The 71,933-nt window shown below is 41.8% G+C and overlaps 5 protein-coding genes across 5 annotated transcripts; 4 read left to right on the forward strand and 1 right to left on the reverse strand.

Moving 5' to 3' along the window:
* The first annotated feature begins 10,233 nt into the window (after positions 1 to 10,233).
* LOC125171293 (olfactory receptor 8S1-like) lies at positions 10,234 to 11,187 on the forward strand. The gene has a single exon (XM_047868609.1). The coding sequence runs from the start codon at positions 10,234 to 10,236 to the stop codon at positions 11,185 to 11,187; it is 954 nt and encodes a 317-aa protein (XP_047724565.1).
* Positions 11,188 to 18,839: 7,652 nt separating this feature from the next.
* On the forward strand, positions 18,840 to 19,763 carry LOC125171296 (olfactory receptor 8S1-like). Its single transcript, XM_047868613.1, has one exon. The coding sequence runs from the start codon at positions 18,840 to 18,842 to the stop codon at positions 19,761 to 19,763; it is 924 nt and encodes a 307-aa protein (XP_047724569.1).
* Positions 19,764 to 34,050: 14,287 nt separating this feature from the next.
* On the forward strand, positions 34,051 to 34,986 carry LOC125171295 (olfactory receptor 8S1-like). Its single transcript, XM_047868612.1, has one exon. It carries the CDS (start codon positions 34,051 to 34,053, stop codon positions 34,984 to 34,986), a length of 936 nt encoding a protein of 311 aa, XP_047724568.1.
* Positions 34,987 to 50,548: 15,562 nt separating this feature from the next.
* Positions 50,549 to 53,680, forward strand: LOC125170605 (olfactory receptor 8S1). Its single transcript, XM_047867291.1, has 2 exons — positions 50,549 to 51,324; positions 53,518 to 53,680. Exons 1-2 carry the CDS (start codon positions 50,549 to 50,551, stop codon positions 53,678 to 53,680), a joined length of 939 nt encoding a protein of 312 aa, XP_047723247.1.
* A 9,604-nt stretch (positions 53,681 to 63,284) lies between these two features.
* LALBA (lactalbumin alpha) lies at positions 63,285 to 66,681 on the reverse strand. Its single transcript, XM_047864861.1, has 4 exons — positions 65,397 to 66,681; positions 64,667 to 64,825; positions 64,121 to 64,196; positions 63,285 to 63,600 (listed from the first exon to the last, which is right to left on the reverse strand). Exons 1-4 carry the CDS (start codon positions 65,527 to 65,529, stop codon positions 63,540 to 63,542), a joined length of 429 nt encoding a protein of 142 aa, XP_047720817.1. The 5' UTR covers positions 65,530 to 66,681; the 3' UTR covers positions 63,285 to 63,539.
* Positions 66,682 to 71,933: the final 5,252 nt, after the last annotated feature.

The following is a 71,933-nucleotide window of genomic DNA, read 5'->3' on the forward strand; positions in this document are numbered from 1 at the left end:
GTCCCAGAATATGTATGGATATAGGGAATTCACTGCGTCGATGCCTGGGACTGATAATGAAGAAAGGCTTTGGCCCAGGACTTTAAAATGAAACTAGGGGCGCCTGGGTGGCTCTGTTGGTTAAGCATCCAATTCTTGGTTTCGGCTCAGGTCATGATCTCACAGTACCTGGGATCAAGCCCCAGGTCAGGCTCCACATTGTCAGCCTGGGATTCTCTCTCCCTCTCTCTCTCTGCCACTACCCCACTCGCTCATGCACTCTCCCTCTCTCTGAATGAATGAATGAATGAATGAATGAAACAAACTAAAATACAGACATAAGTTCCTACCCAAGGCTTATGATGACCTCTTTCCATTTGGGAGGACCAAAAGCCCTGTCTGTGGTCCCTCTCTCTCTGCACATCTCCCACTTCTTTATGTCCTGGTGCCCTCAGACTGCCCTTGCAGAACTCCGCAGGCTTTCTACCTAAAGGATATTTGTCTAAGCCATTTTAGCCAATTATCAATTCTTTATGTAAAACGTTTTATCCCAATCTATAATTATCAAACGTTAGGTTTTCATATAAGGCAAACATGTTTCAGCCCATTTCAACATTTTGTTTCATTTTCAGTCTGTTCTGTTTTGCTTCTTGCTTGAGTACTAGAAATAGTCTTAACTGCATTAGTGTCCAAAATAACAATATTTTATAACAACCTCGGCAGAGAGGTAACATAGAACCACTAAGGAACTGTAGGTATTCATGACTACCTCTTGGCTTGCAGCGCACAAAAGCATAGTAAGAGTTAATATGTTAACAAAATTTTGAAAAGAGTACACACTTGCATGGAAGAGCTCACTACCTGGTGCAAACAGTGCAAAGAAAATGGGTTTTATTTTAATGTTTATTTATTTTTTTTTAATTTTTTTTTAACGTTTTTATTTATTTTTGGGACAAAGAGAGACAGAGCATGAACGGGGGAGGGTCAGAGAGAGAGGGAGACACAGAATCGGAAACAGGCTCCAGGCTCCGAGCCATCAGCCCAGAGCCTGACGTGGGGCTCGAACTCACGGACCGTGAGATCGTGACCTGGCTGAAGTCGGACGCTTAACCGACTGCGCCACCCAGGCGCCCCGATAATGTTTATTTATTTTTGAGAGACAGAGCATGAGCAGGGGAGGGGCAGAGAGAGAGGAAGACACAGAATCCAAAGCAGGTTCCAGGCTCTAAGCTGTCAGCAAAGAGCCCAAGGCGGGGCTCAAACCCACATACCGTGAGATCATGACCTGAGCCAAAGTCAGACGCTTAACCTAACGGACTGAGCTACCCAGGCACCCCATGAAAGCGTTTTATAACCTCCTTCTGAAAACAATCTGCATATGCAAAAGCATTTTTTCTAACTTACCATGCCACACTCCCCAAGGACATCAGATTTGGTTTTATTCAGTACTTTAATGTGCTTTGATATGTATATGTGTAATGTATATTTGATGTCTGCAAAAACCAAGTAAATTTTAAAGATCTAATTGGCTTTTGGGGCACCTGGGTGGCTCAGTTGGTTAAGCGTCCGACTTCGGCTGGGGTCATAATCTCACAGTTTTGAGTTTGAGCCCCGCATCAGGCTCTGTGCTGACAGCTTGGAGCCTGGAGCCTGCTTTGGATTCTGTGTCTCCCTTTCTCTCTGCCCCTCCCCTGCTCATGCTCTGTCTCTATCTCTCAAAAATAAATAAATGTTTTTTAAAAAAAATTTTTTTTAAAGATCTAATTGGCTTTATTAATTGATTTATGAATCAGGCAGCATCCTATCAGCCAAGTAGAGGGGAGCTCCAAAGGGAAGGTTTTTAAAAGTAGAGAGGGAGTGGAAAAAAGGAAATTATTAGCAAAGAATCCATTGTTTTAGGCAAGGTTGCCCTCCTAAGGGGAAAGCTAGGATGTCTTTCAGTAAATTTCCTAGTGCTGACCAGGAAATTCCCACATTGACTGGTTAAAGGTTACATTTCTGAGGGGTTGAAACTGCAGGAAGATTATTAAGTCTTGGTTTACTGACTTGGGGCCTTAAGCTAAGTGATGCCATTTGGGGCCTGTGATTTTCTTTGTAACACACACACACACACACACACACACATTTAATGAGCACTAAATATACATTTAATATTATAACTGTACCAAATAGTAATTGTGTGACCGAAACCCATGTTTGGCTGCCCGTCCCTTGAAAGGCCAATTAATACTCAAGAGACAAGTTTTGACTGAAAGGGAATACGAGCTTTATTCGGGAGGCTGGCCACCTTTGGGGAAGGCGAACTCTTGTCCGAAGGCCAGGGTTTCTGCCTGGCCCAGAGATCTTTAAAGGGGTTTACTCAGTTCAGGGAGTGCTCTGGTCTGTGACATTTCTTTATTACCTGCAGACTGGATGATGCCAGCTACAGAGCTATCTCGGTGCTTGGAGGTTGTGCAAGAAGTTCTATCTAGTTCCTTGTGCCCGGGGGAGGATTGTGCAAAAAGGTCTGGTTCCTTGGTACCCAGGGGTGGTTGTGCAAGAGTACTCTGTTCTTTCTGCAAAGGAGGGCAAGGTCTACAGATGCGCAAAGGGAGGTTGGTAAAGTCATTTGTGTGACCTTAAAAAAAAAAAAACATTTTGCTAAAAGATTGCTACTGGGCTAATCAGAAAGCCTGTGAGATTTCAAACAGACTTTCTGGCCTCTGTGACCTGGGAAAATTCTGGTCTTTCATTCCCCAAGGCCAGTGGTCTGCAAATCTCAAAGAAAGTAAATTAGTTTTGTCACTGATCAAGTGAGCAAGCGAGGGGTGTGTTAATTTGCTAACCCTTAAATTAACTCTTATTTTTATTTTATTTATTTATTTATTTATTTTTTTTTTTTTGAGAGAGAGAGAGAGAGAGCAGCCTCCATGCTCCTCACAGAACCCGACACAGGGCTCAATCCCACAACCCTGAGGTCATAACCTGAACTGAAGTTAACAGTCAGACGTTCAACCAATTGAGCCACCCCGGTGCCCTGACCCTTAAACTAACCCTTAACATTAGCTGGAGTGCTGTTACAATTGTAACGAATGATAGATTTAAATGACAACATTGTTTGTTCTAAAAACGCTAGCCTTTTAAAAGAATCTTATCTAGCATGCTAAAAAAACAAGACAATATTAATAATATACTGCTTCATTTTATATCTTAATTTGGCTGTTTGAAAATTTTTCTTATAAGTAGGGGAGAATGTAGTGATTAAAACAAAGGGATCGTATCGTAACTGTGTTCATTATTTTCTGTTTCCCTCTTCCCGAATTCTCAAGATTAGCATTTCTTAAGATTAAAAGAAAAAAACCTTATTAATTCCTTAAACACTGTATGAATCCAAGGTTTCTAAAGTCAGTTGAAATATTTATACCTGTAGGGAGGAAAAAAATCTTTTTCTTCCACCCTTTTAAGTTCATGACTGGGACTCCTGGAACGAAAGACAAACAAAAGGGAAGCATACACATTGTCTCTTCTTTTTCAAGTTTTTATTTAAACTCCAGTGAGTTAACATACAGTGTAATATTAGTTTCAGTGTACAATTTAGTGATTCAGCACTTACAACGCCTGGTGCTCATCACAACCCATACAAATTTAAGTTTTGCGTGACATGGGAATCTTCATAAGAAAATGAAGACCAGAAGAAACAGTTAAACTCAAGTGGGATATTTTCCCAGGTTTACTGAGATATAATTGAAATATAACATTGTATAAGTTTAAAGTATATAACATATTGATATAATAATATACTTATATACTGCAATTTGTTTGTTTTTAAATGTCTCTTTATTTTGAGCGAGAGAGTGACCATGGGAGGGGCAGAGAGAAGGAGAGAGAGCAGGCTCCACACTCAGCGCTGAGCCCAACACGGGGCTTGATCTCACAACCACAAGATCACAACCTAGTGAACTAATATCGAGAATCGGACACTCACTTAACCAACTGAGCCACCCAGGCACCCCTGTTTGTTTTAGATATATACTGCAATTTGATTACCCCCATAGATTAGCTAACACCTCACAATGGGAACATGATCAAAACGTACAAACCTGTTTTTATGCAAAAGACTGGAAAGTCATGGAAAGATGTGATAAGACAAAGGTGAGCTAAGTATGGTAAGTGCAAGTGAGGAGAATGGGGATGGGTAGTTAGCAAGGCCTGTTCAGATTCCTCTCTGTGTCCCTTCACTTTAGAAATAAGGACGCGCCTTTCCTCCAGGTATAGGGAGGGCACCTCTTACGTGAGAGTTTTATGATCTGTGTCAGGGGAAGATCAGAAAGTCCTTCCTGCACCTGCCATTTCTCAAATTCTTTCAGCATGAAAGATTCAATAATCCAAGGTGCTACATTTGGGGACAATGATTTCATTCTAGACCATAACTTCAACACAGAAGTTCCAAAAGACCTCGGGGCGCCTGGGTGGCGCAGTCGGTTAAGCGTCCGACTTCAGCCAGGTCACGATCTTGCGGTCCGTGAGTTCGAGCCCCGCGTCAGGCTCTGGGCTGATGGCTCAGAGCCTGGAGCCTACTTCCGATTCTGTGTCTCCCTCTCTCTCTGACCCTCCCCCGTTCATGCTCTGTCTCTCTCTGTCCCAAAAATAAATAAACGTTGAAAAAAAAATTTAAAATAAGAAGTTCCAAAAGACCATACCAAATCGAATCATCTGAAGTTTTTACAAATTTCAACTTGTCTAGTTAATGAGTTTCAAATTGGGCTTCAAGCTATGACTTCGGGGAATAAAGGACATTGGCTCCTTCATCTCCTAGGCTGCCAGGCTCAGTTCACCAATTACTGACTGCCTCATCTATATATACCCTTCTCAAGGGTTTTATGTGAGAATCACTCACCTCCCGGATTCTCCTATGACAGTATTTAAAATCAGAGAGGAAATTAAATAAAAAGATGCCCGTGTGGTGTGGCCTATGACCACTGGAGGGAAGCTCTTCAGTTTTTGTTGAGGATTTGATAGTCTTACCACCTATCGAGTAGGAGAGAAAAGCAGGAGCAAGACAGAACTCAGAAAATGCTGGTCTTGAAGGTTCTACCTTTAAGAGTAGCTCTGGTATAATCAGTTTTCTGCTCTCGCTGTGACTTCCAAACAGGAAAAAAAAAAAAAAGGACTGATCGCCTTTCCTGTAACTAGGCTACAGAAACATTTGTTCCCATAGGCATAGAGATCGTCCCAGTCCAGATGAGATCTCATCATGAAAAGACCAAAGCGACAGGAAGTCTGAATCACAAAAAGCCTGGAACTCGGTAATGTCCGCTCTGATTGCCCTTCTCTCCTTCCTGGTCCCTATCTTCCCTCTCCTAATCCAGCCTTCTTCTCTTCTCATTAGCTTTCTATTTGCTGAAGACTGAGCTTCCTGACCCAGAAATCACTTTTTCCATACACTGGGGCCTTTGTCCCATCCAGCTACCTGAGAAGAACTCTCTACCCTCAGTGAGTTATGCTGAACATGGGGGTCTGGCATGTCTCGCAACCTGGCTTCAGAGTCTGCCCTGGCCTGGGCTCTAGCAGTTCAGTGAAACCTGGGACCAGCAGGTGGAAGCATCAAGGTCAAGGTGGATGGGGCTAGTAGCGAGTACACACCAGAGTAGATCAGAGTAGACAACAGATAATGGTCACCCTGAGAAAACCCTCTTCTTCTAGGATGCCAAACCACATCTACTATAAAAAGTTCATTTTTTTTTTTTCGTTTACTAACTCCCCTTGACCCCAGTAAATATTTATGATGTGAAGCACACAGAGAATGGGTCAGGAGTCTGACCAGGTTTGAGGGAAAATATCTGGATTCAAAAAGTTCCTTTTCAGTTCTCTCCTACATTCATCCCTCCTCCGCAGCCCTGGTGTGAGTCTAGACATCCAAAGATCTTTATACCATTTGCCACTCAGTAACCAAATTCCTACCCCATCCCATCTGCATTTGGCCATGGAGAACATCCCCACATTCGGTGAATAAAAGAAACACTGGACCTCTCTCTCTTCTCATTCTCAATAATCCACCAATCCCAGCATTTGTTCAACCAACTAACATTTTAAAAATTAAATATATGTGAGTCTAACAAGACTTTAGGTACTTTGTATTATGCTATGTGGCTCCTTCGCCAAGGAGTGACCCAAGATACCCATCCCCTTAGACAGGATATGACAATGTCATATGCAAAGTTCCTGAGCCCAAATTCCAACTGACTCTTACTATCTCTATGATCTTGAGAAAGTTACTCAACTTTTTCTGTGTCTTAGCTCCTCATCTATAAGAAAGGTATGTGTCAGGGCTGTTTCATAAACAAATAGAATCACCATACACAGAGGTGCCTGGGTGGCTCAGTCAGTTAAGCATCTGACTCTTGGTTTCAGCTCAGGTCATGATCTCACAGTTCGAGAGTTGGAGCCCTGTGTCAGGCTCTGTGCTGACAGGGTGGAGCCTTCTTGGGATTCTCTCTCTCCCTCTCTCTCTCTCTGCCCTTCCCTGTTCATTCTCTCTCTCTCTCTCTCTCTCTCTCTCTCTCTCTTCTCTCTCCCTCTCTCAAAATAAATAAATACACTTAAAAAAATGAAGATAGAGAAAATATTCATTGGAAAGAACTCGACAAACTCAGAGATGAGAGAGGCTCTTTAAAATGGACTCTTTGTCCTGAAAGTTGCTCTCATTGTTTGCTGAATCAGAGTTAAATTGGGCCATCCTAAAACTACAGATTCACCTACGGGACAGACTGAGCTGTCATCTAGATCTAGCTTCTAAGTGAGACTCAGAGTCTTGGGATCTTTATGAATGTTTAATATTAATAGTGGAGAAAAGACATCTCTACTTTTTTGTCCAAGTAAAGAAAATGACAAAGACTGAAAACTCGGCTAGTTTTTCAGGATTTAACTTTTTGTTATGAGTCCTCTAGGCAATACCAACATCAGACTCTGGTGTCAGAACAAAGCTAGAGAATAAAAGGCAGACTAAGAGGTCAAGGGACTGGTCAGAAGAACGCGTGAAGATACCAACCAAGGGGTGTTTAATATAGCACCAAGGAGTGCTATATCAAGTTTCAAATGAAGCATAAGGAACTAGTCTAGAAAGATAAGTCATCCCTGGATACTTGATAAGACTGACTTAAAATCTAGCAGAGAAATGTGCATGTATATAGCAGTTCAACATAAGTATCTGCAATGTGGCTTTCTCTAAGTCCAGCATTACCTGACATACAGCAGGAAATTCATGAGTGAATGAATGGAGCTTTGGATGGACAGATGGAAGAAAGATCAATGAATAAATGTATAGAACTTAGAAGGCTAAGTTAATGGAAAAGATGTATTAAAGAATGAATGGATAAACTAAATAAATTAATGCTCAGGAAAATGAATGAATGAGCAGGTAATGTCATGTTAGCCTTTCTTATAGAGTCTGAAATGGGATAGCAGGCATGGAATATGTTAGGTACACCAATAGTTGCTCAAAACTGAGACAATCTATACACCCACTGCAAACACACATATACACACGTACCATTTCTTTGCTTCCCCCTCTGTTGTCTTCTTATTGCTGGATCCTTATCAAGCTTACGGGTCTGAAAATTTTTCTAAAGAAGATTAGCTAATGAGTCTGTCCAATTCACTTCATGGCTTTCTTTTTTCATCCAACAACAACTGCTAAAAGATCCACCGTATGTGCTTCTCATTGGGCCAAGTACTATGATAGAGAGATACCAAGTAATGTAGAGCATAATTACCCTCATCAAAGAACTATATAGTGTCATTGTTTGGTGGCGGGAGGAGAAAAAGAAATAAAATGACATAAATATTCGAACCACTAACTGCCAAAATAAGATGGTGATTCAGCAATGTCATAAAATGAATAGAGTTGTTTATGGTGAGTTAATGACTTAGCACAGAGTGGAAGCGTATCAGGTGAGATCCTGCTCACCTGAAGCAGATGGTGAGGATTACACGAAGTTTTATGGGGCAGGGCCTGGGAAAGATAAAGAGGAGGAATCAGGATTGGGTCAGAAAAGCCTTCAGACTGTGATTCAGATGTGACACCGGCGACGGGAAAGAGGGAAGACCAACAGAATTGTCTAGGAGAGCTTCAGACTGCAGTACGGATCTGACAAATATTCATCCAAGCCAGTGGGAGGTCAGAGCAACGACCTCCTCGTAGAGAAGGCATGCTCATTCACTGCCTCCCTGCAAACAGTTTGGCCTCTGCTAAAGCTGTGGTTAATCTCAAAGGTCCTGCAACTGGGTGCTGTCAGTTAACTGTATCCTTCACAGCTGAATGTTAGGTTCTTTAAGGTAGACCTTTCTTTAAGAAGTGCTTTAAGGAGCACTTCCAAGGCTGCCACCAGATGAGAGCTAGCGTCCTTAAGAAATTGGCAAGAAACAGGGAGGCAGAGGTGCCAGATGAGAAGAATGAAGACCCGGGTGAAGTCGTGATGTAGCCACTCATTCACTCGGGGAAGGCAAAACACTCACATACTCCTGATTCTAGATTTGAAAAATTAGTATAGAATGACCTATCCAGAATTGTGAAATGAATTCTCATTTAATTGTGAAATTAAATGAGAAAATGTCACAATTTTAAGAGTGCCAAGGACATATTAGGCCCTCGATTAAAATATATATATATAAATATATATATAAATAAATAATAAATATATATATAAATAGATATATATAAATAGATATCTACTTATAGCTATTTTTTATTATCATTATGTACTGTGGGAGTTCAAAGAAGCAAATGATCACAAAGGATCTCAATAACAGGTCAAAATTAAGATGGGAGTAAAACAATAAATAAGATTTCAATTAATTACCTTTTCAATTCAATTAATTGAATTGAATTCAATTCAATTCAATTCAATTAATAAGATTCAATTAATTACCTAAAAGGCATTTCCAGTAGAGCAGATGTTCGAGTAAAAGTTGAGAGAAAGTTATTCCTGTGGGTGCTCAGGAACAAGTACACCTGTCTGTCCACAGCATTGAGACCAAAACAGTTAAGACCAATTTTAATGTCTAAATGCCGTGTATGATGGAGAATTTGAAGGCAGGCTTTAAAGGAAAGTCACTGTAGGACAGAAAGGCTAGGTATACAAGTCATGGCCTTGGACAAGTTACATAATTTATGATACTCATTTTTCAGTTTGCAAAAAAGGAGTCAGCAATAACTTCCCTTATTCTTTTGTCCCACATCCAAAATTCACACACACACACAATCATTTTTTAATCTTGTTCCAGAGGGTCAAATTAACAATATATGTTAATGTGTATCATCAACAGTAAAAAGCTGAAGAAAAACAAAATGATGCTACTAAGCAATTATGAATCCTAGGAGGGTTTTTGAAATGAGGCAAGAACAGATTGGAGAATAGAGGAGAGGAGGCAAATGTTGAAATATCCCCCTAGCAACTCTGCTACAATGCATGAAACACACACAGAATACTGCTGACAAAGCAGTGCTCAGTTGAAGGAGGCGGAATGAATTAGTCATCAACTAGGTCTGAACAAATTTGCAAATTCCCCCAGCCATCTTTTTAAATTTTTTTAATGTTTATTTATTTTTGAGGGAGAGATAAACAAAGTGTGAGCAGGGGAGGGGCAGAAAGAGAGGAAGACACAGAATTTGAAACAGGCTCCAGGCTCTGAGCTGTCAGCACAGAGCCCAACGTGGGGTTCAACTCACAAACCGTGAGATCGTGACCTGAGCCGAAGTCAGACGCTCAACCCGCTGAGCCACCCAGGTGCCCTATCCTCACCTGTCTTTAGAGTAGAATAACAGTGGGGCACCTGGACGCCTGGGTGGCTCAGTCGGTTGAGCATCCAACTTCGGCTCAGGTCATGATCTCACGGTTCATGAGTTGGAACCCCGACTAGGGCTCTGTGCTGACAGCTCAGAGCCTGCTTCGAGCCTGCTTCGGATTCTGTGTCTCCCTCTCTCTCTGCCCCTCCCCCCACTCATTCTCTGTCTCTCAAAATAAATAAACATTAAGGAAACATTTAAATAAACAAATAAAGCAGAATAACAGCTATGTGGAAATATCACAGTGAGTTTGAACCGAACCCTAGAAGGGAAAGGAGGGATTCCAGATAGTCAATAAGGGCATACGTGGAATCTAAATAATTAGGAAGGAGTATACACATAAAAGTGGGTCCCTACCTCTGTAATTGGGTGTCATCAAGAGAAGTTTCAAGTCCATGCCTGTATTTACTTCTAGGAAACACGCTCTTTAGATGGCCTTGAGAAACCACAGCGCCATCACGGAGTTCATCCTCCTTGGGCTGTCGGCTGACCCCGAAGTCCAGGCGCCGCTCTTTGCGCTCTTCCTGGGGATTTACCTCCTGACCGTGATGGGGAACCTGACGATGCTGCTGGTGATCAGAGCTGATTCCCAGCTCCACACACCCATGTATTATTTCCTGAGTCATCTCTCCTTCCTGGATCTTTGCTTTTCTTCAGTCACTGTGCCCAAGCTTCTGGAGAACCTCCTGTCTGAAAGGAAAGTCATCTCAAAAGAGGGCTGCCTGATTCAAGCTTTCTTTGTGTTTGCCATTGGAGGAACAGAAATTTTCCTGCTGTCTGCCATGGCCTATGACCGCTATGCTGCCATCTGCCACCCTCTGCTCTATGGCCAGATGATGAGCAGCCAGCTGTGTGTAAGGCTGGTATGGGCTTCATGGAGCCTGGGTTTCCTGGATGCAGTTATCAACATCCCCCTGGCTATGAACTTGAACTTCTGTGAAGCCCATACCATCTCCCACTACAGCTGTGAGCTACCCTCTCTCTTTCCTTTGTCCTGCTCTGATGTCTTCAGCAATGTCACGGTCCTGATTGCTTCCACACTCTTGCATGGCTTTGGTACATTCTTCCTGATCTTCTTCTCTTATGCCCGTATTGCAACCACCGTCCTGAGCATCAGCTCCACCACAGGCAGAAGCAAGGCTTTCTCCACCTGCTCCTCCCACCTCACCACAGTGAGCTTCTTCTATGGATCAGCTTTCCTTCGTTATCTCCTGCCAACTTCAGGCTCGCCGCTGGAGCTCATCTTCTCCATACAGTATGGCACAGTCACTCCCCTAGTGAATCCCCTCATCTATAGCCTGAAAAACAAAGAAGTAAAGGCGGCTCTGAGAAGAATGCTGGAGAAATATTTGCAATGGCATAAGTATCAGGCTACAAAGAGATGATGAATTAGGAAGGAACTACAGGCTTCAGGATATCTGGTGGGTTGACACTAAAACCTTCCGATGGCCCACTGTTTTAGATGCTAAAAGGTATCACATAAAAGCTTAAGAAAGAGACACAAAGATGCCTTGAGGGTGAGGTCAGGGTAGGAGAAGGTGGTTCAGATTGAATCCGGCTCAAAGGCAGATCAGTGGAATATATAGTCACCTTGATTAAAAGTTTCTTTAATCGTAATTTATTTCTCTATTGTTTCATTGACACTGAGTTTAAAAATGTGTGTGTATTGGGTTACTTTTTAGAATTAAATGTGCAGAAAGTCACTGAAAACCATGAGATTTCACCAAAACATTGAACCGCGGGGAAAGAACAGTTACAGACTTGGTGTCTGTGGTGATATTTGGGCTTCGGTTGGCAAGCCCTTGCTAAAATTCTGGACAGCACAAGCGACAGGTCAGTGACTTGGGTGATACCAAGAACTCTGTTGTTACTTCGGAGTTGAAACATGAGGGAAAATGTGGCTCGTTCTAGGGTAAGTCAGGAAAATTTAGACCTCTGCTACGATTCACCTCCTTTAAGCTTTATTTTTTCCATCTAGCCTACTTGGGGAATGCAAGGGATTTTAGTCAATTGTTCTGGAATAATTTCCTTTTCATGTATTTTAGCATGGGTTTATGAAATACGCAGTGTGTGTTACATAATTCACCACATGTGTATCTTCTGAGAAATTTTTCCATGCTATTTATGATTTTTCTCAAAATAGATTAAACTGTAGTAACTTATACTCATTCAACGTTATTTTCTGTACAGCAATACTGAGACACCTAATAATGCATGTTATTGACGAGGGACAGAAGCAGGAAAATGTTTAGGCTTAGCCCAGATTTAGGCTGATTTATAGTCTGCGCAGTTTCAATAAGGATCTAATATGTGCTGATTGCTACATTCTCTAAGGGTCTCACAACTGCCTGTATATTACTGGTAGTTAGTATCGAACTGAATGATAAGCACCAGAGGAATCTTGCAAAAGTAGTTGTGTGAGTAGAAATTCGAAGAAATTTGTAATCTGATACTCCCTGCAAGCCCTCTACCCTTTGATTCTAAGCAGATAACCACCAGTCTCACACAGCAAAAGTGTAGCTCTTTCTGCCCATGGGTCGCGTCCCCATGCTGCCGAAATAAACTTACTAAATTGCACTATACAATGTCTCATGAATTCTTTCTTGACCTGTGCTCCACAATCCCGCATCATTTTGATGAATGGGTTAAAACACTTCAGTTCCATTTTACTTTGTTTTTTCATTAACATGTTATCATAAAACATTATCAGGTACCGAATCATGCACTAATTAATAACACATCTGTATTTCCAATTTTTTAAGTTATAATAAGAAAGCAGATACATTAAAGAAAAGATGAGGATTATCAAAAAATAATTCCATCACCCATATTTAGGTATATTTTCTTCTAATGTCTCTTATACATAAAAATTTTATTTTTTTTAATGTTTATTTATTTATTTTGAGAGAGAGAGAGTGCAAGTGGGGGAGAGGAAGAGAGTGGGGGTGGTGAGAGAGAATCCCAAGCAGGCTCCACACCATCAGCACAGAACCTGACATGGGGCTCCATCTCACGAAGCCATGAGATCATGACCTGAGACGAGATCATGAGTTGGATGCTTAACCGACTGAGCCACCCAGGCACCCCAAGATTTTAATGTAATCCATTTATTGGGCAGGGCCAATTCCATGGCAAATATACATGAAACTTTTTTTTTTTTCCATTTCTTTAGTTCAACTGTGCTGTATAATCTCCATTTCCTTCCCCACCCCATCTGTCAGCTTTTCCAATTCTTCTCTTTCTGGCTCAGACAGGCGTAGAGGAAAGATCAGCAAGTCTACTGCTGAAGCAGATGTCTAACAGGAATGAGATCACAGTATATTCTGCTTGCAGGCATTCTCTGTTTTTGTGAGTTCTTCTCTTAAGAGCCCGTTCATTTGGATTCCACAAAAGAAAAGCAACCCTACTTGCCCCATGAGAAAGGAAGGAAACGACTTCTCACCACAAAGACCAAATTCCCAATAAGGCCAATGAAATGAACAGCCTCCCCAATTTGTTCCCAACCCAAACATTTTATATAGCCAGGGAAGGAGGGGGTTGGCAATAACTAGTGGTCGCATCATAGGTTCTGCCAACTCTTACTAAGCCTTGAAAAGGGTCTGATGCCATTATTGGTAGATATTATCAGATGTAGGGTATTTATGTTGTGGGAATATAAACTGGTTCGGCCACTATGGAAAACTATATGAAGATTCCTCAAAAAAAATTAAAAATAGTTCTACCATGGGGCACCCGGGTGGCTCAGTTGGTTAAGCGTCTGACTTCGGCTCAGGTCATGATCTCATGGTTCATTGGTTCAGGCCCCACATTGGGCTCTGTGCTAATAGCTTGGAGCCTGGAGCCTGCTTCGAATTCTGTGTCTCCCTCTCTCTCTGCCCCTCCCCTGCTCACGCTCTCTCTCTCTCTCTCTCTCTCTCTCTCTCTCTCTCTCCCTCTCTCTCAAAAATTAAAATAAACATTAAAAACTTTTTAAAAATAGGTATACCATATAATCCAGCCATTTCACTTCTGCATATACACCCAAAGGAAATTAAAATAAGATATCAAAGAGATATATGCAATCCTGTGTTTATTGCAGCATCATTCATAATAGCTAAGATATGGAAACAATCTAACAGCCCATCAAGAAATAAAGGGATAAGGAAGGTGTGGTGTAGGTATACAATGGAATATTATTCAGCCATAAAAAAGAAGGACATCCTGCCATTTGTAACAACATAGATGAATCTTGAGCACTTAATGCTAAGTCAGACAGAAAAAGACAAGTACTACATGGTATCACTTATACATGGAATCTAAAAAAGCCAAACTCATAAAAACAGAATAAATGGTGGTTACCAGAAGATGGGAGGTGGGGAGATAGGAGAGATTTCATTTAAAGATACAACCTTGCAACAAGTAGTAAATAAATCCTAGAGGTCGAATGCACAATACAGTAAATGTAAGCAACAATATTGTATTATAATCATCAAACTTGCTTAGACACTAGAACCTGATTATTCCAACCACTAAAAACAAATTATAATTATATAACATGACAGAGGTGCTAATTATCACTACAATAGCAATCATATTATATAAATGTATCAAATTAACATGGGGGTGCCTGGGTGGCTCAGTCGGTTGAGCGTCCGACTTCAGCGCAGGTCATAATCTCGCAGCTCCTGAGTTCGAGCCCCACGTCGGGCTCTGTGCTGACAGCTCAGAGCCTGGAGCCTGTTTCAGATTCTGTGTCTCCCTCTCTCTCTGTCCCAACCCACTCGCATTCTGTCTCTGTCTCTCTCAAAAATAAATAAACATTAGGGCGCCTGGGTGGCGCAGTCGGTTAAGCCGCCGACTTCAGCCAGGTCACGATCTCGCGGTCAGTGAGTTCGAGCCCCGTCGTCAGGCTCTGGGCTGATGGCTCAGAGACTGGAGCCTGTTTCCGATTCTGTGTCTCCCTCTCTCTCTGCCCCTCGCCCGTTCATGCTCTGTCTCTCTCTGTCCCAAAAATAAATAAACGTTGAAAAAAAAAATTAAAAAAAAAAAAGAAAAAGAAATAAACATTAAAAAATTAAAAAAAAATTAACATGTTGTTCATCTTAAATTTACATAATGTTATATGTCAAATATATTCCAATTAAAAAAAAAAAAAACTCACAGAGAGCAGCTCTGTGGTTGCCAGAGGCCAGGGGGTGGAGGGTAGGCAAAAATGGGTGAAAGTGCTCGAAAGGTACAAACTTCCAGTTATAAAGTAAATAAGTCCTAGGGATGCAATGTACAGCCTGGTGACTATAATTAATAATACTGTATTGTATATTTGAAAATCACAGAGAGTAAATCTTTAAAGTTCTCAAGGAAAATTTTTCTTTCTTTTTCTCTTTCTTTCTTTCTTTCTTTCTTTCTTTTTTAGAGAGAGAAAAAGAAAGTGCCAGTTGGGGAGGGACAGAGGAAGAGAAAAAGAGAGAGACAGAGAGAGAGAGAGGATCCCAAGCAGGCTCCATGCCAAGCATTGAGCCCAACACAAGGCTCAATCTTATATATATATAATCTTATATATATATAATCATATATATATATATATAATCATATATATATATATATATATATATTCCTTTTGGCTAACATTTGTTGAGGATATACATAGAGAGAGAGAGAGAGAGATTTAAAAATCCTTTTCCTATCCTTCCTTCTCCAGTCCCTACCAGCTTAATAAAAGTTCTTTTAGGCTTTAAATAATTGCTTTAATTCAGAAATTTCAAATACTCCCCTGTGCCTCTTACTGTTTACCTTCCTAGTCAGCTGGAAAGTGTGTTAATTAGGAAGTCCAGAACTTGGTTTCAGACTAGACTTCAGAGAATACAAAGCATTGGCCCAGCTTCCCCTGGGTGCCAAACCCAGCCCATGGCTGCATAAGCATAGACAGCCTCTGATTGGTTTTATTAGATTGTTCTTTACTTAAGAAGTATTTTTAAGATAGTATTCAGAATCACAGAGGAAGTAAACGAAGAGATGGCAGGTTACTAGATCTGAGATCATGTGAGGAAGTTTTAATGAAGTTGGAAATATGCTGGTTGGAAATATGAGCTTCTTTATAGATATTGTTCTTGTCCTTCCACAGAGTGGCCTGCACTGTAGAATGACACCACTCTATGTTAAGGTATTCAGGAAATAATCTTGATATTCTGGCCTCCTCAGTGTTCCTAAAGTTTGAACCATTCAGATGCCTAATATCACCGACAACAAGAAGAAAAAGCTATCTGTTCTGTCAATAGTCAGACTCCGGTGACATAGGTTCTCTTATGGGGAGAATTTACCAATGATGTGTCTACCTGAACGGGAAAGCCAGAACACACAGGAGCTGCCTCCTCCAGGAAAAGCCAGGAGCATGGTAATATCCTCCAACATATCTGATATCCCTCTACTTTTTCTTCCTAGAAAGTTCTATATGTGTTTTAATTTTGCTCACCATTCTCCACCTTGACCCCATCTCCCAGAACCTCCTGATACATCCCACTAGTGCTAGACCCTGAGACTCCTGTTCAACCCATTCCTCTTTCCTGAGCTGTGGTGGAAACTTCCCACTCCTTGGTAGGCCACCTCCTTCTCAAGATTGGCCCCTGAGGGCTCTGTTACTGAAAATGTTGCATTTGTCCCAGCTGCCTTGGACACGACCTCAGAAAGATCTCTCTTCGCTCCCTCATGACACTGGTGACAGGGACATCTCACAGCCTAGACATAAATCCTTTTATGCATCAGGATCCCAAAAGATTGCAGAAAGCTGACACCTGAAATGAAATGAGGATAACAGAAATAGATGCTGACTTGCTGAAGCTACTTTTTCCCCTGCTTGCACAGAACTTCTCTATTCGTACTTTTTTCTATTATTAGAACAACCTTCAGATCTAGCCACCACTGTGACAACGTGAATAGTGTGACACAGTACTGGAGAGGACAGCTATGAGAACAGTCTCAAGTGGGTTACACTGACCTTTGGCTCCCTCCTGCTTCCAGCACTGATATCTTCCTCTCCTTTCAAATTACTTCTCATGCACAGAAGGTCAGAACATGGCACCCAGCCCCAGGAAGCCTCAAGCCACTTGGAAACTGACCTTCCAAACACATCCTTCATTCACTTATTCTTTCCAAACAAATCCAAAAACCAGTGTGGGCAAGGGTTGTCTAGAACACTTGTGAAATCCTCTTATATACATATTTTACCCTTTCACCCACCCCTTGTTTGATTTCAGTCCTTTGTTCTCACCCACGTGTAAATCTGACATGAGTCTCTCTTATGTTAGTATGAAATAAAGCCAATGTCTTTCATTTTTTTTTTTAATTTTTTTTTTCAACGTTTATTTATTTTTGGGACAGAGAGAGACAGAGCATGAACAGGGGAGGGGCAGAGAGAGAGGGAGACACAGAATCGGAAACAGGCTCCAGGCTCCGAGCCATCAGCCCAGAGCCCGACGCGGGGCACGAACCCACAGACCGCGAGATCGTGACCTGAGCTGAAGTCGGACGCTCAACCGACTGTGCCACCCAGGCGCCCCGTCTTTCATTTTAAATAGTGAATGAAATACTCATTTCCTGTTTAAAAATTGATTTATTTTCATGCCTGGAATGTAATCTAGAATTGAATAGAAGACTTTGTCCTTGGTCATTAAAGAAATCCCTGTAATCAGTTTGAGTTGCTGTTTAGGATGGTGAGGAAGGTGAGCTCCTTTTTTGTGATATCCCAAAATCATATGATACAAATAGCTGCTACCTTCATCCACACAAAACGTGGATGTTAGCACATTAATAAAAAAATACTTTTTTCAAAAACGCTACAGTCTTCTTAGATGGGACCCTGAACTCCCCAAAGATACTGTGGTCAGGTACCCTCTTGGGAGTGAAAGCAGAAAAATGGAAACAGTTTTCAGGATAGCCCTACCCACAAAAACTTGTTGCTCTCCAAATCTTTGATAAGCATAGAACACACTTATCATTCCACTTCACTTGAGAAGATTCTGCGTGAAATGTTTGCTTTCAACACTGTTTACAATTTTATCCATGCAGGCTCCTCAAAAGTAAATTCCCCAGCTGTTTATGCTTCGCCACCACTGGATCTAGCTGAAGTCACACCAAGGTAAACACTGCACTGTTGGCCCAGGCACACGGGGAACCTAGACTTGGGTCTAAGATGAGCTTGAGCTTGGAAATAGTAGGATTTGAGGGGAGGCTGGAAGTCACATGAAAATTTGGGTCAGTGGAATAAAGGAGAACATGTGAAAGCAGAACAATGTAATCACAGACACAAAAATAAATAGACCTTTCTGGTATCAAAAGGGGTGAAAAAGGCCAAAAGATAGATTCAGACAAATGAGGAGGAAGTCTGAATGTCAAGGCAGGAAAAGTGGTCTTTGTTTCTAGATGCTGGGATGAGAATTAGGAAAAAACTACAGAATCTATTTCCTGGCTCTCCTACTTGTTCTCAATAGGGCTCAGTATAATATTCCTCAGGGGTGACATGGGATAAATTTCTATGCCTAAAATACCCCATAAAATGGCTGTGAGAACAAATAGAATTTTTTGTATATACTCTGTCTACAAAAAAAAAAAAATCCTATTAAAGTTTATTGTGCTGTTTAGGAAGTAAGAAGTCTTGGATTATTTTGAACAAGAAGAATGAAGAAAGGAGAAAAGGCGTAAAACATTCGCTGTAGATATGTCATATAATGGCTTTTGAAACAAGATGGTAAGGATTTCTGAACTTTGGAGCATGCAGTGAAAATTGAGTAACAATTAATGTGTAAGCAAGGCAGCAATACTATTTATCCAGCAAATCCCTGTGAAACAAGAATGGAATTCTCTAAAGTACGTGAATACTAGACAAGAAAGGATAAAAACTCTTCCTGAGATACAATGAGGGCAGCCTTGAGATACTGAGCACAAGGTCAAGCGAAGCAGAGAGGGAGGGATGTATAAGAAGACATGATGATGCCCTAAAAAATGGGAACAATCATAGATGATATCACCCCCTTTCTATTTTATTCCAGGGAAATCCCCTCCACAAATGGCCTGGAGGAACCACAGCATCATCACCGAGTTTATTCTCACGGGGCTGTCCGACGACCCCCACATCCAGGCTCTGCTCTTCGTGCTCTTCCTGGCGATTTACCTCCTGACCATGATGGGGAATCTGATGCTGCTGCTGGTGATCAGGACCGACTCCCGCCTCCACACACCCATGTACTTCTTCCTGAGTAACCTGTCCTTCATGGACCTCTGCTTCTCTTCTGTCACTATGCCCAAGCTACTGAAGGACCTTCTGTCTGAGAAGAAAACCATCTCAGTAGAAGGCTGCCTGACTCAGGTGTTCTTTGTGTTTTTTTCTTCGGGGACTGAAGCCTGTCTGCTCTCGGTGATGGCCTATGACCGCTATGCCGCCATTTGCCACCCTCTGCTCTACGGCCAAGTGATGAGCAGCCAGCTCTGTGTGGGGTTGGTGCTGGCCTCATGGGTCCTGGCCTCTCTCAATGCATTCGTCATTGTGCTTTTGGCTATTAACCTGGACTTCTGTGAGGCCCAAACCATCCACCACTACACCTGTGAGCTGCCTGCTCTTTTCCCTCTGTCTTGTTCTGATATCTCCATCACAACCAATATCCTGCTCTGCTCCAGTTTACTGCACGGGCTGGGAACCTTCCTCCCAATCTTTTTCTCCTACGCCCGTATTATCTCCACCATCCTGCACATCAGCTCCACCTCAGGCAGAAGCAAGGCCTTCTCCACCTGCTCCTCCCACCTCATCGCAGTGATCCTGTTCTTTGGCTCAGGTTTTCTTTGTTATCTCATGCCCCCCTCGGGTTCCTCTTTGGATTTGCTCCTCTCCTTGCAGTATAGTGCAGTCACGCCCTTGCTGAATCCCCTCATCTACAGCCTAAAAAACAAAGAGGTGAAGGCGGCTGTGAGAAGGACACTGGGGAAATATCTCTAATGTAGTGAACAAAGACACACTGACTAAGCAAAAATCACAAAGACTGTGTTCCACTGCATTCTCCTTTTGTTCCCACCTCTTCCCACACAGTGTCAGGTAATTTGGAAGAGAGACTCTAGAGCTTGTCTGAACAGAGCTTGCCTGTTCTTCAAAGGCAGTAGATCTTGATTTGGGCTCCTCTTTTGGAAAGGCTGCTCTGTTGGTTGGAAGACAACGTGAAGACAATTTTCCACAAAACAGATCAATAAGACAAAATAATTAGGTTGAAAAGATACGATGATCATTTCAGGAGATTCGGCATCTGACTGAGGAGTCGCAGAGAGAATTGAAAACAAGGGAGGCATGGGGCACCTGGGTGGCTCAATCAAATAAGCATCCGACTCTTGATTTAGGCTCATGTCATGATCTCAGGAGTTCGTGAATTTGAGCCCTGCGTCGGCCTCTACACTGACAGTACAGAGCCTGCTTGGGACTCTCTGTCTCCATCTCTCTCTCTGCTCCTCCCCCATCATGCTCATTCTCTCTATCTAAAAAAAAAGGGGGGGGGGGTGGAGAAATGTATTACACAGAAGATAACTTTTACAAATACCAACTACTTTTAAGTTTTTTAAACAAAACTTGGGTAAAAAGAAAAAAACTCCTATGTTAACACTGCAATCAAAACCCTATGTAGAATATTGTGAACATGAGAACATTATATACTAAAGTTACAAAATAATGCCAGTGCAACCATTATCTTTATCTATCCTTATATTGATTCATTAGTAAACAAGAAAAAAAATTAAGTTTCTGAAAGCTCATATCCAAGCATTAGAAAATAAGAAAACCTAACATAAGAAAAGGAAGATAAAAGAACTGAAAACACAAATTAATAAGTCAAAAAACAGAAAAACAGACTTGAGAAATAAATCCAGGCTCTAGTCATTCAAAAAAGATCCATAAAATTCGGAGCACCTGGGTGGTTCAGTCGGTTAAGTGTCCAACTCTTGATTTCGACCCAGGTCATAAACTCACAGTTGGTGAGTTCGAGCCCCACATCAGGCTCTGCACTAGCAGGACAGAGCCTGCTTGTGATTCTCTCTCTCTCTCTGCCCCTCCCTTGTTCTCTCTCTCCCCCCCCTCTCTCTCTCTCTCAAAAATTAAACTAAAAAAATTTTTTAAATCTATAAAATTTGACATAACTCTGTAGAATATATTCAAGAAAAAAGAAAAAGAAATCAATAATACATTGACATAAAGAATAAAAATTTTAATGAAATACTAAGATTCATCCCAATAAATCTGAAAGGCAGGCTTTTGTCTAATTTTAAGGAATATGTAACTCAAGAAAAAGAAAATTGAGCCATTAGATGTATAAAAACAAAAAAAGTCAAAGGATTAGCTCGCATGGGCAACAAGCAGGCATAGTTTTTCAGGTGAGTCCAAACTTCAATGTTATATGCATTTTTTAGAGTACAGAATAATATGGAAAATTGTCAATGCATTTTCAGAGCTAAAGCAACTCTGATTCAAACCCTAAAAAAATCATCATCCTCTGGGGCGCCTGGGTGGCTCAGTCAGTTAAACACTCAACTCTTGATTCTAGCTCAGGTCATGATCTCATGGTTCATGAGATCAAGCCTGCATCTGGCTCTTCTCAAACAGCATGGCATCTGCTTGGGATTCTCCCTCTCCCTCTCTCTCTGCCCCTCCCCTGCTTGCTCTCTCTCTCTCTCGCTCTCTATCTCAAAATAAATAAATAAAAACCTTACAAAATTTTTAATTATCATCCCCTAATGAATACGTAGACAAAAATTCTGAATGAAATATTAATCCATTGAATCCAAAAGTATACTGAAAGAATAGCAATCTAAATAATAATCATGACCAAATAAATTTTGCTGTTGGTTTGACTTCTCAAATCAATAGGTTAGAATGAGAATAATCACATTCCACCTGAATAGCTTCTTAACAGGTATAAAAATAAAATTCTACGATCATCGTAACCCCAAATATTTAATAATAAAAACTCTAATGATTCTCTCTTTCAATAAAAACATATTTAAAATTAATCACTATTGAACCACATGTTTCAAAATAATAACAGATAATATCAGATTGAAGAAATTACAGTTTAATAAAAGAAACAACATGGGGCACCTGAGTGACTCAGTCAGTGAAGCATTGGACTTTGGCTCAGGTCATGATCTCCTAGTGCATGAGTTTGAGCCCCGCATCAGGCTCTCTGCTGTCACTGCAGAGCCCACTTCAGATCCTCTGTCCCCCTCTCTCTCTGCCCCTCCCCCATTCTCTCTCTCTCTCTCAAAAATGAATAAACATTTAAAATATAAATAAATACAAAGAGAAGAAAAGAAACAATACTACCAGGGAGCCTGCTGGCTAAGTCGATTAAACACCTGACACTTGATTTCACTTGATTTCAGCTCAGGTCGTGATCTCACAGTTCATGAGTTTGAGCCTCATGTCAGGCTCTGTGCTGACAACACAGAGCTTGCTTAGGATTCTCTCTCCCTCTTTCAAAATAAATAAACATTTCAAAAATAAGAAGAAGAAGAAACACCACTCATATTACTTAAGAAGATTATGCAGTTTCCCTCCAATACAGTGAAACGAGATTAGAATATGACATTCAAATTGGGATGGGAGGGATCCACAAATCTTCAGAGTCGCTAATGATTATCTACCTAGAAATCTAAGAAATCTCATTAGAAATGAGAAATTATTGGGGCTCTTGGGTGGCTCAGTTTGTTGAGCTTCTGACTCTTGATTTTGGCTCAGGTCATGATCCAGAGTCATGGGATCAAGCCCTGAGTCCTTTTCCTCGCTGAGCATGGAACCTGCTTACAATTCTGTCTCCCTCTGCCCCTCTCCCTGCCTCACACTCTCTCTCTAAAAACAAAAGAAATGAGAAATTATTAGTATTCTAAGAGAGTTCAGAAAGGCAAACAACTTTGGAATATTCATGCAATCAGTAGTTTTCCTATACATCCACAACATTAGTTAAACCAAAAAAAATGTATCTTCCAGAAAAATACCCATTCACTATGGCAAGAGAAATATAAAAACTTCAGGATTAAGCTCAATAAGCATTCAGAACCCATACGAATGAAGCAACAAAACTGAACTAAATGTCATAAGAGGTGCTTAAATCAGCGGAGAAAGTATTCATTAGGCATGCTTTCATCTTCAAGTAACCAAAATGTGATTAACAATAACATAAACTGTAAAAAGATTTATCACTGAATTAGCAATAGGTCTGGAGATGGATGGTTCCAGAGTTAGTTGAGATGCTCAATAATCATCAATGACTTGGGTTATTTCCATCCATCCACTGTTCCATCTTCATGCTTTGGATTTCATCCTCAGTCTTGTTATAGGGTAAGCCTTGAGAGCTGTTATTTTTTCTCTTTTGGAATGCAAGGGTCTGACTTAGGCTTTGGTTGCCCAGGCAACTTGAATAAACACGATTAGGTAGAGAGATCTTGGTTCATGCCCATAACTGACCATTTGAGCCTCTTGTTTTTGTTTTTGTTTTTGTTTTTTCCTTCTTAATAAATCCTTATTTTTTCAAAGTTTCCTGATGGTTGTCTCTGAAGGGCGTCTTTCAATCATAACAAGAACCACAAGGGCTGCCCAGTCATAAAATTCATTTGGAAAAGGGAAATTGTGGGAAGCTCACCCAGACCCAGGCATTTTTAGCTGACAGTTTAACTATCCATAGGCTGAGGCTGGCCCTAAACACTTGCCCAGGCAGCTTCAGTTCTAGACATCATGGTCTTATAAAACACAGACCAAAGCTAAAAGAAGGAAAACTATTACTTTAGTCCGTCCTTGAACTTTACATAAATGAAACCATTCTAAATGCTAAAAATTTAAAATACTTGGTCTTCAATCCTGATGAGGAGGTGGTTAGCTTCAATCTCCTTGCACTTCTGTTTTGCTTTCCATATCAGGCAAAAGAACAAGAAGTGCTATAATTTTTGTCTCTCAATTTACAAAGGAATGTTCTCTAGATGACGTCACCTTCAGCTTTGCTACTTACAATTATCTATTTGCATGACCTTGGGGAGCCTGTTTGCATGACAATTGTCTCTTTGTACCACCTTGCTGCTTACAAGTATCTACAGTATTTGCTTGTCTATTGCATTAAGAGGTGTTGGATTTTACAATCCTGAATACACTACAAGGAAAAAGAAAATAGAAAAACAGCAATAAGAATTGGTCAAGTCCCCAGAGCAATTGAGCTATCCCTCATATGTGAAATTTAATTTGCTAGTAGAGATTTTAGGCAAATGCACATTTATATAAATGGGCTTTTCAGTGATTAGTCTTAAGGAGAACTGGTTTGGACCAATGTAAACCTGGGCAGTCTACACATACTGACTGGTTCCTCATGCTCTGAAATATTCTCTTCCATAAATGTGTAAAATCAGTATCAGTGGCAGTGGTGGTGGGTAGAAGCCAGACTTCAGTGTGTTGAATAAATAGAACACATTTAAAAAAGTAATAAGTTCACACCACATTCTCAAGGTGTTTTAGAGAATGAAAGAGGAAAATAACAAGAAGGTGTGTCGAGGTTGAAGACATTTTTAACAATGAGAAAAAGACATGGCTGCACTTACAGGTAGTGAGGGAAAAAAATGGAGAAAAAAATTGAATATAGAGATATGGGAGGTTCGAATAGAAAAAACTTTATCTTAGGCCAGTTAAGTCCAATACCCCTTCCTACACTAATCACTAGGACCAAGGGACTTGTGCATTAAGACAGTCTACACCCGGGTAATGGGCCTATCAGAGAACAGAGCTTGGGCTACTACACTTCAGGTGCACTGAAGTCCACAGGTTGGGAGGTCATCCCTAAAACACACACTTTTTTTTTGCCTCCACTGTTTTGATCTACCCACTGTCCTTTTCCTCCTCCCGTTGGTACTGCCCTCTAGTGTTAGGTGCCCGTTCACTCCCAATGTCATAATAGCCAACTTCAGCATTAATGTTGGTAACCTGATCTCAAATTCCTTATAATGTCTACCCTAAGTCACCATTGCTCAACTCGTACAAATAAAGTGACCCTCAAGATCCGACCATTCATCTTATCTGAATGGTTCCACCACTGTTGTCTCTAACCTCTGATGGAAATCTTCTGTCCTCACAGCTCCCTCACTTTTTCACCTGCAGCACCACTTTCCCAACACTCAAGTTCTTCAGTCCATCCCTTCTTTCTGTCCATGACGATCACCCCACAAAAGCTTCATTTTAGTTATATCCGTACATCGATTTAGCAGCTCTTGTGTCTGTGCCTTCAATGTCTTGCCAGCTTGTTCTTTCATTGCATCCACAGGCCCCACTACTTTCTCCATTTCTGTATCCCGGACATTAACCTCCATGGAATTCTGCTTATGCTTCAAACATAGTTTGACCTTCAGAATGAATAGTCTCCTTCCTCCTTAAATATAACAAGAAAATTGTAGTAGATGACCTTCCTTTACACTTGACAGAGAATCACTTAATCATTTCTTCCATACTCAAAATTCTACCTATCTCTGCACATGACTTTAACTCTTTCTTTCAGTGCCAGTGAAATAGTCTAGAAGGACACCTTCTATACTTGCAATGGGTGTGTGTATGTGTGTGTGTGTGTGTGTGTGTGTGTGTGTGTGTGTGTATTGGGTTGTGTGAATCTTTTGCCACCTTTCCCTGGACCTTGCTTCATCATTGTTTACCATTTTATTCTGCATTCTTAACTTCGTCTGCTCTATAGGCATAGACTATACCTATAGGTATAAACACTCTCCCATAGGTACAAACATTTTAACATGCTATTTCATCCCACCTTAAAAAAAATAGTTATTCTCCAACACTGCTGTCCTCAGCCTTATATCTTCTTATCTTTAAACTCGTGTGCATCTATTCACAAAATATAGTTTCACAGGAACACTGGGGTGGCTTAGTCGGCTGAGCATCCGACTCTTGATTTTGGCTCAGATCATGATCTCACGGTTTGTGGGATTGAGCCCTACATTGGGCTTTGCACTGACAGCACAGAAACTACTTGGGATTCTCTCTCTCCCTCTCTCTCTCTGCCCCCCTCTCAAAAAAGTGATACACATTAAAAAACATTAATATATATATATATATATATATATATATATATATATAGTGTTAGTTGGTGAAATATATATATATATTTCACCAACTAACACTATCAAGGTACAAATGTGAATAAAGAAGAATAACAGATATATAAACAGGTAACTATATTTCAATAATGTAATTTTGATTGCAGACTGAGTAGAGGGTACTTCTAGAGCCAAGAGGATGGCTACTTACACAATCTTGATTGGGAACATCGGAAGAAATTCATGTAAATCCAAGGATTTATTCTTGAGGGATGATCCTTGGACTGGTGCTTCCAAGTCCTTCAGTCTCTCCCATCAGTAACCGATGAAGTTTGACAGTACTGATGAGCCTTTTCTTTCGCTGGTAATTTGATTTGGATCCTCTGGATGTCACTCCTGGATCTAAAGAAAACTTCACCTCAGTCTATTTGTCGTGTCCACTTTGTGTGGGAATGATGTTATTCCCACAATTCTGACCTTGGGAAACTTCTCTTTCTATATACATTCTTTCCTGGCATTATTTTATTCACCTCTATGGTCAATAAAACTCATATGGTTTTGACCCCCTAATCTGAAGTCCAAACTAATCTCCAGACCATTGAGCAACACATCCTAACACTCTACACACATTTAAAATGCAACATATACAAAATAGAGTACATTTATTCATACTTTTGCATAATAAATGCTTATTAAAATACTTACTATGAACCAAGCACTCCATGAAATCTATCCTCCATTATGTCATCCCCATGCACTTTTTTCATTACTAAGTGTGAAACTCTCATAGTCCTTCTGTTTGTTGCATCTGACTGGTGGCATAAATTAAATTGTGAGTATCACAAAAACTTATTACATGAAACTCATGCTTTGCCACCAACGGTCTCATCTGATACAAGTCACTTTCATTTTCTCATTTAAAATGAAAGGCTACAAAGAATACAAAAATACTAATCCTAGGGGTGTGTGAGTGGCTCAGTCGGTTAAGCATCCAACTTCAGCTCAGGTCATGATCTCACGGGTTGTCAGTTCAAACCCTGTGTGGGGCTCTGTGCTGACAGCTCAGAGCCCGGAGCCTGCTTCAGATTCTGTGTCTCACTCTCTTTCAGACTCTCTTTCTCCCTCTCAAAAATAAATAAACATTTGAAAAAACTTTAAATACTAACTCTAAGGAATACATGCGCCCTGATGTTTATAGCAGCATTATCTACAATAGCCAAATTACGGAAAGAGCCCAAGTGTCTATCGACTGATGAACAGATAAAGAAGAGGTTGGTGTATATTTTCATGGAATATTACTCAGCCATAAAAAAGAATGAAAACTTGCCACTTGCAATGACATGGACGGAGCTAGAGAGTATCATGCTAGGTGAAATAAGTCGGAGAAAGAAAAATACCATATGCTTTCACTCATATGTGGAATTTAAGAAACAACCATAGGGTGGGGGAAGAGAGAGACAAAGCAAGAAACAGACTCTCAACTCTAGAGAACAAACTGGTGGTTATCAGAGGGGTGGGGTGGGGGGATGGGTGAAATAGGTGATGGGGATTAAGGAGTGCACTTGTTGTGATGAGCACCAGGTGTTGTACTGAAGTGCTGAATCACCGTATTAGACACCTGAAACTAATATTACACGATATGTCAACTAACTGGAATTTAAATAAAAACTCTAAAATAAAGGGCTAAACCAGGTCGAATGTTTTCAAACCTCTTTTAGCCCTGACTATATTCTTTTTTAAATCCTACATAAAAACATAAACTAATAGGGGCGCCTGGGTGGCGCAGTCGGTTAAGCGTCCGACTTCAGCCAGGTCACGATCTCGCGGTCCGGGAGTTCGAGCCCCGCGTTGGGCTCTGGGCTGATGGCTCGGAGCCTGGAGCCTGTTTCCGATTCTGTGTCTCCCTCTCTCTCTGCCCCTCCCCCGTTCATGCTCTGTCTCTCTCTGTCCCAAAAATAAATAAAAAACGTTGAAAAAAAAATTAAAAAAAAAAAAACAAAAAACATAAACTAATAAAAGTGATCAAAGTAGAGCTTCTTTGGATTAATGGGGGGCTCGAGAAGATGCAATGCCACTCACTTACGCCCCCCTTTTCCTTGTCTCCCAACAGGGCTGAGCCAAACTGCTACCACTCCATCAGCTGGTCCACCTCTCACCCAATCACGTCAAGTCCTAAACTGCCTCTTACCTTATTTACCTTCATAGTTTACAGATGCCATGCCAGTCAAGGATCGACGCTTTCCAAACACCACAAAAATCATACTAAATTGGCCTTATTACAAAGAGTACTATTTGCTCCCCAAAACTGAGTTTTTTTGTTTTGGTTTGGGTTTTTTGCTGACATGCTGTCACATATTAAGCATTCAGTGAAGTCCGGATTTAACCTTGCTCAGAGGATGACATTTACTGGGGCCCGAGAGAGACAAAGGGCTACAGGCAGACGGCTGCAGGTGTGCTGGTCTCTGGCTGTCCTCCTGGCCACCGAGGAACACCAACTGGAGTAGTCATCCATACCTTGCCCCACTCCGGCCCTAGAGCATTCCACACTCCTGCAACATGACGGCCAAGGCAGCCACTACTCAGAGGCCCTGGCGCAGATGCCTCCTCCAGGAACCCTGCCCTGAGTCCCTCCAAAGTTGACTATAGACAGGTACTGGAAGATGTGGTTAGACAGTTAGAAAATCAATAAATAAAAATAAACAGAGGGGTGCCTGGGTGGCTCAGTCGGTTGAGCACCTGACTTCAGCTCAGGTCATGATCTCACAGTTTGTGAATTCGAGCCCTGCGTCAGATGCTCTGCTGACAGCTCAGAGCCTGGAGCCTACTTGGGATTCTGTGTCTCCCTCTCTCTCTGCCCCTCCCCCTCTCATGCTTGCTCTCACTCTCTCTCTCTCTCTCTCAAAAATGAATAAACGTTAAAAAAAAAAAAACAAATAAAAACAAACCAGTAACCACAAAGATGGGGGTCCCAAAGGAGACCATTCCTGCCCACTCACCAGCCTGGGCCCATTTACCATGTCTGCAGAATGACGCCTATGTGCCCCACCACTTGGGAATCCAGCCCAGCCATGACTGCTTCACATGACCAGCCTGGAGATGGGAGCAGAGAACTCAGGGTGGGCCGTCCAGACCTCCCCATCCCCCAGACACCCAGCATAACCGCTCACACAGGGGCACACGCACCCAGTGGTCAGGGAGCCCTGCCCTTCCAGTTCCTGGCCCTCACGATGCGTTAGGGTGTTAGGGTTGCTGGGTCACAGGCACCACTCTGGGCAGGACCGTGGCTGCCCGGAATCAGGGACATGCGTGTGTCCATCTGTTCTGTCCTGTCTAGTTGCCCCCACTGGGCCCGTCCTCCCTGTCCCTTGGGGAGCACCCTCCAGGAGCACTGCCCACCCTGGAGAAGTGTTCGGAACCCGCGTATGGGCATCTGGGAGCTGTACATGTAACACGTCTCATGTTAGTGAAAACTGACCTCTGTGCTCTGAAGCAGAGATATGTAAGGTGAAGACAGAGTTTGGGTGTGAAGAAGGAAGATAGTTATTACTTTGCCAGGCAAAGGAAGCTGCTGCAGGCTCATGCCTCCAAGACTGCAAGCCCGCCCCGGGGGTAAAGGGCTGAGGGGTTTCTAGGAAAATATAGAATATGGCGTCTTCAATACAAATCCGGGACACGGAGCCAGCCACGTTCATCATGTCTTCTTCCAGCCATGGTCTCATGACCGGGGCTGGCACCGGCCGACCAGTCCCCTAAGTATACACTGAGGTCAGCGGGATGTCAACATCGATACTGAGCTCCTGGAACAAAGGATTCCACAGAAAACCAAGTGAAGGGGACGGGGAGGTTTCAAGAATGAGGAGGAGTTTAAAGTTTAAAGTCGAGCCTTGCTGAAACATTAGTGTGTCCATCTTAATTTCCACCCGTTGTTTCTGTGGCAATTTCGGTCATGCCACCCAGGAGCCAGGGGAGCCGTGTGGGCACAGAGCAAGTGGGGTGAGTAGGGCCCTCTCATCACCCATCTACCCCCTCCTGGCCCTGCCCGGGCCCATCTGTACACTGAGGCGAGCCAAGGGTCCACACGGATGGTCTGGCAGGAGGAGTACAGCCCCACAGGGACCACGGACTCCGTGGCATCCTCCACCAATGGTGAAGGGTAACGTGCCCTCTGTGTTTGTTCCTTATATGTGAGCCCCAATAAATGCTGATGACGCTTCTCTGCCTTACATCAGAAATACAAAATTTTGGCTGCAGACATTTCAAAAACCCTCTGTGGGACTTACTGAAAACAATTCATTACATACTTCAATTACCGTTCTTTAATAAACTCCTTTAAAAATTAAGTATGTGCTTAAAATAGAAACACTAGAAACTTAGGGCTGAATAATACTCCCAAGGTGGACTTATAGCCTTTCGTTTAACTATTATAACGGACGATCCTGTCGGAGGAATGAGGAAAACTGCGATGTCCACTGGAAATGAGTTGCAGTTCAGGCGGTAATGTGTCACAGCTCACCTCCCTCAACACTTTCTACGGGCTTTCTCAGGCCAATGATGCCATGGGGGGAATGTCCATTTTCCAGCAGTTTTTCTTCAAATCTCTTTCTTGGGCTCTTGTTTTTCAACACCCCCACTCCCACCCCAAGCCTAATAATAGTCTTTTCTAGGCTTTCAATAATTCCCTCAGCTCAGAAACTTGAAATCCTGCCCTGGAGAGAACCTCTGTGCCTCCTACTCAATTCACCTTTCTAGTTAAGTGCGAACCGCGGTTAGTGAGGCCCAAGCTCGGCTTCAGACTGGGACTTCAGGGAATACAGGGCAGCAGCCCAGCTTCCTCTGGGGGCCCGACCCAGCCCCACGGCTCCCTAAGTACAGATGGCCTTCCGACTGGTTCTATTAGATTGTTCTTTCTTTAGGTGATGCTCTCAGAGAGTATGCAGGAGCACAGAGGAAATAAATGAACACCAGGCACGTTACTGCACCTGAGATCAGGTGAGAAGGGATCCATGGAATGTGTGCCTGTTGTTCAGAGCAGGAGCTTCTTTAAAAAGAACTGTCCCTGTCTTTCCATACAGCGGCCTGCATTGAAGAATGACCCCACTCTAGGTTAAGGTGTTCTGGAGAATAGTCCTGATTCTGTGATGTATCCAGTGCTTCCAGACCTCGAGCCATTCTAATTTCCCTCACTCACTGACAGCAAAGAGAAAAGGCTCTATACTCTGCGAAGAGACGCTTGCGACGGGGGTTCTGTTCTCGGGACTTACCTACCAAGAGTCTGCTTGTGATCGGGAAGATAGAACATGTGGACTTGCCTCCTCGAAGAAAAGCCAGGGGAATGGTAATATCTCGTCTGGTTTTCTGGTGGCCCCCGTTTTTCTGCCTGTAAAGTGCTGTGTATGTTTCAATTCTGCTGCTTTTCCTCTCTCCCCTCTCCACCCCACGATCCCTTCCATCTGTCCTAAAGTCTGAGGTGTCTGCTCCACCCGTTCCTTGTCCCTAAGCCAGAGGGGGGAACATCTGACTCCTTGGCGGACAATCTCCCCAGATGGGACTCTGATATCTCTGCTTCTCTGAGTGACGCATCTGTACCAGCTGCCCTAGACACCTTCCCTCCCTCCCTGCTTCACACTAAAGAAGTGACACTTTAAAGTCTGGGCATAGGGGCGCCTGGGTGGCTCAGTTGGTTAAGCGTCCAACTTCAGCTCAGGTCATGATGTCACGGCTTGCTAAGCTTCTTCAGATGAGAGAGCTTGACGCCCCAGCGGACATTGTAGCCAGGTCCCCCTTAGGAGTGAAAGCGGAAGAAGGCAAGCGATTTCCAGGGTAGCCATATCCCCAAATATTTTGAAATACAGGCATCTTTGGGAAGATGGCTTCCACGTATCATTTTACTTTGCTTGTATGGATTCAAGATACAGTGTTCACTTTCTACAGTATCTACAATTTTATCCATGCAGGAGCCTCAGAAGTAACTTCTCCAGTTATGCTTCACCACCCCTGGACAGAAGCTAGTGTCCTGCAGGCACACAGAGGTGAACGTTGCCCTCTCTGTCCTGGCACACAGGTAACCCAGACTTGGGTCTAAGATGGGGGGCTGATGGATTTGTTAATGGGATCAGAATTTAAGCTTTTCGTGATGCAAGTTAGCACCTAGTCATAAGATGGCTGCAAAGCTGAAAGGGTCAGAAGCAGGGCTCTCCGAATCAGTAAGATTAAATATTTCTGTGAAGACAAAAGCCCACTATGGGATCGGGCTGTGGACTGACAGACAAAAACAGGCTAAATTAGCCTCAGAGGTCCAACTGAGGAAGGAATCGTCACATAGGATGTAGTCTGAGAAGCTAGGGTTCAAAATGATTCTTAGTATCACGATTAACATAAATTGCTCACCATCTGGTCCTCTTGGTTACACAGCTGATCCCTAGAGCAGGCGGATGCAAAAAACACTTAAAAGAAAATCGTAAGACTCTTCACTCTGACCCGCAAGGGGCAATAAAAGAATGACACATCCACAATAAATTACAAGCAGCCTCTTGCAGTGGTGGCTACAATGCTGTGGATTCTACAAAAATGAGACCGCAGGAGGGGCTGCGGCGTGAGGCGGTGTGCTCTGGATAGATAACAGCATCCTGGAAATTCAGCCGCGGTGGCCTCCACGCAGCGTGAGTGGGCAGCCTGGCGACGCTGGGGGGCAGCAATGTCAGCAGGACTTCTGCGGGGCGCTAGCGCTGTGGGGGCCGCTGGAGTCGGGGAGGCGACTGTGCTGAGGGTAGTCCAGAGGTTTTTTTCTAAGGCACGCGGGAGATGACGTGGAGAGGCTTCCAAAATAATCGGACAGAAATCTGAGAGGTAATCAGAAGCTAACGGGCAGGCGAGAGCCAGAGAAATGCTGATTTGTGATTGTTGTTGTCAAGTTGTGATCTATATTCTCAAGGAGCCCACAATCGGGAGGGGAAAACTGAGATCGCTGTCTAACGTGAGACAAGACACACAGTTCAGACTATGCCATAAGGCACCTGGGAGCAAGTGTCCCAGTGGTTTGAACAGAGAGCTGGGCAGTCAGGACAGGCTAGAAGCAAAAAGCAGGTTTATAGATGACACTGGAAGACCCAGGAGAGTCTGGGTCAGTGGGCTTAAGAGGAGAACATACGAAGAAGAAGGTGGGCAAAGACACAGAAACAAATAGACCTTTCTGGTGTCTAAAGCAGCCAAAATGGCCACGAGTTGAAGGGCAGATGAAGAAGAATTTGAAGCATCTGAGTAAGAAAAGTGTTCCTTATCACTGTGCACTAAGCCTAGACATTGGGCTGATAATTAGAAAAAAAAAAATAATGTAATTCACTTCTACTTCTCCTATTTTTACTTCTATTTGTTGTCAACATGACATTACAAAATACCCCTTAATATCAGACTTCTCTCACGTAAAAAGGAGGATAAAATTCCTTGCCCCATGGCTAATAATTCCTTATCAAATCTTACAGAATTGCCTGAAACAATTGAGATACCGATTTAAAAAATGCTCTGTATTTAATAAAGTCTTACTAAAGTTAAATGCTCTGTTCATAAAGTAGAGAGCAAGGACACATTATGACTTTCATGGTTCCAGGCACTTTTGCCTCCCTAGGCTCCTTGTCTTTCCATACAAAGAGATATTAAAATGTTGCAGTTATAAAGATGAATAGAATGCAGATTCTTCTGATCTTAAAAGAAATTTAAAATGTTTTCATCAGCCATGCAACAACTGTGGCCCTAGGCACTGGACCTACTGTGCCTAATGGATGTCAACTCTGGTAGGGAATCACTGGATGATTTTGAACCAAAAACTTGTGGTTGAGAGATTGAAGAAAGAAGGTTTAGAAAACCACTCAGATATGTGCTAGATTTTTGACAATTTCTAAAGTCTAAGAAGAATTGGTAGCATCTAAATACTATGAATGTGTAGGTGAACCAAAGATATTCATTGGTCCAGTGAAATCCCTAACGGAAGGGGCAGAAGATTCTCTGAAGTTCGCAAAGACTGTGACGTAGGATCGGTGATAACAAAACAGGATAAAAACTTTTCCTGAGATGCAGTAAGGACAGCTTCAAGGGATGTATGGTGAGAGGGGTGATGACCTGAAGGAGACAGAGCTCATCGCTATTTCTATTCTATTCCAGGGAAATCCCCTCCACAAATGGCCTGGAGGAACCACAGCATCATCACCGAGTTTATTCTCACGGGGCTGTCCGACGACCCCCACATCCAGGCTCTGCTCTTCGTGCTCTTCCTGGGGATTTACCTCCTGACCATGATGGGGAATCTGATGCTGCTGCTGGTGATCAGGACCGACTCCCGCCTCCACACGCCCATGTACTTCTTCCTGAGTAACCTGTCCTTCCTGGACCTCTGCTTCTCTTCTGTCACTGTGCCCAAGCTACTGAAGGACCTTCTGTCTGAGAAGAAAACCATCTCAGTGGAGGGCTGCCTGACTCAGGTGTTCTTTGTGTTTATCACCGCAGGGACTGAAGCCTTTCTGCTCTCGGTGATGGCCTATGACCGCTATGCTGCCATCTGCCACCCTCTGCTCTACGGCCAGGTGATGAGCAGCCAGCTCTGTGTGAGGCTGGTGCTGGCCTCATGGGGCCTGGCTTCCCTCAATTCAGTCATCATTGTGCTTTTGGCTATTAACCTGGACTTCTGTGAGGCCCAAACCATCCACCACTACACCTGTGAGCTGCCCTCCCTCTTCCCTCTGTCTTGCTCTGATATTTCCATCAATATTGACATCTTGATCTGCTCCACCTTACTGCACGGGCTGGGAACCTTCCTCCCAATCTTCTTTTCCTACGCCCATATTGTCTCCACCATCCTGCGCATCAGCTCCACCTCAGGCAGAAGCAAGGCCTTCTCCACCTGCTCCTCCCACCTCATCGCAGTGATCCTGTTCTTTGGCTCAGGTTTGATTCGCTATCTTATGCCCCCCTCGGGTTCCTCCCTGGATTTGCTCTCCTCCTTGCAGTATAGTGCAGTCACGCCCTTGCTGAATCCCCTCATCTACAGCCTAAAGAACGTAGAGGTGAAGGCGGCTGTGAGAAGGACAGTGGAGAAACACCTACACTGTTTTAGGTAGTGAACAAGGACGCAGAGTGCAGGAGAGAAATTTGTTTTGCCATCTGCTTGAACCTCAGGTAGAAGAACTCTGCGGTGCCTGGGTGGCTGGTCGGTTGGTGAAAGCCTCTGACTTTGGCTCAGGTCACAATCTCGCAGTTCACGAGTTCAAGCCCCATGTCAGGCTCTGTGCTGTCGGCACAGAGCCTGGAGCCCACTTTGCATTCTGTGTGCCCCCGCCCTTCCCTGACTCACATTCTGTTTCTCTCAAAAATAAATAAACATTAAAAAAAAAATTTTTTTTTTGAAAGGACAATTCTAGACCACTAACTTGAAGGGAGCCCCGTACCATCCTCTCCCTGGCTCTCCCAACAACAAAAAGTAAAATATATGAAATTATATCTAGTTTATCTCTGTGGCTTATAAAGGTCTGTTTTTTCTTCTACTCCTTTTTACCATAGCACCATTTCCTTCGTAGAGCTCATGATTCGATGTTGTGTCTCCTGAATCAATCAGTAATGTACTTTATCTTGTCACCCTTATTTTTGTCCTACTGATCTACCTTGTTAAAGATTTATCCATTTTATTGCCCTCTGTAATATTTAGACAATCTTTACTTCCCCTGTATAATTTTAAGCTCATCTTAAATCTGTGTTTATGAAGCTCAACTTTATTTTTTTTAATATGAAATTTATTGTCAGATTGGTTTCCATACAACACCCAGTGCTCACCCCAAAAGGTGCCCTCCTCAATACCCATTGAAGTTCAACTTTAAAAAAAAAATGTCGGGGCGCCTGGGTGGCGCAGTCGGTTAAGCGTCCGACTTCAGCCAGGTCACGATCTCGCGGTCTGGGAGTTCGAGCCCCGCGTCCGGCTCTGGGCTGATGGCTCAGAGCCTGGAGCCTGTTTCCGATTCTGTGTCTCCCTCTCTCTCTGCCCCTCCCCCGTTCATGCTCTGTCTCTCTCTGTCCCAAAAATAAATAAACATTGAAAAAAAAATTTTAAAAACAATGTCGACACCTCCCACGAAAGATTACAAATTTACTTTACTTTAACAATCTTCCTCTTCCCTCTGCCCCTTCAATATCCTTCCCCAGTTTTTGTTTTTGTTTCATTTTGTTTTTGTTTTCGCCCTTTGGGGATTTTCTGCCCGTGGATATTATCAACAAGTTATTATCTTTAGACTGGGTGCTGTTGAAATCAATTAAATTCTGGATTTTAATCATAATCTATATTTGGGCTTCATTCTATGTTTAAATTCATTTAATATTCCCTGGCATCCCTTTCACAGCACATTCCCCCATTTCACTTCCCCTTTGGCACATCAGAGCATAATGGTTAGCGGCTTTGGGAGCTTGACAAATTCTTTACCTATTCTGTGTCTCAGTTTCCTAAATACAGAACTGGGATAATAATAGTATCTACATCGTAGAGTCATTTTGAGGATTAAAGGAAATGGCACGTAGAGCACCAGAACACTAACAGCCACCCTTTGAGTGTCACCAATCATTATTCATGAGTTCTTGATTTCATTCCGTTTTTATTTTGTTGTCATATGTACTCCTCTAGATTTTTGGTAAGAAGTGGGGATTGTGAAACATTCCAAGGCCTTGCGTATCTGAGAGTCTATTTTTACTCTACATATGAAAGAGAACTTACCTTGCTGCAGAATTTTGGGGCGTCCTCTTTCTTCTTCTGGACATATTATATACACTGTCATCTGGTATCTAATGGTCTTCAGAATTGTAAGACCAGCGTAACATTCTTGCACAAACAATAGAAAACAAAACAGCACTAAGAAAGAAAAAAAAAACAGTAAAAAAAAATTTTTTTTTCAAGAACATGGCAGAAAATATCAGTAATGGGAATATACACTCATCGCTTACAGGGAAAAGACTTTAAGATTGGGTTATAAAAGCTATATGTTATATACAAAATAAAGACTTCCAAATAAAGACTTCATAATGGATAAACTTGTAGAATCACTATGCTGTTCACCTAAAACTAATGTAACATGGTATGTCAGCTACACTAAAAAAATCCAATTATCTTAAACAATAAAAAATCATAATCTCAAAAAAAAAAAGACTTCAAAGTGACTCATGAAGTTTGAAAGTTTTAAAAAATTGTTCAAAGATCTAGAGGCGCCTGGGTGGCTCAGTTGGTTGACCACAGGACTCTTGATTTGGACTCTGGTGAGGATCTCAAGGCTTGTGGGATCAAGCCTTGCATGGGGCTCCATGTGGATACCACAGAGCCTGCTTAGGATTCTCTCTCTCCTTCTGTCTCTACCCCTCCTCTGCTCGCTCGCTCTCTCTCTCTCAAAATAAATAAATAAACATTTTAAAAATAAATAAAATAGGGGCGCCTGGGTGGCTCAGTCCATTAAGCATCTGACTCTTGGTTTCTGCTCAGGTCATAATCTCACACTTCGTGAGTTCCAGCCCCGCATCAGGCTCTCTGCTGCCATGGCAGAGCCTGCTCAGGATCCTTTGTCTCCCTCTCTCTTCCCCTCCCCACTTATGCTTTCTCTCTCTCTCTCAGAAATAAATTTAAACGAATGAATGAATAAGTAAATACATAGTTGTTCAAAGATCTAAACTAGAAAATGCATACAAGGAGAAAGCAGTCGTCAAGGTCTCATTGTCAGTCAAAACTGAATTTGAAGAAAAAAATTAGGGGTGCCTGGTGACTCATTCAGCTGAGTATCCAACTCTTAATTTTGGCTCAGGTTCTGATCACAGGGTCATGGGATGGAACCCCACACGGGGTCTCACTGAGTGTGGAACCTACTTAAGATTCTCTCTCTCTCTCTCTCTGTCTCTCTCTCTCTCTCTGTTTCTCTCTCTCTCTCTCAAGTCACATAGCATAAAATACTGTAGAAAAGAACAAGGGAAATTAACAAAAATATAACAATTGTGGAAGATTTTATACAGATTTTTAGAGTTCTTAACAAATTAAATAGTCAAAACAAAAGTAATGACAAGGGGAAAAAGGATAATATAATTAAAATTAATCTTCTAATAAGAATATATCTAAATATATATATACACACACACCCTGCATTATAAAATTTCAGAAAGTCAAGGTTGAATAAAATAAGGAATGGATTGACCAGGGAGCAACATGAGGGAACTTTCTAAGCTAGCTACAAGAAAATTAAAGAAAAGAAGAACCCGCCCCCCCTCCCCTTTCAGGGCTGGAGCATGCGACCCACCTTGCTTTCTGAAATATCTTGGGAGACTTATGGTAGCAATGTGAATGAGCCAAAATTTTATCTCAAACAGACCCTATTTCAAATCCTTGCCCAAACAGGTAGTACCTGTGTGACCTCAAATAAGTTATTTAAGGGGCATTGGCTGACTCAACTGGTGCAACATGCTTGATCTCTAACGATCTCGGCGTTGTGAGGTCAAGCCCCATGTTGGGTGTAGAGATTGCTTAAAAACTTTTTAAATAATACATAGGTTATTTAATTTCTGTGAGTGTCTCTCTAAAATGAATGTAATCAGGGGCACCAGGGTGGCTCAGTAGGTTAAATGTCAGACTTTGGCTCAGGTCATGACCTTGCATTTCGTGAGTTGCCCCTCATCGGACTGACAGTTCAGAGCCTGGAGCCTGCTTTGGATTCTGTGTCTCCCTCTCTCTCTGCCCCTCTCCCACTTGTGCTCTGTCTGTCTCTCTCTCAAAAATAAACATTAAAAAATTTTAAATGAGTGTAATCATATACTTCTCCTGTGAATTTTTAATTTTTTTTTCGATGTTCATTTATTTTTGAGAGAGAGACAGAGCATGAGCCAGGGAGGGGCAGAGAGAGAGGGAGACACGGAATCCGAAGCAGGCTCCAGGTTCTGAGCTATCAGCACAGAGCCTGACACGGAGCTCAAACTCACAGACAGCGAGATCATGACCTGAGCTGAAGTCGGAGGCTTAACCAACTGAGGCCACCCAGGTGCCCCATCTCCTGTGAATTTTATAAGGACTCAGTGATATTATGTAGAGACCTAGGCACATACCTATTATTCTCAGAACTATATATAATCCAAGCATACAGGTACACTGAAATTATTTCACTTTTTTTTAAGTTTTTAAATTTATTTTTGAGAAAGAGAGCTGGGGAGGGGCAGAGAGAAGAGAGAAGGAGACTCCCAAGCAGCTCGCACATTGTCAACGCAGAGCCTGACATGGGGCTCAAACCCATGAACCATGAAATCATGACCTGAGCCAAAGTCAGATGCTTAACTGACTGAGCCACCCAGGCGCACTGAGATTAATTCACTTCTAGTAAATATTCACCAAGAATATATTAAGCACATGTCGCCCTGATGACCATACTTTAGTATGACCATACTTTACTATCAGTGCTTTGCTGATATCTACTATGTAGCATGGGTAAGAGACGGACATCATAGCAGAGAACCCAGCTGGAAGACTGAGAACATGAGAAAGCAGAGGTAGGGATGAAAAATTAAAAATATCTCAGCTTTCCAGAGTTTATGATCTAATTATGTTAGAAGAACTGAAACAGTGAACTCAGCAACAGTGAATGATTAATTGTCCAAATGCCTTTAATATGAAAAACACACATGCTAAAGGAAAAGAAAAGAAAGGGAAAGGAAATCAGTCAGCCAAAGCCTGAGATTGCAAATTCTGCTTATTCATTCACTGATTCACCCATGGAGCTTCCTGTGAGCATCTAGAATGTGTGGAGCATTATATATTGCCGGGGATTTAATACTAAAGGAGAGTGTGCTGTGCTATAAGGGTTAATTCCAGCAGATGCCGAATTGGCCTGAAATTTTTTACTGAAATAAGAGACACATCTGCATGGCACTGATCCAGGTATGCCATGAAATGGTCAAGGTATGAAATGCACTGATTAATGGTTTGCTTTGTATCCATGGGTCCACGGTGACTTTTGAAGTGGCTTATCCCAGTGTGTCAGCATTGTTTATTGATAACAATGAGACTGACTGTATCTGGTCTCAGTGAGACCTCATAGAGACGTCTGCTATTGAGGCTGGTTACATAGCAAGATCTATATGATTAACACGGTACAAGGTAGTTCTAGAATCCTTTTGTACTTCCTGGTTCCAAAATGTTCCATGCACACATGAGTGATTTCTGATCTAAGAAATATGTTCTGCCATGGCACTGTGGAAAGGGGACAATTGGAGCCAATGCCAAGTGTCTCTGGATAACTTGCTGTGGGGTCGCTTTTGGCTACGAGGTTATGCTTACTTGATGCTTTTGCTATGCTGTGTCCCTTTAGGCAACAACCATAGATTTGTAAGCATTGTTATTTGGGGTCCTGTGAGTGCCCTTTAACAAGCACTAACTGCTGCCATTAGTTCGGCTGGTATCAGAAGGGGGATTATAAGTCCAGTCCCTGATTCATTTTTAACTAAAAATATGGCTAAGGCATTACTGAGATAGAAAAACTCTGGTTCTGCTAAAGGGGGTGGAGATGAATCATTGATGCCAGATGGTTGCCTAGTCACCCTTGATTTGAGTTAGCACGTTTTCAAAGCAGTTATTGGTAATAAACCTTCCAGTGGAATCTGAAAATGATAAAACCTAGGGACGCCTGGGTGGCGCAGTCGGTTGAGCGTCCGACTTCAGCCAGGTCATGATCTCGCGGTCCATGAGTTCGAGCCCCGCGTCAGGCTCTGGGCTGATGGCTCAGAGCCTGGAGCCTGTTTCCGATTCTGTGTCTCCCTCTCTCTCTGCCCCTCCCCCGTTCATGCTCTGTCTCTCTCTGTCCCAAAAATAAATTAAAAAGTTGAAAAAAAAATTAAATGAAAATGATAAAACCTAAGCCTCAGATCTAGCAAAGTGGATTAGCAGGAAACTTCAGGCATGTCCTCAAAAAATCTGTTCCATGGTGGCTGCGTTCAATGTTAGCAAAAATAAAAGCTCAGAATCTCCTTTCGTTGGGCTTAACCCTCTCTGGCCAGGAGATGGCGCTTCAACCAAAGGAACCTGGGGCAGATATACCTGCTAAATTAACTATATCTGTGAGACCAATTAACTAAAAAGGTGATTCAGGTGGGACAAATTGACCATGGAGGACAAGAAAACACAAAAATAAAGGATTCTTGAGTGAAAAGAATTGTGACTGCAGTGTACTAAAAAAAAGTTCCCTGATGAGCCCTTGTGGAAACGGCTACTGAGAATTTTAGACCCAGGGGCAAAGCCCCCCTCCTAGAACACAGCTAAGTGGAGGAGAATGTTTGCTAGCCCCTGAGCAAACGTTGGGGCTTACCTTGGATCTTTGAATCGCTGCTACCTTTGCGGAGATGGTTTGTGCAGCAGCCACTTCTTGACCAGGCTGGATGGAGGAAGCGATGTGTCACGCATATCCCGATAGGTGGGAGCTCCTGGTTGTGGTGTGTGCCATACACGTTGATGGTTTCTTTCTTTCTTTCTTTTTTAATGTTTATTTTTGAGAGAGAGAGACAGGAGAGGGAGAGAGCAGGGGAAGGGCAGAGAGAGAGGGAGACACAGAATCCAAAGCAGGCTCCAGGCTCTGAGCTGTCAGCCGAGAGCACGACATTGGCTGCAACTCACAAACCGTGAGGTCATGACCTGAGTCGAAGTCGGACGCTTAACCAATGAGCCACCCAAACGCCCCCATGCTGGTAATTTCTAATCAAGAGAGAAAGCACGTGCTGTATGGCCCTGTGGAAGGAAGATAACTGAGCTCCACCCAGTCCTCTCCCCTTGCTATGAGGCAGCCTTTGGCTGTGATGCATATCCATATTTTAATGCCGCTGTCATATTGTATCCTTTTCCTATAAATCTTAGGTTTGTAATATTTGTCATTTTGGATCCTTGGAGTTTTCTTTATCGATGGAAACATGTCTAACTCTTGCCATTAATAAATATATATATATATCCTTTTGCCCTCAGGGAGTTTGCAGTTTAGTGGGAGCTGAATATCAATTATGGGGTCAAGAGGCAGGTTGCATGGCTGGCAGGGAAGATTTCTCATGAGCCATAAGGAGAAATGATTGGTTGGTCATATAGGCCTCTGCAATGAAGTCTGAATGAGCTAGGATTATTTTACCCTAAACCCATAACGAAAGAGACCACACTGGAGACCTTGAGAAAGGTAAATCAAGATATTTGGGTTTGGGGAAATTGCATCTTCAGGAAGAATGCATTATAAGGACTCAAGAATTTGAATGAAGTTCCCATAGAAACTTGCAAGCAAAAACAATAGATACCTCTCTCTGAGCATTTAGCAGCAATTTGCAACTGACTAGGCCAATGAAATGCAAAATGAAGATATGGCAGAGTTGACCATTAATATACTCAATGTGTTATTGTATACAAAAATGTACAAAGGGTCAGCAGCTTGAATATGTCCCACCAAACTCTAATCCCAAATTCAAATTTCGTGGTTCTCCTTGGCTGAGCTGTGACTGCTGCCATCAGGAAGCTGGGTCAGTGAGGGTCAGGGCCCCTGAGAGTGCTGTTAGGAGCAGTGTGTGCAGGCCTTTCTCTCCAGGAGCTGAACATGGATGTTCCTGGGAAGACTAGCACTCCAGTGATGAGTCCATAGATCACGGGTTGGCATTACCTCATGCAAAGGGATTTCTGTCCAACTACCAAACATCTAAGGAAGAACTCAAACCGAGATAAGTCTTCCTTTCATGAGGATGGGAAGTCACACGGAGCCTGGAGTGCAGAAGTATGTGTCTGGAGATGGGATGGCAACTTGCAGGCTGCTATAGGCATACAGGTGTGGACTCTCCTCTGCCAGGAGAATGTCGCCAGTTACTGAACTCAAACAGTCAGACTTTGGCCACAGTGAGCAAACAAAACAGTATAGAGAGACACAGAGATAAACGTCAAGCAGAAAATAATCAGAACAACCCACAAAAAATGTGGAAGGAGATAGAAATAGATGGACCTAAATAAACAACCAACACAGAAAAAAGACAAACAGTGAAGGCATTAAAGAGATTCAAGTACAGAAAAATAAGAGACATTCTGGAAACAAGAATTATAATTTTCCTGTTTAAAAACTCAGACTTCTGGTTTTGGCTCAGAGTTGCAGAGGGCTGGCAAGCTATCACTCCTGCTCTTACAATAAGAAAAAAGCTGGGCCATTCTTTACAGGGCTAGAACAAACAATCTTACGTATGGAACCAAAAAAAGACCCCCAATAACCAAAGTAATGGTGAAAAAGAAACCAAAGCTGGAGGCATCACAATTCCAGACTTCAAGCTGTATTACAAAGCTGTAATCATCAAGACAGTATGGTACTGGCAGAAAAACACACATAGATCAATGGAACACAATAGAGAACCCAGAAATGGGCCCACAAATATATGGCCAACTAATCTTTGACAAAGCAGGACAGAGTATCCAATGGAGAAATAGTCTCTCCAGCAAATGGTGTTGGGAAAACTGGACAGCAACATGCAGAAGAATAAAACTGGACCACTTTCTTACACCATACACAAAAATAAATTCAAAATGGATGAAAGACATTTAAGTCTCACTTAAGTGAGACAGGAAACCACCGAAATCCTAGAAGAACGAAGGCAGCAACCTCTTTGATCTCAGCCACAGCAACTTCTTAATAGACATGTCTCCAGAGGCAAGGGAAATAAAAGCAAAAATGAACTATTGGGACCTCATCAAGATATAAACTTCTGCACAATGAAGAAAACAATCAGCAAAACTAAAAGGCAACTGATGGAATGAGAGAAGATATTTGCAAATGACATATCAGATAAAGGGTTAGTATCCAAAATCTATAAAGAACTTACCAAGCTCAGCACCCAGGAAACAATCCAGTGAAGAAATAGGCAGAAGACAGGAATAGACACTTTTCCAAAGAAAACATCCAGATGGTTAACATACATATGAAAAAATGCTCAATATCTCTCATCAACAGGGGAATATGAATCAAAACCTCAATGAGATACCACCTCACACCTGTCAGAATGGCTAAAATTAACAACTCAGGCAACAGATATTGGCAAGGATGTGGAAAAAGGGGAACACTTTTGCGCTGTTAATGGGAATGCAAACTGGTGCAGCCACTTTGGCAAACAGTATGGAGTTTCCTCAAAAAAATTAAAAATAGAGCTATCCTATGACCCACCAACTGCACCACTAGGTATTTACCCAAAGAATAAAAAAACACTGATTCGAAGGAGCACATGTACCCCAATGTTTATAGCAACACTATGAACAATAGCCAAATTATGGAAAGAGCCCAAATGTCCAACTGATGAATGGTTTAAGAAGATGTAGTATATATATGCAATGGAATACTACTCAGCAATGAAAAAGAATGAAATCTAGCCATTTGCAACAACGAGGATGGAACTGGAGGGTATCATGCTAAGTGGAATAAGTCAGTCAGAGAAAGACAGATATCATATGACTTCACTCGTATGTGGAATTTGAGAAGCATGGCAGATGAACATAGGAGAAGGGAAGGAAAAATAATATAAAAACAGAAGGGAGGCAAGCCATAAGAGACTCCTAAATACAGAGAACAAACTGAGGGTTGCTGGAGGGGAGGTGGGTGGGGGGATGGGTTAAATGGGTGATGGGCATTAAGGAGGGCACTTTTTAGGATGAGCACTTGGTGTCATATGTAAGGGATGAATCACTGGGTCCTACTCCTGAAGCCAAGACTATACTGTATGTTAACTAACTTGAATTTAAATTTAAAAAAGAAAAAACCTGGTCAGGGGCACCTGGGTGGCTCAGTGGGTTAAGCGTCCCACTTCAGCTCGGGTCATGATCTCTCAGTTCATGTGTTTGAGCCCCATGTCAGGCTCTGTACTGACAGCTGAAAACCTGGAGCCTGCTTCAGATTCTGTCTCCCTCTCTCTCTGCCCCTCCCCCACTTGCTCTCTCTCTCTCTCTCTCAAAAATAAATAAATAAACATTTAATAAAAGAAAAAGAAAAAAGCTAGGGAAACTTAAAAATTAACAACTTATCTTAACCATCAGAGAACTGTCTTGGGCAGATGTCCTATGGAAATCTGGAAAGGAGCAGGTACCTGTAGGGAGACACAAGACCTGAGCATTTGCTTACTCAGGACAGAAGCCGCTAGTGCCATATAAACTAGGAGGAAAATTAAACTAGAAATGTTGATGGATTACTGGAGGCTGACAGTGTGCCAGTGTGAGGCTCCCCAAGGGTTGCAGTCATAGGGAAGCTCCCACCTTCTTGCAGTTTGCTCCTCCAGGAACCCCACCTGGCTCTCACGGGGAGGATGTGGGGGGATGCCAAAGGAAGCTCTCCCCGTGGGCTGGCTGGGGTTGGGGAACAGAAGCCACAATCAAATCTCCCAGGCCCAGCTCCCCTACCTATCTCTCTTGTGGAACAAAAGGCTCAGGATGAAGCAGGAAATGCATCAAAGCCCACCGGATGCTGTTGTCGTCCCCTTGCAGCCAGGGAAGGGATTCAAAACCTTAGCCTGCAGAAACTCGTGAAAATGGAAAAGCAAAGGTACAAAAATAGCCAAAACAATTCTGAGAACAGAGCTGGACGACTTACATTATCTGATTTCAGGACTTATTATAAAGTTACAGTATTCAACACAGTGTTGTATCTGCAAAAGGATAGCAAAGGAATAGACATGTAGATCAATGAACCCAAATAAATCCGTGCAAATATAATGAACTGATTTTTGAAAGGTGCAAAGGAAACTCGGTAGAGAAACAATAGTCTTTTCAACAAGAGGTGGCAGAGCAATTGGATGACAGAAGGGCAAGTGCAAATTAAAAATAAAAGGCTAATTCTCCTGTCGAAAAGCAAGGAAGTAACTTCTCTCCCTCATTGCTTTTCTTAGAGCATTCACTTTAAAAAACTTGTAAGTTCTTCCTCTGTCTCCTGGAAATGTATGTAAATCTTCTTAAATGTTAAAAAGCCCCTTGCTGGCTTTACTGCCTGGTAATGTCTTTCTCAAGAACCTAAAAACCAACTCTTCAAAATGTAATTACAAGAGAAGACAGTTCCCCTGTCTCCTGCTTTCTGGGGAATGGTAGGAACCTAACCTCAGAGGGGTCTCACTCCAAGTTGCAAAACCACCTCATGTCATGAGAAGTTTGTTTTCTTTTGGATAAAGCCCATTAGCAAACCCACACAGCCACCTCAACTACCAAGTAAGTCTAGAATGAGCACATGTGTGACAAATGGTGCTGTGAAGTTCTCTTACTTAAGGACTAGTTATTGTTTATCATGTGTCTATGTATGTAATGAGTTGTGTTTGCTTGACTATTGCTGGCATAGTAATAGGCAACCCTTCATCTGCCTCCTAACTGCAGTGCTGGGCCCAAAGGAGACATTTATGAATGGTCCACCAGGTTCTGTATATGATGGTGGTCTATTCTTTCTGGATATCACATTTTCATCTGATTATCTATTTAAGGCTTCAAAGGTTAACTTCCAACCAGAATCTATCTCTGTGACATCAATAGTCAGGGAGCCATCTAATTAAAGACAACTGGAATACTGCTTTTCTGTGTTGAAAGTTTTGCTGTCAATTTGTTCTTTTTCCTCAGACTACAACCCTGCAGGTTCATTCAGTACTTGACCAACAGGGCAGACAGAACACTACAGGATACTCAGATGATGGGTCAAGTGCAATGTGACATAATTCACACAATGTGTATGTGGTGTAAAGGAATAGAGGGCATCTTCTCACTGGACCACACATCTCTATACACAGTACAGAGTTCTGTGTTCATGCAACACTGACCCTACTCCCTGAGTGTACCCTTTAGAGACTGGTAGACTCCCCAAAGAAGTAAATGCTATCAAGAAAAGAACTTTATAGCTGTAGGTTAGTTATGTCTAAGACACCTGCTTGCAAGTCTTGCTTCTTTGGTGTATCAAAATATATTTTGTGATGTACTAAAGTTCCTGATGTCTACCAAATATTAAAGTGCATTTTAGCCTAATTTATTATCTGTATTTTTTTTAATGTTTATCTATTCTTGAGAGGAGAGAGAGAGAGAGAGAGAGAGAGAGCACAAGCGGGGGAGGGGCAGAGCAAGAGAGGGACGCAGAATCCAAAGCAGACTCCAGGCTCTGTCAGCACAGAGCCTGAAGCAGGACCCGAACCCACAAGCCGCGAGATCATGACCTGAACCAAAGTTGGACACCCAACTGACTGAGCCACCCAGGCTCCCCTATCTGTATTAAGTTATAAAAGTAGCCTTAGATGACTAGAAATTCTGTTATTTGTATTAAACAGAGATCTTTTTCTGAGTATGTGGCTCATGCTGTTGTGAAAAATGTTTTACCTCTTACCTTTGTCAGTTTATAATGAGAAAACTTCCTTTTACCCTATGTAGCTCAGAGAGCAACTTGATGTATTATCTCAAACACAATAAATATGCTCCTGAAGGCAAAAAAAGAAAAGGGGGTTATTGCAGCTTTATTTTTGATAGTGGGACATTGGAGAAAATTGTAAGTTCTTTCTCTGTTTCCTTGAAATGTATGTGCTGGTGGTGGGACATTGGAGACAATTTGGGTTAGTTATGAAATCTATTTTAGGAAGATAAAGGCTAAGCTGTTATAGAAGAGATCTTCAAATGCAGTGCCCCAGACAAAATAAAAGATTATTTTTCTCTTAAGTCCAGAGACGTATGGGTGGTCCCAAATGAAAGGCGCCAGTTCCTTATATATTGTTGCTTTGTTATTTCCTGGGAACTTGGTCAATCACCATTCAATCCTCATCCATGGCAAAGAGTGATCATCCGTCCTCAGTACTGCCCTTGTCTTCTACCTTTCAGTAATAGAACTTTCCCATGTTTTAGACACATGACTGTTCATATAATGCAGAGACCACATTTTCCAGCTCAATGTGATCAAAGCTAGAGAGCAGTCAAGGAGCTGATAATTATTGAAACTGGATGATGGATACAGAAAGGTCAATAAACTGGTCTTTCTACTTCTCTATATGTTTAAACTTGTTTACAATAAAAAGGTTTTGCCACAATTAAAATTTGTCTTAAAGTTTTTAATCTATTTGGATTTTATTTGAATTACAGTAAATAAAATAATTTTGGATGACATGATGAATCCTTCTTTTCTTCTTTTGTCATTAAAATATCTTTAATATCTTTCATTTTCAATATATCTTCAGTATCTTTTTCATTTTCTATCTTTTATCATAATCTTATTTGTATAATCATAAATATGATTTAAAACATAATGAAATGAGAAGGAAGGAAAGACGAAGGGAGGCAGACAGGAAATTCCAAGTTTTTGCACTAGGAATCCTTAGAATTCCTTATTTTTATCTGTAGACATTATTGGCCACCCTAGGTCCCATCGTGTATGATGCAACCCACTGAAACAAGAGTAATTCAGAGGAAGAATAGTTGGCCCAGGAGAACTCATTCACATTCAGAGCAGGCCTCCTACTTAAGGGCCTCTCCAGGGAGCTCTGTCACTCTCCAAAGTCTAGAGTCAAGATCAAGTCCCTCTGGCCATTGTTATATGGGAAGCAGAGTTAAGAAGGCTTCCCCTTAGACAGAAGACTATAGGAATGTTTCCTTGCTAGGAAGTTCCACTCCTGAATCTTCTAAAGGAAGGACAAAGTTGAGGGAAGCCCACAGAAGCCCTAGCCATATCTGGGGCTTTTGCTCTAGTGTTGGAAGGATGCCATTCAGTATCACCCATTGAGAGCATCACTTGTTGGCCTAGGGTGCCCAGGTAAAGACAAATCTCCTTCTCATTCATATACATCTTCTCCTAAAACTACCCACTCTGGGAACCTGTGAGTGTCAAACCATGAACAGAGAGATCAGATCCTCACTTATCACCTTCCTGAGTTATCCATCAAAGAGAAAGGTGAAGGTGACAAGTATACCTTGTTCTGGTCTAGACCAAACCCTATCACTGTACATTTTACCAGGTGTTCTTGTTCTCAGTGTTCTTGCATTCTCTCTCTCTCTCTCTCTCTCTCTCTCTCTCTGTCTCTCTCTCTCTCACTCACTCTCATTGGCATTTACCATCCCTGTGATGCACAGAAGATGGTCCAAGATTGACTTGGCTTTATCCAAATCTCCTGGTACCAACTCAGAGAGTAGCACAGTCTTCATGGACTTACATGCTAAGTACTGAGATTACAGAACAAACAGTAGACAATATAGATTCACAGAAACCCTGGAATGGGAAGACCTTGGAGTAGCTGATGTGCACAACCCTCACCTCCATTTTGAGGGCTTCCTCCTGCCTGGCTTCCATAAAATCAGCACATATGTGTGCCACTTCTGCTTGGGTTGACACAGAAGGGAAGAAAGGATTTTTATTTAGTACCAGTAATACCCAAGGAAGTTGTCCTTTAATCTTTAGAATTGCTTTTTTAAAAACTTTTTTTTATTTATTTCTGAGAGAGAGAAAGAGAGAGAGAGCATGAGTGGGTGATGGGCAGGAAAAGAGGGAGACACAGAATCAAAAGCAGGCTCCAGGCTCTGAGCTGTCAGCACAGAGCCCAACATGGGGCTCAAACTCACTGCAAGATCATGACCTGAGCCAGTTGGGCACTTAACCAACTGAGCCACCCAGGCACCCCTAGAATTGCTTTTTTTTAATCTTTAGAATTTCTTTATTTTTTTAAAAAAATTGTTTTTATGTTTATTCATTTTTAAAAGACAGAGACAGAGCACAAGCAGGAGTGGGGCAGAGAGAGAGGAGGACACAGAATCTGAAGCAGGCTCCAAGCTCTGAGCTGTCGGAACAGAGCCTGATACGGGGCTCAAACTCACAAACCACGAGATCATGACCCAAGCCAAAGTCAGACGCTCAACCAACTGAACCACCCAGGTGCCCCGAAATCTTTAGAATTTCTAAGCTGGAATGGACACTAGAAACCATCTAGTTTTCCAAGATTTTTAAAATGTTTATTTATTTTTGAAAGAGAGAGAGAGCAGGGGAGGGGCAGAGAGAGAAAGAGAGACAGAATCTCAAGCAGGCTCCACACTGTCAGGACAGAGTATCGGGTTCAAACTCATGAACCATGAGATCATGACCTGAGCTGAAATCAAGAGTCAGACATTTAGCCAACTAAGCCAACCAGGTACCCCCCACCCAGATTTTTTTTTTAATAAGAAACTCAAGTGACTTACTCATGAACTTACTGGGGCAGAGAAAGGTCTTGCACTATCATCAGGTATCACAATATCCCTATCAATCACTCATTCATCATGATCTTTCAGCCACATAGTCAGTCCAAATGTTCATCACTTATTCACTGGGCTGATCAGAGCCTTCCTGTGGTTTGAGTTCATTTCCTTCTGGAACTGGAGAATAGTACTTCTCAATGCTCTGGAGTCCATTCCCAACTGCCTTCCTTTCTTTCTCCAGTCTGGATGATCTCTGTTCTCTTCTCTTTCCTTTCTAGGTCTGATTGTCTATGCTCTTCTTTTCTACCTTCTCCACCTTGGCCAATAGCTTCCTACCCTGAGCCAGGAAGGGCTGATGAGCCATGAAGCTTTACTCCCAATGCCTCATCCCCAGGCATGCTCTAAGACTGATAACTCATTTGATCATTCTTCTCCATTCTTGCCCCTCTGAAGGGGAACTTAAATGCTCCATGGAAGTTGGTAACAACATAACCACAGTCACTACATCTGTTCTCTTAGGACTGTCCAACAACCCTCAGATCCAGGCCCTGCTCTTTGTGCTCTTCCTGGGGATTTACCTTCTGACCCTGATGGGAAACCTGACGATGCTACTGGTGATCAGGGCTGATTCCCACCTCCACACATCCATGTACTTCTTCCTGAGTCACCTCTCCTTTCTGGATGCTTTCTATTCCTCAATCATTGTACCTAAACTTTTAGAGAACCTTCTTTCCAAATGGAAGACTATATCCCCCCTTGAGTGTTTTACTCAGATCTCCTTGGTCATATTTTCTGAGGCCACTGAAGCTTGCCTCCTTTCAGTCATGGCCTATGACTGGTTCCAGGCTGTATGCCACCCACTGTTGTATGTGGTGGCCATGAACAGGAAGGTATGTACTGGCCTGGTGGGAGCATCCTGGGCCATAGGAGTGGGGACAGGCCTGGTTAACAGCATCCTTCTGGATCAGCAGCATTTCTGTGGCCCCAATCTTGTCCACAGTTTTGCCTGCAAGCTTCCCCCAGTCCTCCTGTTGGCCTGTTCTGACCCTTACATTAGCATTGCCTCCATCCTGACCACCATGGCGGTCCTGGGCCTTGGCACGCTTGTCCTATTTCTGGGCTCCTACACCTGTATCATCATGACAGCCCTGGGGATCAACTCTGCCACGGGTCAGAGGAAGATCTTTTCCACCTGCTTTTCTCATTTTCTTGTGGTCACCATCTTTTATGGTTCAGGAGTTTTCAGGTGTGTCATACTATATCTCCTAAATGTAAATGTAGGGTATCCCTTGCCCTAAAGTGGCTTTGGTCTATAGAACATGGCATTGCAAAGGAGCAGGAAAATTACTATACTGGAATTCAGAAGGCCTAGGTTCTAATTCTGGTTCTGCTGTGGACTAGCTGTGTGAATTATAAAAAAATCAATTTTCTTTCTCAGGTCTCAATTGTCTAAGTCTGAAAGATGAGCTTATACAAGGACTAGAGACTTTCCTACTTTCACTAACCTATGATTAATAGTTCTCAAAAGGAAATCAGACAGTCCTTGGTAGATTATTATTCAGCGCTAGGCAAAAAAATAAATAAATAAAACATACAATTCTTGAAACAGATGACATCTTTCTTTCCTACTGGAAGATGATGTCTCTGAGCTGCTTTTACAAGGCTCAAGCTCAATTTTAGTATGTAGAGAAAAGAAATATTATTAACCTCACTTTCAGGTAAGGAACCTGAGTTTCAAGAGTAACCAGGTGACTTCTCAAATGTTCCAGAACAAGTTAGTAATGGAGCCATAATATAAACCAAGTCCCACTGATTTCAAACCTCATGCTCTTTCCTACCATGCTTCTCTCAAACATAAACAGCTCTAGCTGACAAGTCTTCACCTACTAGGAGCAGAATAATTAATGGTCCATGGTATCCACTGAACTGGAGATGGATTTGTACAAATTGCTCCATATTTTCTCACCTGCTTGTTACTTGGAGAGAAGGCAAGGGTGGAAAAGGATGATAAGGAATAGTCAAGAAGAGCTCACCTGAGGCTGTGGGACAATCTCTTTATCTCTCTCTGCCTGATTTTCCTCATATGCCATAAGGAGACAATAAGATTTCTCCTACCTACTTCACAGAAATGTTAGGAGGGATAGATGAAGAATAATGACAGTAAAATGAATATCTTTTTAAATCAAGCACACCAGAACCCACAAAGAACATTCCAATGGTGATGGCACTAGCACACACACAAAAAAATTAATGTTTCTTTGGGAAATACTCCCAGTGACACTTAATAAAATGCACCCCAAGATTTATTCTTATTATTTTAGATTAATATCTTGTGCTTAGCACATTTTTATTTTCCACGCTTGGCTTCTTTACTAAGCCAAAGAAAAATGCACCTAAAAGGAAAAATGTTTGTTCCAATAAGCATTATATAAAATAATGTGCCATGGGGCACCTGGATGGCTCAGTCGGTTGAGCAAAGGACTTCAGCTCAGGTCATGATCTCACAGCTTGTGAGTTCGAGCCCCACGTCGGGCTCTGTGCTGACAGCTCAGAGCCTGGAGCCTGCTTCGGATTCTGTGTCTCCCTCTCTCTGCCCCTAACCCACTTGCATTCCGTCTCTGTCTCTCTCAAAAATAAATAAACATTAAAAAAAATTTTTTAATAAATAAAATAAAATAAAATGATGTGCCGTGACTGAAGATAATTCCCAGAGCCATAAATGTTGGGAACAATGACAGTATTATTAGAGAAGCATACACTTTTTTTTTTTTTTTAATTTTTTTTTTCAACGTTTATTTATTTTTGGGACAGAGAGAGACAGAGCATGAACGGGGGAGGGGCAGAGAGAGAGGGAGACACAGAATCGGAAACAGGCTCCAGGCTCTGAGCCATCAGCCCAGAGCCTGACGCGGGGCTTGAACTCACGGACCGCGAGATCGTGACCTGGCTGAAGTCGGACGCTTAACCGACTGCGCCACCCAGGCGCCCCGAGAAGCATACACTTTTGCCAGAAACAATCCTCACAGCATGAGAACATACATTGTATATACAGGGAAAAGAAGAGAAAAAAATCCTCATATCTTTATCATAACTATTAAGAAAAGATGTTTTGAAGCATATGAAGTACTACAGAAATGCATGAAATTATTAGTTTTTTTCTAATCTGCAGCCCTTGATGTGCTACAGAACTTTCTTTTTCTCGGGGCAGCCCTTATAATGTTCTGCATAAGAGAACTCATGTTTGGAGGCATATGAAGGTGGAAATGATTGACTTCTCAGTGATCATATAGTCGTATCTAGATGCTGCTGCCACTGATAGTCAATTCAGCTCTGAGGACCCACTTTGCAGAGACTCTGGGATGGGATGGACCATGCCTGCCAACAGTATTGTGGCCATTGTTCTGAGCTCAGTTTACTCCTCTGTGCCATTCCCTTCAAGGTACATGACTCCAGCATTTGGCTCAGCCCTGGAACAAGTGCTCTCTGTGAAGTACAGTGTGGTGACCCCGTTGCTAAACCCTCTTATCTACAGTCTGAAGAACCAGGAAGTGAAAGCAGCCTTCAAGAGAGTGCTGGCCAGGAAGCCCAGGCTTACTTTCTAACCAAGTTCCACTGCCTGCTCGTAACAGGAGAAACAGTGGTGCAAAGGAAGAGGAGGCAGGAAGAACTATCACCAGCTATGTTCTTTCTTCTAAAAACAGAAGCATTAGTTCCTCTAACTCCACTGTCCTCCCCCAATCAAGTGAGATGGGAAAACCCCCACAGAGCACATGACAGGGGGGCCAGTCACCACTCAAGAAAATTCTGACAAAAAAAGTGTGAAGGATCCTCAAAAAATTTAAAACTACCATATGATCCAGTAATTCCACTTCTGGGTACTTACCCAAAAGGAAATTATTATACCTAGATGTCAGAGGAAAGTAGCATGGAGGATAAATTGGGATAGAAAGGGAGTCCATATTGTTGGGCACCATTCTGAGACCTCCTCGCACAGAGCTCTGGGAGAGGGTGCACTCTGACAGCCCTGCCCTGAGCCTCCCCACCGCAACCTGAGCCTGGACCACTTCAGATCCCTTCTTGGTTCAAGACTTGTTCCAGGCCTAAGGAAGGAGAAGGAGTTGGAGAAACAGAACAGATTCTCAGCTGCCATCCCATCTTTCCTTCAGCTCCCAAGAATGTTCTCAGGAAGAGAACAACAGCACTTTCCTGTCATGCTTCTATCAAATGCCAAGAGGTCAGGACTACATCAGTCAGGACTACTTCCATGCCAGCTCCCTAGCTTCCCTCTGTTCTTCTGAACTTCAAGCTAAGATACTCTCTGAAAATAAATTTGTTGTCAGTTTCCTCTAGCAAAGTCCTCTTCAGATTATGGCCTCATATATGGTATACTCACAGGTGATGTTTCCTGGTTTTCTCTGTGGCATGAAGGCCAGAGCAATGGGACTGGGCACAAGTCCCAGCCTTAGCTGCATTTCTTCTTGGGCCACTTGGTGAAGCAGGTCCCTTATGTTACCAGAGCATTTGACTTCCTGAGAGGTAACTAAGGCAGGGTAATAAGTAAGAAGTCGATATGTGAGCTCTGTAGGAAGAATGGCCATCTGACACTGTCCTCCCACACACACCCATACAAAGGAGTCACTCCTAAAACCTGTAGACTTGGGTAAATCGTTTTGTCCCAAGGGGGAATAGCATGCAATACTCCTGGGAGATGCATCACATTGTGTTTAAGTTCACACTAAAGTCACATCATGAGTACCAAGTTATTTCCTGAGAGTCTCTTTTCATTAAGTATAGGAGAGGGATGGCTTCTCCACCCCTTTCATGGTCCTATCAGTCTCTAAACAAGCCATAGGGAGACTTCATGTGGGAACTGCTCATCTCTGAGACAAGAGAAGTATGATCTGACTACCAAAAGGCCCTGCAGGTATAGGGGTAGGAGGAGTGTAATCAGCTATATTAGACATCTAAGAAAGGCAGGATGAAGAAAAACAGGAAGTATAAGATAACTCAGTTAACTCAGAAATGTCATTTTTTTTCTTCAAGTTTTTACTTAAATTCTAGTTAGCTGGATGGCGGTGTAGGAGGACGCTGGGCTCACTGAGACCTGCTGATCACTTAAATTCCACCCACACCTGCCTAAATCAGCCAGAAAACCACCAGAAGACTAGCAGAATGGATTCTCTGGAGCCAAGTGTAGACAAGAGGCCCATGGAAGAGGGTAGGAAGGGCGGAGAGGCAGTGCACACTACACAGAATGGCGGGAGGGGGCCGGGGTGGAGGGACACCCGCTAGCAAAGCAAAGCAGAGCCCCCAAGTCTGGCTTGCAAAAGCGGAGGGGCCGGACGGACTGTATTCTGACAGCAAGCGGGACTTAACATCTGGAAGGTTATAAGTTAACAGCTCTAACTCTCAACAATAGCCAAATTATGGAAAGAGCCGAAATGTCCATCAACTGATGAACGGATAAAGAAATTGTGGTTTATATACACAATGGAGTACTATGTGGCAATGAGAAAGAATGAAATATGGCCCTTTGTAGCAACATGGATGGAACTGGAGAGTGTGATGCTAAGTGAAATAAGCCATACAGAGAAAGACAGATACCATATGTTTTCACTCTTATGTGGATCCTGAGAAACTTAACAGGAACCCATGGGGGAGGGGAAGAAAAAAAAGAGGTTAGAGTGGGAGAGAACGAAAGCATAAGAGACTCTTTAAAAACTGAGAACAAACTGAGGGTTGATGGAGGGAGGTAGGGAAGGGTGGGTGATGGGTATTGAAGAGGGCATCTTTTGGGATGAACACTGGTAGTTGTATGGATCCAATTTGACAATAAATTTCATATATTAAAAATAATTTTAAAAATTACAAAAAAAAAGTTAACAGCTCTGCTCAGAGAATGGGAGGGCTAGAGGACAACAGGAGGGAGAGTTGTTGAGCCCCGGATGACAGACCTCAGCCTGGGGGGGAACAAAGGTGCTCGTCAGTGCCATCTCCCTTGCCCATCCCCCAGCCAAATCTCAAAGGGAACCAGTTCCCGTCATGGAACTTCCTCGCATGGCACAAACACCCAATGCTGTGCTTCTGTGGATCCATCCCTCCAGTGGGTCTGACTCCCTCCCGGTGCCCCAGGGCCCCTCCCGAAGTGGATCATTGAAGGAAAAAAGCAAGCTGACCCTGCCCCTCCTGCCCCTGTGTACCTTGCCAATCCACCCCAGCTAATACACCAGATCCCCAGCACCACAAGCCTGGCAGTGTGCAAGTAGCAGAGATGGGCCACACCACCCCACAGTGAATCCCACCCCTGGGAAAGGGGAAGAGAAGGTACACGCCACTCTGACTGTGGCCCCAGCGGTGGGCTGGGGGCAGACATCAGGTCTGACTGTGGTCCCGCCCAGCAATGCAAGTTATTCAAGACAGCACAGGGGAAGTGCCCTGCAGTTCCACACCACTCCAGGGACTATCCAAATGACAAAACGGAAGAATTCCCCTCAAAAGAAACTCCAGGAAGTAGTGACAGCTAGTGAACTGATCAAAAATGATTTAAACAATATAACAGAAAGTGAATTTAAAATAATAGTCATAAAATTAATCGCTGGGCTTGAAAACAGTATAGAGGACAGCAGAGAACCTATTGCTACAGAGATCAAGGGACTAAGAAACAGCCAGGAGGAGCTAAAAAATGCTATAAATGAGCTGCAAAATAAAATGGAGACGACCACAGCTCGGATTGAAGAGGCAGAGGAGAGAATAGGTGAACTAGAAGACAAAATTATGGAAAAAGAGGAAGCTGAGAAAAAGAGAGATAAAAAAATCCAGGAGTATGAGGGGAAAATTAGAGAACTAAGTGATGCACTAAAGAGAAATAATCTACGCATAATTGGTATTCCAGAGGAGGAAGAGAGAGGGAAAGGTGCTGAAGGTGTACGTGAAGAAATCATAGCTGAGAACTTCCCTGATCTGGGGAAGGAAAAAGGCATTGAAATCCAAGAGGCACAGAGAACTCCCTTCAGGGGTCACTTGAATCGATCTTCTGCATGACATATCATAGTGAAACTGGCAAAATACAAGGATAAAGAGAAAATTCTGAAAGCAGCTAGGGATAAACATGCTCTAACATATAAAGGGAGACCGATAAGACTCGTGACGTATCTCTCTACTGAAACTTGGCAGACCAGAAAGGAATAGCAGGAAATCTTCAATGTGATGAACAGAAAAAATATGCAGCCGAGAATCCTCTATCCAGCAAATCTGTCATTTAGAAGAGGAGAAATAAAGGTCTTCCCAAACAAACAAAAACTGAAGGAATTCATCACCACTAAACCAGCCCTACAAGAGATCCTAAGGGGGATCCTGTGAGACAAAGTACCAGAGACATCGCTACAAGCATGAAACCTACAGACATCACAATGACTCTAAACCCATATCTTTCTATAATAACACTGAATGTAAATGGACTAAATGCGCCAACCAAAAGACATAGGATATCAGAATGGATAAAAAAACAAGACCAATCTATTTGTTGTCTACAAGGGACTCATTTTAGACCTGAGGACACCTTCAGATTGAAAGTGAGGGGATGGAGAACTATTTATCATGCTACTGGAAGTCAAAAGAAAGCTGGAGTAGTCATACTTATATCAGACAAACTAAACTTTAAATTAAAGACTATAATATGAAATGAAAAAGGGCATTATATAATAATAACAGGGTCTATCAGGAAGAGATAACAATTATAAATGTCTATTGCCGAATATGGGAGCCCCCAAATATATAAAACAATTACTCACAAACATAAGCAACCTTATTGATAAGAAGGTGGTAATTGCAGGGGACTTTAATACTCCACTTACAACAATGGATAGATCATCTAGACACATGGTCAATAAAGAAACAAGGGCCCTGAATGATACATTGGATCAGATGGACTTCACAGATATATTTAGAACTCTGCATCCCAAAGCAACAGAATATACCTTCTGTGCACATGGAACATTCTCCAAGATAGGTCACATACTGGGTCACAAAACAGCCCTTCATAAGTATACAAGAATTGAGATCATACCATGCATACTTTCAGACCACAATGCTATGAAACTTGAAATCAGCCACAGGAAAAAGTCTGGAAAACCTCCACAAGCATGGAGGTTAAAGAACACTCTACTAAAGAATGAATGGGTCAACCAGGCAATTAGAGAAGAAATTTAAAAATATATGGAAACAAACGAAAATGCAAATACAACAATCCAAACGCTTTGGGATGCAGCAAAGGCAGTGCTGAGAGGAAAATACATTGCAACCCAGGCCTATCTCAAGAAACAAGAAAAATCCCAAATACAAAATCTAACAGCACACCTGAAGGAAATAGGAGCAGAACAGCAAAGACACCCTAAACCCAGCAGAAGAAGACACCCTAAACCCAGCAGAATAAGAGAAATAATAAAGATCAGAGCAGAAATAAACAATATAGAATCTAAAAAAACTCTAGAGCAGATCAATGAAACCAAGAGTTGGTTTTTTGAAAAAATAAACAAAATTGATAAACCTCTAGCCAGGCTTCTCAAAAAGAAAAGGGAGATGACCCAAATAGACCAAATAGATCATGAATGAAAATGGACTTATTACAACCAATACCTCAGAAATACAAGCAATTATCAGGGAATACTATGAAAAATTTTATGCCAACAAACTGGACAACCTGGAAGAAATAGCAAATTCCTAAACACCCACACACTCCCAAAACTCAAACAGGAGGAAATAGAAAGCTTGAACAGACCCATAACCAGCGAAGAAATTGAATCAGTTATCAAAAAATCTCCCAACAAATAAAAGTCCAGGACCAGATGACATCCCAGGGGAGTTCTACCAGACATTTAAAGCAGAGACAATACCTATCCTTCTCAAGCTATTCCAAAAAATAGAAAGGGAAGGAAAACTTCCAGACTCATTCTATGGAGCCAGTATTACTTTGATTCCTAAACCAGACAGAGACCCAGTAAAAAAGAGAACTACAGGCAAATATCCCTGATGAATATGGATGCAAAAATTCTCAATAAGATACTAGCAAATTAAATTCAACAGCATATAAAAAAAATTATTCACCAGGATCAAGTGGGATTCATTCCTGGGATGCAGTGCTGGTTCAACATTTGCAAATCAATCAACGTGATACATCACATTAATAAAAGAAAAGAACCATATGATCCTGTCAATCAATGCAGAAAAAGCATTTGGCAAAATTCAGCATCCTTTCTTAATAAAAACGCTTGAGAAAGTCGGGATAGAAGGAACATACTTAAACATCATAAAAGCCATTTATGAAAAGCCCACAGCTAACATCATCCTCAATGGGGAAAAACTGAGAGCTTTTTCCCCTAAGATCAGGAAGACGACAGGGATGTCCACTCTCACCGCTGTTGTTTAACATAGTGCTGGAAGTTCTAGCATCAGCAATCAGACAACAAAAGGAAATCAAAGGCAGCAAAATTGGCAAAGATGAAGTTACGCTTTCACTTTTTGCAGATGACATGATATTATACATGGAAAATCCGATAGACTCCACCAAAAGTCTGCCAGAACAGATACATGAATTCAGCAAGTTGCAGGATACAAAATCAATGTACAGAAATCAGTTGCATTCTTATACACTAATAACGAAGCAACAGAAAAACAAATAAAGAAACTGATCCCATTCACAATTGCACCAAGAAGCATAAAATACCTAGGAATAAATCTAACCAAAGATGCAAAAGATCTGTATGCTGAAAACTATAGAAAGCTTATGAAGGAAATTGAAGAAGATATAAAGAAATGAAAAAACATTCTGTGCTCATGGGTTGGAAGAATAAATACTGTTAAAATGTCAATGCTACCCAAAGCAATCTACACATTCAATGCAATCCCAATTAAAATTGCACCAGCATTCTTCTCAAAGCTAGAACAAGCAATCCTAAAATTCATATGGAACCACAAAAGGCCCTGAATAGCCAAAGTAATTTTGAAAAAAGAAGACCAAAGCAGGAGGTATCACAATCCCAGGCTTTAGCCTCTACTACAAAGCTGTCATCATCAAGACAGCATGGTATTGGCACAAAAACAGACACATAGACCAATGGAATAGAATAGAAACCCCAGAACTAGACCCACAAAAGTATGGCCAACTAATCTTTGACAAAGCAGGAAAGAACATCCAATGGAAAAAAGACAGTCTCTTTAACAAATGGTGCTGGGAGAACTGGACAGCAACATGCAGAAGGTTAAAACTAGACCACTTTCTTACAACACTCACAAAAATAAACTCAAAATGGATAAAGGACCTGAATGTGAGACAGGAAACCATCAAAAAGCTAGAGGAGAAAGCAGGAAAAGACCTCTCTGACCTCAGCTGCAGCAATTTCTTACTTGACACATCCCCAAAGGCAAGGGAATTAAAAGCAAAATGAACTATTGGGACCTCATGAAGATAAAAAGCTTCTGCACAGCAAAGGAAACAACCAACAAAACTAAAAGGCAACCAACAGAATGGGAAAAGATATTTGCAAATGACATATCGGACAAAGGGCTAGTATCCAAAATCTATAAAGAGCTCACCAAACTCCACACCCGAAAAACAAATAATCCAGTGAAGAAATGGGCAGAAAACATGAATAGACACTTCTCTAAAGAAGACATCCGGATGGCCAGAAGGCACATGAAAAGATGCTCAACGTAGCTCCTCATCAGGGAAATACAAATCAAAACCACACTCAGGTATCACCTCATGCCAGTCAGAGTGGCCACAATGAACAAATCAGGAGAGTATAGATGCTGGAGAGGATGTGGAGAAACGGGAACCCTCTTGCACTGTTGGTGGGAATGCAAACTGGTGCAGCCGCTCTGGAAAACAGTGTGGAGGTTCCTCAAAAAATTAAAAATAGACCTACCCTATGACCCAGCAGTAGCACTGCTAGGAATTTACCCAAGGGATACAGGAGTACTGATGCATAGGGACACTTGTACCCCAATGTTTATAGCAGCACTCTCAACAATAGCCAAATTATGGAAAGAGCCTAAATGTCCATCAACTGATGAATGGATAAAGAAATTGTGGTTTATATACACAATAGAGTACTATGTGGCAATGAGAAAGAATGAAATATGGCCCTTTATAGCAACGGATGGAACTGGAGAGTGTTATGCTAAGTGAAATAAGCCATACAGAGAAAGACAGATACCATATGTTTTCACTCTTATGTGGATCCTGAGAAACTTAACAGAAACCTATGGGGGAGGGGAAGAAAAAAAACAAAAGAGGTTAGAGTGGGAGAGAGCCAAAGCATAAGAGACTCTTAAAAACTGAGAACAAACTGAGGGTTGATGGGGGGGTGGGAGGGAGAGATGGGTGGGTGATGGGTATTGAAAAGGGCATCTTTTGGGATGAGCACTGGGTGTTGTATGAAAGCCAATTTGACAATAAATTTCATATATTAAAAAAAAATTCCAGTTAGCTAACATACAGTGTAATATTAATTCCAGGTATAGAATTTAATGATTCATCGTTTACATAGAACACCAGTGCTCATCAGAACAAGTACCCTCCTAAATACCTATCACGCATTTAACCCATCCCCCCACCAACATCCCCTCCAGCAACCCTCAGTTTGTTCACTATATTTAAGAGTCTGCTTCCTGGTTTGCCTCTCCCTTCCCCCCCCCCCGTGTTCATCTTTTTTGTTTCTTAAATTCCACATTAATGAAATCATATGGTGTTTGTCTTTCTCTGACTGACCTATTTCACTAAGCATAATACACTCTAGCTCCATCCAAGTCATTGTAAATGGCAATATTTTATTCTTTTTGATGGCTGAGTAATATTCCATGGTACATGTATACACATTTGGGCTCTTTCCATAATTTGGCTACTATAAACATCAGGGTGCATGTACCCTTTGAATTAGTATTTTTGTATCCTTTGGTAAATACCTAGTAGTGCAATTTCTGGGTTGTAGAGTTCTACTTTAAATTTTTTAGAAACCTCAATGCTGTTTTCCAGAGTGGCTGCACCAGTTTGCATTATCACCAACGGTGCAAAAGCGTTGCCCTTTCTCTGCATCCTCACCAGCACCTGTTGTTTCCTGTGTTATTAATTTTGGCCATTCTTACAGGTGTGATGTGATATTTCATTGTAGTTTTGATTCATATTTCCCTGATGATGAGTAATGTTGAGCATCTTTTAATGATTCTGGTAACCATCTGTACATAAATGTAGTACTTTAAATTGGAGTTTTGGCATGCTGGATTGTCAAAGCAGGAAGAGATATTAAAAAAAAAAAAAACAACACCTGAACCAAAACCCTCCTTTTAAGATGAGGAAGCTCATCTTAAGATGAGGACAGAGATGACATACCCAGGTTTGCACCATCAATGAGTAGCAGAAAAGACTTTAGGACTCAAATCTCCGTCAACCCATTGGTCACCCTTTTCAGATTCTTGGCACCCCTATCTTTGCTGTCTTTCTCCCACCCCACATCTCCACCAGTCAAAAATCCAACCCATACTTCAAAACCAGCTTAAATGCCACTCCTTTAATAAATCCTTTCTTGATCTCTTTTTCCACAGCACCCCCCCCATGTAAAGTATATTTTTTTATGAATGTTCAGAGCACATTTCTAAATTCTCTCATGATGCTATGACATTATCCCTTGTATTATAATAATTTTTTTAACTTTTTTTACTTTTATTTATTTTTTGATAGAGACAGAGCACAAGTTGGGGAGGGGCAGAGAGAGAAGGAGACACAGAATCCAAAGCAGGCTCCAGGCTCCAAGCTGTCAGCACAGAGCCTGACGCAGGGCTCGAACTCACCAGCCGTGAGATCATGACCTGACTTGAAGTCGAACGCTTAGCCGACTGTGCCACCCAGGCGCTCTGCATTATAATTATTTATTAATTGTTTATCTTATCTTTCCTACTAGTCCTTGAGGGAAGGGACCTTTTTGCCAATTTTTTACTCCTTCTATAGTTCCTTGAATATGCTAGTGATCAATGAGTTTCTTGAATCGAGTTGCAACAGAAAGTAACCTCCATCTTTCTAAGTTCAGTCTATTTCCTCTTCAGTAGAGATGGAAGGTGGCTATGACTTATAGCTTCAGTGTCCACCCACTCACACTACTTCCTCCTCCTCCCTCCAGGAAGAAAATACAGCCAGCCATTCAAAATCAGGCCCTTTATTCAAGACAGAGGTGGAATCCATTGTTGTAGTTAAAGTGCCATCAGGGGGCACTAAGCAAGGGTCAAAAGTCCAGTGTACCAGTCACACATTCCTGGAGAATCATTCTCAAGTGTCCAAAGGTGTCACTACAGAGTTCAGGGCTCAGAGACAAATCAGCTTCAAGGGGGTAGAAAGAAGCAAACTGAGGTAGCCTTAGGGGAGAGGCATTCCAGGAATGTACAGAGGGCAGAAACAGCAAAGACCGCAGGCACTCACAACATCTCACAGTGCCACTGTTCCAGTTTCTCAGAGCAGAGTGGTTTATGGGCCAACCTGATAATGGAAAAAGAGACGGGACAAGTTGGATGACTGGATCTTAGACCAAACTTCCATCTAGCTTTATTCTCAAAAGGGTCAAGGTGGAAGAGTGTGGATGAAAATTAAAGAAGGACATTCCTAGCCAGATGGCAAGGGACACTGAGCCACCTAATGGGGTAGGGTTCACTTTTAAAATTCCAAAAAATTGTAGGACTGGAAAAGACATGCAGTGGAATCAAGGGCTTGCTTCAGGGTCTAGGACTAAAACAAGCTGAATTAGATGTCCACGTCGAGGTGAAGGGAGCCATAGGTCTCAGCCTTCTCTTTCTTATGCTTATTAGGAATATTGTTAAACAGGAGTGATGTGAGGGAAGCTTGGAAAATCGGAAACCTGAATCTTCTCAATGACTTTTGTTTTGAAAACTACATTCTAAATTAAATGGTCAGGAGATAGAAAGAGAGGACAGTAGTGCTGGACTAAAGGAGTGAGAAAAAGGAGGAGAAGGGAAAAGTAAAAAATAGAATGGAGATTCACCAGTAGTCAATTCCTTCCTTATCCAGGATCTTCTTGGCACAAATCATGTCATCAGTAAGGTCATCATCCAGGAACTCTGGCAGGAGTTGCAAGGAGAGGAATGAGAGAGCAAAGTATTACCCAGAAAGATAATGTGTTTCCCTCTTCCCTGGATCTATTAGGTCTGGTCCTTCTCTGAACTGGAGGCTTATGCCTGTTGCCTTTCTATATGAGAAAGTCAATACAATAATGTTCCCCATCCAAGATAAGGATTCCCTTCACTTTTCTTGAATTTCTCCAGAGGAACTGTCAACTTCATCAACTGACTTACTCTGAAAATGCAGGGTATTAGACTTCAAGAATCCCAGACAGCTCAGATCATCTACCTGTGAACTTCTGGGAACTGCCTGGGGATTTAGTGAACATGAAAATTCTGTCAATTCAAGCCCCACAGTTGAAGTGGAGTACAAGGCAGTGAAGCCAGAAGTATGCTTGACACCAAAAATAAGATTATCCCAGAGGTAGCCTCCAGGAAAACAGAGGAACAGGATAAAAGAGGCTACTCACTGTCACAGGAGATGTCACAGATGTTCCTTGACTGAAGGATCTGGTTGTCCCTGCACCAAAATTTATTGTTGATCTGGAAGAGTCCATATTCTGTGCTGCCATTGTTATTGACTATGGTTTGTGTATCATAACCACTAGTATGAAATATGGTACAGATCCCTGAGGGAAAGATGAGAAAGAGGTATCACAGAGGTGACTATAAATTATGCATTTATAGCATAAATGAGGACCTGTATTACCAGACATAGAAAGGCTCTTTAGCTAATCTCCAAATATTGCAAAGCACAAAATATATTGATGAAATGAAAAGAGTTCCAAAAAGGACAGACAATAAGAGAAAGGGAAAATAGGGGCGCCTGGGTGGCTCAGTCGGTTAAGTGTCCGACTTCAGGTCATGATCTCACAGTTTGTGGGCTCAAGCCCCACATCAAGCTCTGTGCTGACAGCTCAGAGCCTGGAGCCTGCTTCAGATTCTGTGTTTCCCTCTCTCTCTATGCCCCTTCCATAGTCTGTGTCTCTCTGTCTCTCAAAAATGAATAAATGTTAAAAAAAAAAATTTTTTTAAGAGAGAAAGGAAAAATACATAATAAATGTAATAAAAAGAGTAAACAGATAAGAAGATAAGATAAAAGGATTATTAGATAATTGAATAAAAGTGGAGAGGAAAAGGTGGATGAAAGAGAGACACATGAATTGAAGAATGGATGAAGCAAGGCAGCAGGGAACTTACATTCAGACAAAGCAATGCCTCCATAGCCATCCATGTCTTTCAGCACCTGGGACAGCTCACATTTTGTAAATTGCTTCCCCTGGATGGCAGGGAACATGATGCCAATCAGGAGCAGAGAGACAAAGGACATCATTTTGGCTGCCCCCAAGAACCTGAAATAGGGACACCAGACAGCTTCACCTCCTTTTATTTGTGGAGAAAGCCTCGGGGGCCCTGGCACCAAGCCCTACATCCAGGAAGAGGATGAAGAGAGACTGGTCATGCCAACACAGAAAACACTGAACCTGCCAGCTTCCTTCCGTACTTTTACCCCATTTTTCCTTCTCCTCCCCTAATCTCTAGTCCATACCAGTTATTGTTTTCTGCCCAGAGAGAGTTCCAAGCATGATTCTGTTCCCATTTGGCTTTGTTACGTACCTTTGTTTCTTGTAGATTTGGTTCTAGGAAGCAGGATGTCCCTAGCCTACTTCGGGAACAAAGGAGGCCTCAGGGGTAATATGAGTGAGGCAATCAGAAAATAAACTAAGGGTCTTGGCAAAACCCCCTCCCCACTAGAGACATACAGAATATGGAAAAGGAGTGTGTGTCATTACATGCCATAAGCCCAGGATCAGAGTTGGCACTTGTCCAGTCAACTCAGGCATGGAAAAAAGGAAGAGTCCCTTAACATGGTGGTTCATGGCTGGGGGCTCAGGAGTAGGGATGGACGATAGCAACATAGACTACAAGAATCTGATATAACTTGGATCCATAGATTTCTATACTTCAGGAAAACAGAGTATGACAGTATCTAGCTCTCCTATGAGCTATTATCCAGGCTCTCCACCACCAACCACCACTACCACTAAACAGCCAGATACTACATTGGTGTTAATTAAGACATTATGTAAATCCAAAACTAATAACTTGTAGCAGATTTGTTCATGGGTATAGAAACTTGTAGACAGCCTCAGAGTTGGCCACAGACGGTTAAAGAGAGAGTAACCCAAGTCAGCGTAAAGAGGACTTTGAGAACTTTAAGATTAGACTAAGATATATCTACAGTCTACAAAACAAGATTCTGGATCTGAGCTTTTTAAGGTCAGTGCCCCTGAACAAGTAAAGTTGAGGGTACCAGTTCTGAATAATTCCTCCAACTTGCTGGCATCAAGCTTCAAATCATGTGCCAATAGCTATTAGCCTCCTTCATGCCAGGGCTCATCCTCTTTATTCCAATCTCTCAACCTGATTTCTTATATTGAAGTGGGTATCTGTCCCAACCAACAGTTTTCTCTATATCATGGGTAACCAGTATATGAAGCTGCATGAGTGAAATGAGTGTAGAGGATCTTGGTGCCAAGAGAGATGAGCAGAAAGTCCTGATGGCAAAGAAATACATGTTCAGAAACACAATGAAAGGGCTGCTACAACATTTCTCCTCCATTCTACCCAGAGGCATTGGAGGGGTACATGAAGGACAGGAATAGGAATAGGAATTCTGTCACACTAAGCAAGTATGGTTGAGAATATGGCTGGGAGTAGAGGATGACCTTGAACCATCTGACAGATAAGGAAAGCTAGGTCTGCTTGCCTATAATTTGGTTGGTTGTATCTCTGCCCTTCCCTGAAGCAATAAAAAGCAGCATCCAGGTCTGCACAGCTAAGCGCAAAAAATAAATGTGCCTCGGGCAAGAGGAACGATTATTTCCCTAGAAATGTTTGTAAAATGGCATATCTGAGGATCAGCTGGAAAAGAATATGGAAGATGTGTAATGGGAACAATTACAAACATTCAGAGAAAGACGCAGATTCTTGGAGATAGACCAAACAACAATGACCACAGCACTGAAAGAGGAAGAAAGACATCAGCACAGCTACCTTTCCAGACAGGTAGCGTGCTCTCTGTGCAGGCTGAGATCTGAATCAAGGCAGTGAAGAGACATTTACAACATATGGATTTTTTAGAAATATGCTAGGAAGCTATATTCATTCTCTCGGATGCTGTCATAAAAATCAGGTTTCTCAAACCAGTCCTATTTGAAGGACTTTTAGAGATTAAGGAATCAGAAGGACCTGCTTCAAAACACATTTGGCAGTTGCCATCCAAAACTATAGTTTGTAGATAAGTGGTAATTTATAGAGAGAGCCAAGGACTACCATTTGGAGGAACATCCTAGATCTACAATAACATTGATCATTACTTCTGGTTAGTATATTCACGTTGTTCTACTTCCTCCCATAATCCACATAAATTACTACTAAGTGGACAATGAAGCAAAATTTTGGACTTGACACATAAATTTCAGACAAATTCTTCATTGAATTATAGAGTTATTTAAAGCAAATAAAATTTGGGGGCACCTGGGTGGCTCAGTCGGTTAAGCATCTGACTTCAGTTCAGGTCATGATCTTGTGGTTCACAAGTTTGAGCCCTGCATGGAGCTCTGTGCTGACAGCTCAGAGCCTGGAGAGTCCTTCAGATTCTCTGTCTCCCTCTCTCTCTGCCCTCCCCCACTTGTGCTCTGTCTGTCTCTCAAAAATAAACAAACATTTTTTAAAAGCAGATAAAATTTGGAGAGTGAGTGATTTTGATTGGTGCTTTTCTTTTGGGGGTTGCTTGTGCAAAAGTCCTTACAAAGTCACTTAGCACTAGGGATTCACATCCTGTATCTGCACCAAAAGCGTGCTTGCAATTTACATTGGATTATTTTGAATTGTTGTATTTGTATTACTATCTCTATAACTGTTCTTGTGCATAAAAAAGCCAATGGTTCGCTTTTGTGAACTGAGAATAGTATCAACAAAAAATGTAAATATACAAATGTAAATCATAACTCACAACTTATTTTAAAATATACTAACTAAAATGGATTTTACCTTTTTGATCAAATATTAGCTAAAACAAATTTATATGCAATTACTAATACATAATAGAATTTTTATGTAAATCTTACCCAATTTTTCATTTTAAATGTCTATTTTTAAAAAAACATAAGAGCACCTAGCTGACTCAGTCAGAAGAACATGTGACTCTTGATCTCGGGGTCATGAGTTCGAGCCCCACACTGGGTGTAGAGATTACTTAAATAAATAAAAACTTTAAAAAATAAAAATAAAAAAATCAATGAGCACACATTTATACAATTTTACATCACACCTCTGATAAAATCTTACATCCTGTTTTTTGTTTAGGTGGTACTTTTTTCCTTTCTTTTTTGATTGGTTTCTCTCTTCTCCTCATTTCTTTCCTGCCATACACTGTCCCATTAACTCATATGAACAGTTTACCATATATCCACCCAAATTTTTATAAGTTATCATATTTATATACATACATATTGTTTTGCTATTCATTTGAAAATTTTTAATCCATCTGAAATTCTATCTGGGTTCCCTCTTCTGTTCAACTTGTCATCTTTGTCTATTTTAACACAAATACCTAGTAGACTTAATTGATTTTATATATTTTGATATCTGATATGACAAGTCTTCTTTGTTATTTTTTATTAAAATTTTTTTTTCAACGTTTATTTATTTTTGGGACAGAGAGAGACAGAGCATGAATGGGGGAGGGGCATAGAGAGAGGGAGACACAGAATCCGAAACAGGCTTCAGGCTCTGAGCCATCAGCCCAGAGCCTGACGCGGGGCTCGAACTCACGGACCGCGAGATCGTGACCTGGCTGAAGTCGGACGCTTAACCGACTGCGCCACCCAGGCGCCCCGTTTGTTATTTTTTATTAAGAAAATTAATCAAACTTTTTATTTTCAAAAAATGTTTTAAACTTACATAAAAGTTGTAAAAATACTGTAATAACTCACATATAGCCTTCATGGAGATTCACCCACTGTCAACACTTTGCCACATTTGCATGTTCTCTCTCACTTTTTTTTTTCCTCTGGCTTTACTAAGATATAATTAACATTTAAGCTTAAGGTGCACAACGTGGTGATTTGATCCGCATATATACTGTGAAGTGATTGTTGCAATAAGGTTAGTTAACATCTCCATCCCCTCACATGATGACCATTTGTGTGTATGCGTGTGTGTAGTGAGAACATTTAAGATTTACTTTCATAGCAAGCAGGCAAAAATCTCTTTGACATTGGCCACAGCAACTTCTTCCTCAACACGTCTCTGGAGGCAAGCAAAACAAAAGCAAAACTGAACTATTGGGGCCTCATCAAAATAAAAACTTCTGCACAGCAAAGAAAACAATCAACAAAACTAAAAGGCAACCAACAGAGTGGGGGAAGATATTTGCAAATGACATATCAGATAAAGGGTTAGTATCCAAGATCTATAGAAAACTTATCAAACTCAACACCCAAAAAACAAATAATCCAGTGAAGAAATAGGCAGAAGACAAGAATAGACACTTTTCCAAAGAAAACATCCAGATGGTTAACAGACACATGAAAAAATGCTCAACATCACTCATCATCGGGGAAATACAAATCAAAACCACAATGAGATATCACCTCACACCTGTCAGAATGGCTAACATTAACTACTCAGGCAACAACAGATGTTGGCGAGGATGTGGAGAAAGAGGATCTCTTTTGCACTGCTGATGGGAATGCAAACTGGTGTGGCCCCTCTGGAAAACAGTATAGAGGTTCCTCAAAAAATTAAAAATAGAACTACCCTATGACCCAGCAATTGCACTACTAGGTATTTATCCAAGGGATACAGGCATGCTGTTTTGAAGCCGCACATGCACCCCAATGTTTATAGCAGCACTATCAACAATAGCCAACATATGGAAAGAGCCCAAATGTCCATCAACGGATGAATGGACAAAGAAGATGTGGTATATATATGCAATGGAGTATTATTCAGCAATATAAAAGAATGAAATCTTGCCATTTGCCACTACACGGATGGAACTAGAGGGTATTATGCTAAGCGAAATTAGTCAGAGAAAGACAAATATCATATGACTTCACTCATATGAGGACTTTAAGATACAAAACAGGTGAACAAGGAAAGGGAAGCAAAAATAATATAAAAACAGGGAGGGGACAAAACATAAGAGACTCTTAAATGTAGAGAACAAACAGAGGGTTGCTGGAGGAGTTGTGGGATGGGGGATGAGCTAAATGGGTAAGGGGCTTAAGGAATCTACTCCTGAAATCATTGTTGCACCATGTGCTAATTAGCTTGGATGTAAATTATAAAAATACATACATACATACATACATACATAAATAAAAGATAAATAAACATTAAAAAAATATTGACTTTCATAGCAACCTTCAAGTATATAATACAGTATTGTTAACTATAGTCACCATGCTGTACCTTAGATTTCCCAGAACTTATTCATCTTATAATTGGAAGTCTGTACCCTTTGATCAACATCTCCCCATTTCCCCAACCCCCCAGCCCCTGGCAACCACCATTCTACTCTTTGTTTCTATGAGTTTGATGCTTTGAGGTTCCACATAAGAGTGAGATTTTACAGTATTTGTCTTTCTTTGACTTATTTCGTTTAGTATAATGCCCCTCAAGATCCATCCATGTTGTTGCAAATGGCAGGATTTCTTTCTGTTTTAAGGCTGCATAATATTCCATTGTGTGCGTGTGTGCGTGTGTGTGTGTGTGTGTATGTAATATTCTCTAGTCCTTTTTAGATAATCCATTGTTAGTGTATTATATACTTAATAATTTTTAGAAAGTAATTTTTTATGATGTTAAATCTTTAATCTCAAAACATATGTATTTTTCTTTCATTCAGATTTTATTTTACTTACTTCAGTAAGATTTTATAGTGTTCTTTATACATATTCAGTGCCTTTTTAATTAAACTTATTCCTAAATATGTGACACTTTTTGTTGTTAATGTGAATGAGATATTTCCCCCTTTCCATTTCTGGGTATTTATAAATAGTACAAAGAACAAGTACTTTTTTGTAAATATATCTTCTACAAAGCCATCTCACCAAAATACATTATAAATTCTAGTATTTTTTTGACTAATTTTGGGGGGTTCTAAGTATATAATCATACCTCCAAAAGTGATAAGCTCTCTTTTTGTTCTTTGGCTTTTAGCAAAAGGAAACTATGAGGAAGCTGTCTGCCTCTGTCATGGCTCGTGGCAGAAAATAATTAACAATTACAACAATACTAATGTTCTCCCCTGAGAATATAAAGCCATTGGCGTGTTCCCACTCAGGTCTCAGGTTCAGGTTTACATATCCACAACCAGGCAAGGATGGACCATAATGGATGATATGGTACATAGACATGATTCCTTCCACCCTTTACAGGATGAAAGCACTCATTCCCCCAGCTGCTAGGGGGGTTATCTGCAGACAGCATTTAGCTGAAACCCTCTTAGAGCAAGAGGGCCCCTTTGCCTCAGCAGGGGATAACACTGCCTGGACACAACTCCACAACTTCCCATGAAATTGGCTAAGCACCTTGTTGTGACTGCAACACAGTTCAACTTGTCCCTCTGACCAAGCCTACTTCCTTCACCTTCCTACCTACCCACCCCTACCCCCTCCACACACACACAGTGTTGGTTCCAAAAGCAGTCTCCAATAAACTTCT

Source organism: Prionailurus viverrinus, chromosome B4 (assembly GCF_022837055.1).
Source record: "Prionailurus viverrinus isolate Anna chromosome B4, UM_Priviv_1.0, whole genome shotgun sequence".
NCBI classification, from domain to species: Eukaryota; Metazoa; Chordata; class Mammalia; order Carnivora; family Felidae; genus Prionailurus; species Prionailurus viverrinus.

Bases quoted from the DNA above. Each gene is read 5' to 3' on its own strand.
- LOC125171293 (XM_047868609.1), top strand. From the start codon at position 10,234: ATGGCCTTGAGAAACCACAGCGCCATCACGGAGTTCATCCTCCTTGGG.
- LOC125171296 (XM_047868613.1), top strand. From the start codon at position 18,840: ATGGCCTGGAGGAACCACAGCATCATCACCGAGTTTATTCTCACGGGG.
- LOC125171295 (XM_047868612.1), top strand. From the start codon at position 34,051: ATGGCCTGGAGGAACCACAGCATCATCACCGAGTTTATTCTCACGGGG.
- LOC125170605 (XM_047867291.1), top strand. From the start codon at position 50,549: ATGGAAGTTGGTAACAACATAACCACAGTCACTACATCTGTTCTCTTA. The intron at 51,325-53,517 runs GTGTGTCATACT...ATTCCCTTCAAG, and splicing joins TATGGTTCAGGAGTTTTCAG to GTACATGACTCCAGCATTTG.
- LALBA (XM_047864861.1), bottom strand. From the start codon at position 65,529: ATGATGTCCTTTGTCTCTCTGCTCCTGATTGGCATCATGTTCCCTGCC. The intron at 64,826-65,396 runs GTAAGTTCCCTG...TCTTTCCCTCAG, and splicing joins AGGCATTGCTTTGTCTGAAT to GGATCTGTACCATATTTCAT. The intron at 63,601-64,120 runs GTGAATCTCCAT...TTCCATTATCAG, and splicing joins AAGGAAGGAATTGACTACTG to GTTGGCCCATAAACCACTCT.